The sequence below is a fragment of the Kogia breviceps genome, chromosome 13 (assembly GCF_026419965.1).
Source record: "Kogia breviceps isolate mKogBre1 chromosome 13, mKogBre1 haplotype 1, whole genome shotgun sequence".
NCBI classification, from domain to species: domain Eukaryota; kingdom Metazoa; phylum Chordata; class Mammalia; order Artiodactyla; family Physeteridae; genus Kogia; species Kogia breviceps.
The window spans coordinates 80,448,237-80,520,325 of NC_081322.1; the positions used below are offsets into that span (position 1 = coordinate 80,448,237).

Consider the following 72,089-nt stretch of genomic DNA (forward strand, 5'->3'; position numbering starts at 1 on the left):
TAGTTGATAATAGTAGAGAAAACTACATGCTATGAGGATTATTTTGTGAACACTTTGGGGGTCAAAGAGGTGCATGGCATGGAAAGACTGGCTCAGTGTGAGTATAAAAAAAAAAAAATCCCAGTATGTTTGTGGGGCAGAAGTTGAGTTGGGATATAAGTGTCAAGATGATCATACATCAAAATGTGATAGTAATGAAAAGTACTTGTTAATTAAAAGAGAGTGAGAAAGAATGTGGAATCAAGGAAAGAAGGAAGGAAGGAAGGAGAGGCAAACAGAATTTAGTCGTATTGAAAAGCATACATCACACAAGCTCTAAAAAAAAAAAAATCACACTTCTAGCCACTACTAGTCATGCTTCGATTAGAACATTGTCTCATTTTAGTCAACACATTTTAAAAGGATGTGAAGAAATGAAAATGGATTTGAGGAAGGGCAACAAGAATGATTGAAGTGCTAGGGTATATATCCTAGGCTGAAAAGTTAAGAGTTCAGTATTGTTTGGACTAGAAAAGGGATAGGTAAAGGATGATTTTATTATCATTTTCAAGTGTAGAAAGGATTTTTGTGAAAGATAACCTCCATTGGTGATTTCTCAGATCTATAGAGGATGAAAAAAAGCACAAAGGAGCTTAAGTTTAAAGCAGAAAAGATCAGGTTTGGATACAAGGCAGATGTCTCTGTCATCAGGGAGATGAAATTTGAAATGACTTCTAAAGGAGGCTTCGAGCCAAGCAGCCATGCTGGTCTCCACTTCGACATATTGTTAAGCATGAAAACAAACTTGGGAAGGATGACCTATATCAGGGCTCAGCAAACGACCTCCTACAGGCCAAATCGGGCCCACCGAGTTTTGGACAGCCCATGAACCAAGAATGACTTTTACATTTTTAAACTGTTGAAAACGAATCAAGAGAAGAATATTTCATGACGGAAGAAAATACTGTGAAATTAGATTTCGGTGTCCATAAATAAAATTTTGCTGGAACACAGCCATGCCCATTTGTTGAGGTCCTGGGGCTACTCTGGTGCTTGTAATGGCAGAGTTGAGTAGTTGCCACTGAGACCATGTGGTCCACGGAATCTGAAATAATTATTACTTGGCCCTTTATGGGAAAAGTTTCCCGACTCTTGACCTATGTGATTGTAGCCACTTACACAACATGTGGATTTTTTTCCTCCAAAGTCTAGAAGCTTTCTCTGTTATAATGAAAATGAACGCCCCTGGGGTCAGCTGATGAATATAAGCAGCACATTCTTTGAATGATCTTTGAGAGAGCTTTGGGTCCACAGAAGAACACGCCAATGTTACTGCTGCAATAGAGGTAAGACAAGGGTAGAACGTGTTACACAGGGCAGGAGCCAAGACAGAATGATACAGTCCGTGAGTAGCTGCGGTTGTGACTTTATGTATTTGTTTTTCTCCACCCACTTCCTTTCCTAGACTCTTTTCTCCTACTTTCAGTATCACGTTCTCCCACAGGTTCCCAGAGTCCTGTTATACCCTGCCTCACACAGGTAGGTGAGACCAAGAAGACTGAGGCTGGCAGGGGCCATGAGGGCAGGTGAGGGCGTTTCAAGATACAGGTGATATCGCCTGGAGTTTTGGTCCACCTCTTGGATTGGTGATTAGAATGTGAGCTCCCTGAGAACAGGCACCTGGTCTGTTTTACTCATCACTGTAATCCTACCGCTCGGAATAGTATCCAGCGTACAGTAGACACTCCATATATGTTTGTTGAAGGAATGAATAAAGGGCTGTGCTCATTATTATCCGCGTGGTCTTGAGTAAGACTCTAAACTTCAATCTCCGCATGATTAAAGCCAAGATAATAACGACTACGTGGTATGTTTTATCCAAAGCACAATGAGATGATGCATTCCAAAAGGTTTAAAAAGTGTTAGTTATTACTCTCATTCAACCCTGCCTTTTCATAGTTGATAACATTTACACAAAAGTTCTAGCAACTTAGTTTATTTCTCCCTTGGGAATTACTTTACTTTTCAAGGAAGGTCAAAAAGAAGAGGTGGAAAGGAAAATCACCTTTGCTGAAAATGGAGTCACCCCAAAGCTGCCATCTCTAATTATGGCATTTCAGAAAACAGTGTTGAAGAGGTGTTTTTGCATATAGTGACTATCCCAGGGCCGCTCAACTCCCTTGTAAACACAACTGCCAGCTCTCGTTCTGTATAAACAATGAGTCAGCACCAGGATTCAGGTTGTCCCTGGAAATCGGGAGGGGCCTGTCTCTATAGGGACTTGTAGAGACCACGTTTTCCCCTTATCTTGCATTGTACTATTCCTTGTAGTATTTTTGCAGTCTCTGGCACAAGCTTAATTAGTTGCTCTAGTCTGGATCAAAAGTTCTCATACTTCGCTGTGCATAAGGTTATCTAGGCAGATTATTAAAACATAGAGTCCCAGGCTTGAATCCAAGGAATGCATTTTTAGCAAGGCCCCCAGGTGACATTAAAGCACTTGGCGCTATGAACTACACTTTGAGAAACACTGTCTTAGAGAAATTCCTCGGACTCCGGGACCAGCTCACTACACCACCTTTACCTCCTCAGACCGTTTTTGTTGGGAAATGCCTCTATAGCCTCATTCTTCTTAGCTTGTATATTAACATGATTCCCTGCCATGTATTGAATCCACATTTAATTAAGTATTCCAGGACCATAATATCCATGGTAGAAATTGATGGTTCAATTACATTTCAAACTCTAGCTTCAAAGGAACTTATCAAGTGAATTCATTTGTAAATGACAGTATGTTTAAAATGTATAAGTATTATTTTTAAAGACATCATTCCCATGGCTAAATTTGAGAAAATACTTTTTCGGAAAGTATTGCCCACTGGAAAAATTATGTTTATGACTTAATGAAGCACTTTCAAGGTGTTTATGGAAATATCACCCAACAGTTAAGAGTGCTACTGGTCGAGAGGGAAGAGATATGGGAACATACGTATATGTATAACTGATTCACTTTGTCGTAAAGCAGAAACTAACACACCATTGTAAAGCAATCATACTCCAATAAAGATGTTAAAAAAAAAAAAAAAGAGTGCTACTGGTTCCAACCACTTCGTCGCTGGGAAACTTAGGACATGTTAATTCATCTCTTAAAAGCCCCCCCCACCTTTTCTTTATCTCTCCATGGGGACAGTTCTGTGCCAAACTCCTAGTGCCTCTGTGAGGGTTAGACCAGACTTAGCACATGCTGAGCTCTTGGGAGCCGTTGTCTTATGTTCTGACCCACACGATGTCTACCTGCTCCACGAGGCTGACCACAAGATGCGATGTGGGCTGTTAACCCAGCAGTGATTACAGACTTCCTGGATCAGCACTCTTGCGCTAGGTCTTTTGAGTTCTGGACTGCAGCATTTTGAACGATACACGTCAGGCAAAACGCTCCCCAGTGGGGAGTCTGCTGACCTGAGGCGTCCTTGCATCTATATCCAAAGACATTGTTATGGGTGGTGATATTTTTCCATTAGTGCAGGAGTCGCCGAAGAGATTGCCCACTGGTCCATTCCCAGCAGGCTAAGATTGCCCTTCCGTCTGCAGCCATGGTGACTGTTTGCAGATCGTGAAGATGCTCTTCGATGCTCTGCCTTTAAGACTCCATTTCATTCTTTTTTTTTTTTTTTTTTTTTTGCGGTACGCGGGCCTTTGACCGTTGTGGCCTCTCCCATTGCAGAGCACAGGCTCCGGACGCGCAGGCCCAGTGGCCACGGCTCACGGGCCCAGCCGCTCCGCGGCACGTGGGATCTTCCCGGACCGGGGCACGAACCCGCGTCCCCTGCATCGGCAGGCGGACTCTCAACCACTGCACCACCAGGGAAGCCCAAGACTCCATTTCAAAGGATTCTGATTGCTGGCTGCCAGGTCTACCACGGGTGTCCACAGCAGTTCACAGTCACCCTGCCTCTTGTGAAGTTGTGGCTACTACATCCCACAGCTGAGTACACACGTTGCTCTATTTATGTAACTGTCATGGTTATGCAATGACCAAAAAGTCTCACAAAGGCCACTCAATATCTACCTTCCACCGAGGCAGAAAGGCCAGTGGTTCACTAGCTCTCTCTGCATCACTGTCCCCACACATGGCATTCTTTTGCTTGTCTTGCTTCCCTTCCTCGGCGTTTGTGGTTTCCAGCGTGGGGCTTTCTCATCACGAAGGCTTACTGTGAAGCATGGAGCTGAGAAGCCCCACAAAGTGGTTAAGGCCCAGATGCGGCAGAATTTTTTGTTTCTTTTATGAGGCAACGGACAACCGCAACAGAACCCTAATGGGGTTGGTAAAGAAAAAATTCTTCTATAAACTTTAATTATCCACGATTGCTCAGAATGAAAAAAAAAAGATTCTCTCTAAAAGAAGTATGAAAACACAAGGCATTATTCTTCAGTTTACAGCGTGCAAGCTGCAGAGTTTGCACACACGGGAGGCACTGGATTAGGGACAACATCAGCGGCATTGATCAGTCTGCGAAAAGGACAAATTTTACACTAGCTGCAAAGATGGTTAACATTCACAGCATTATTTTTAGCTCTGATAAACAAGAAAGAAAATCCTCCTGTCCCCCTCTACTTTGCTAAATAACTATTGTGCTCTTTCTTGTGGGCTTGATGCATTTTTCAAAACAGCTCAGCGATGCCATGCCTGAAAGGCAGCCAAAATGTCACCTCCCGGGAGATTTCCGCCCAGCAGATATATGGGAGAGCGGGTGTACTTGGGAGTAATCCCACCATCTTGCTGGCTTCCCAGGTTCTGCTGCCTTGAGCCTTGCTCTCTTTAAATTGTATGTTTGTTTTTCTGTGTTGGCTTTTATGCTTGGTAAGTTATAGCCCTGTAGGGGCAGACCCTAAACCCCATTTTAAAAAAAATCAAATTACTTTATGCCCTGAGTGCATTCTGCAAATAAAATCGATAAACGGGAGCTTCCCATGGATTTATGGAGGCTTAGAAAGAAGACAACAAGAGCTACAAGCTCGGTATCAGACAATGGACACAACTTCTGGCTAATCTTTCCTAGAGAATGTTTTTCATTAGAAATGCCTCCAAATGATTCAACACATAATTATATTTTGTACAACACCTTCTTTTTCATAACCACAGATGATAATTGTGTTGGCCTTTTTTTTTTTTTTTTTTTTAAACCCATCTCCCAATTGATTTGTATGTAGCAGCCTGCTTTACTACTTTTCTCTGCATCCTAATTACTCAGTTGTTGATTAGGGGCTACAGGCGTCCCTAAAGGTGCTTGCTCACGGCTGAGACACTTCTCTCCCTCTTCCCGCCAACTCCATCTTCTCTGGCGAGTCAGCACTCTTGTCCTAGCTTCCTCATCCCTCTTGGGGTCCCTTCACTTGCTGAAGCTGGATACTGTGCTTGGCTCTGAGGGGCACAGATCAAGTTGCTGCCCTTGCGGATGTCACGGTTAAAGAGGGGAGAGAAATGAAAGCAGATGACTCGTAGTATTGGATCCCTGGGAGTGGTAGAGCCATGTTTCTTCCAATCTTGTCCCCTCCCCTTCCCTGATAAAACACTAAAAAATATACACCTTCACACTGAAATACTTCACCCAGAAATATCCAAATATTTTTGCCATATCTAAAGATCTGATAGATAACATCACCGAAGAAAATGTGCAAATAGTGATAAATCCAGCCTGTGCTCAGCCACCTCCCTAATCCCACCTGCCACAAATGGAATAGTGCCAGTAATTTTCACTGAATCTTCACTCGATTATAACTGGAGGGCTGGATGTCCTCTGGTGCAAAGGTGTATTTACGTATGCTAATAATATCCAGTCATAAGTTTACGGTGGCTTTCTTTTTCTTATGAAGCTATAATTTATTTTGTGTGGGATTTCCACTTAAGTCTATTTCTTTGAATATTCTGAACAATTTAGTCATGTAAGGAATGTTTAGGATATCCTTTTAGATAGGCAGACTTGTGTGCTATAATCAGAATGTTAATTTCTTAAAAATATCATTTGAAAACATTTTGCACATATGCACGTACAAATGAGAATTGGAGGGTGTGCACACAAGCAAATGTGGTTCCAGATGGACACATTTACTCGATTTAGTATAAAGGTATTTTTACATTTCTGAAAACAATGGGTGGTCTAAAATACATTCATGCAGCATGGATTAGAAGCTCCCAATCTTATGGTAAATTGGCACCTTCCTTCACAGTTGGGCTGGGTTGTGCTGTTCTAACAAATGGTAGTATTCTTCTTTATTTTTTCCTTCAAGAGAAAAGAAACACTTCTACTGCAGTTATGAAAAAAATGGCCAAACCTTCAAAGTTTTTATGGTAATTAGTTGCATAAAGTTTTATGCCTAAAAGGCATGGTGAAGTTATTAGTAGATAAGTCACAAGTGGCAAACTATAACTATTATGTGAAATGTAAGATCGAAGATTGAAGTCTTATGGAATCATTTTATTCAATTAATTAAAAACAACTGATCTACAAATCCAGAAGGTTGGGTACACACCTAATGTGTGTTTATCAAAAAAGTAGCTAGATGTGATATAGATATATTTATTTTCATTCTGTCTACCTTCTTGGAAACGATTTCCTGATTTTTCTGAACATTTGCCAAAAGCTTGGGAACATATTGAGAACATCTACAAAAAATGAAATATAACTTCTATTTTTGTATAAGATACACATTTCTAAAGATTAATAAGACATAGGTATCAGTGTATGTATTGTATGTATTTAATTAACCTATTATATTTTAATGAAGACAATAATTTCCATTGTTTTTGTGTTTAGAGTAATTTTCTGTGCTTGTCTAAATTAAGCAATATACAACAATTGTCACATGTGTGTGAGTTTGGCCGTATCAGTAAAAGACTTATTTTTTACATATCCACTTGCTATTTATTGATCTCCTTGAAAAAATATACTTGTGTTTTTGTAATACAGCTGATACAATTATGAAAATTAATTGAACATAAAAACAACAGAATATACTTTCCTATTTTCTACTCTTGGTCTTTGATCTCTTTTAAATTTTTTCTTTCCCTTTCCTTATTTGTTTTCATTTTGAGGCCCATCAATTTGTTTCTCTATTACTGTTATTATTGCAATTTTCTGCTTCCTTTATAGCGTGCACTGTTCTCTTTGATCTGCTTCCCTTCAAGCTTTATTTTTGGTGCTGTTTTTCATGTTCTGTAAAAATACATTTTTGCCCCTCTTCCCTTTATTCTTTTGATTCAACTCCTTCTTCTTATAACAAGAACAGAGTCCAGCTTTAAGTGAACAGGTAAATGTTTTTAAAAGAGTAAGTCCTAAGAATCCTTGGCTTCATGCTGATGAGCAGAAATGGTTGAGGGCCTATTTCAAAGACCCTCAAGAACAAAGAACCTTTTCTGAGGCCACGAACAAATCCACCAATTCTTTATGGCCCATCTTTGCCAAAAGATCTTAGCTAATGACAGGACAGACCTACCTATCTTATGAGAGTAGCCAAGAAGGCTTGGGAAGGAACAAACATCTCCTTGACATAATCGGGGGAAAACATACCGTTTATCTCTTTAATAACCATCTTGAGGAAAATTAATGTGACTTTGTCCTTTGTGCAGAACAATAATTGAATTGTCTGTTTTATTTATATCTGGACAAAGGCCAGGATATTGAAATACCTCTCAATATTAGATTTTGTTTTTTAAAAATTAGATTCTATTGGCATTCTCTTTGTGAGATTTCTTCATTAAAAGCTTCATTAAACATAAATCTTCTTTACACAGCAGAAAACAAAATTTTAAGGAGGACATTTAAACGGTCTTTTGGAAGAGTAGTGCTAAGCCTTTTACTGGTGACTTGTCTCTTCCCAGGGATCTGGCATTCCATGGATAAAACGATAATTGATCTTTGCCTACACATGTCTGATATTAATTACATTGATAGTTGAAGCTATATAACAAGTTGCAGTGTTCTAGGGTCTAAATCTATTACAAATACACTATTTTTAGAATTTGGGGCTAGGGAGTATGATATAGAGGCTTGATTCAGTGACATCCAAATCTTGGGGCATTTTTCTGCTTTGGAAGAGATGAAGTCATCCGTTAGGAAGAGAGAGTTTCCACAAGTTTTCAGCTGTGCTGAAAGATTCAACTGGGCTTTAGGTACACGTACGTACTACACTTTGATTATAGCTTTTGAAAAGCAATGAACACACTCCTCACAAGGGCAATGAGAAAAGTGACAGCTACATAGTTTTCCCACCTTCAAACCCTTCTCTACTCCTCGCTCCCTGCAAAATCAGACAGACTCACTTTTCAGCACACGATGCAATACAGTTCTGGAGACAGAGTGTGTGCAAACTCAGTTCCACTCTCGGTCTCTTTTTTTTTTTTTTTTTTTTTTTTTTTTGCGGTACGCGGGCCTCTCACTGTTGTGGCCTCTCCCGTCGCGGAGCACAGGCTCCGGACATGCAGGCTCAGCGGTCATGGCTCACGGGGCCCAGCCGCTCCACGGCACGTGGGATCTTCCCGGACCGGGGCCCAAACCTGTGTCCCCTGCATCGGCAGGCGGACCCTCAACCACTGCGCCACCAGGGAAGCCCCACTCTTGGTCTCTTGATGCTGTGTTTCTGGCGCACACCTTTCTGAGGGAAGGGAGATAGTTAAATGGGGTGGTTTGAAAGGCCTTCCCACTGGGCTGCAAACTTCATGTGTCACACAAATAAACAAATACAATGTGAGGAGTCAATGAGGGACAATCATAGTAAAGAGCAGTCTCATCTATAAAAACTTAAAAACCAAGATATCTGTGTCCGTGTCAAAAGCCTGCAACGTGGGAACATTCACCCCATGATAATTGAAAACTGAGTGTAAAACATTTATCAGGTGAATAGATTTTTTTTTCCAAAAGGAGAAAATACCAATGTGATTGTAACATAGAAGCTTGTAACATTTTGTTAGTTTTCGACCTATAATTTTTAAAGGAAACTGCAGATATAATCATCCAGTCTCTGCCTCTGGACAAGAAGTACTGGATGGGTGTGAGATGAAGAGTGACTTTCACGGCTCAGAGGAGGCTAGGGGTCTAGGAGCCAGGACTGGGTGTTGAGTAAGGAGCACAGAGGAACTGGCTTCTGAAGCTCCAGAAGCCAGGATGGGTTCAAAGCACCACATTTGGACAGATGGAGGGTGAGAATTGGATTCTAGACCAAATGTCAGCAAGAGTCAAGGCCAGAGGTGAAATGAAGCAGCTGGGTTTCAGGAGTGGTGCCTTCAGAGTCCCAAGGCCACTTTCACGGGGCTTGGCCAGCTCTTATAGGGCATCTGAAGCTGAGCCCGAGGTGAGGAAGAGGTGGTGCAGCTGGTCCACTCGTTCCTTCCCTTAACCCTGAAGCCAAAGGTTAAGCTTTTCTTGGCCTTTCCCTTTGGAAGTCTTTTATTCTCAGGACAATTCAAGATCAGGAGTAAGTCCCCACAAGTACTCCTTCTGTCTCTTCCCTGGGCTGACACTGGCATGGTGTGGTCAGGGGCTCAGAGCTTCCGCAGTGAACACTGTTTTGGGTCCAGGTTTTTCTCCCAAAGGCTGCCTGGGCATAGGGTGCAGAATGGTTGGCTGGGGGCCTCACAGCGCACAACAGTTTAGGTCACAGTGAATTCACACAAAGGAAGCCACTGGAATTGGACAGGTTATGAACTTGGGCAGCCACCCGGTCCCTCCTGCACACCTCCCTCCTCACCAAACCTCCTTCAAATAGCTGGTCCAGGGAAGTCTAACAGATTCAGTGACAATCTTTTTTAAAAAAGGTAGAATAGTTCTGGCACAAAGAGAATATAAGAAAAAGTATAAAACAGCATCCAAATTGACCAAAAGAGGAATAATATTCACCAGAAAAGTATTCCAGAGAACAGAAAAATGCTAGGGAACTACAAAAAGTTAAATGAAGCAATAACCTCTGTGAAGGAAGGCCACAAAGCATCAATGACAGAACTGGGGGAAAAGATGTGAAGACAACAGGGAAATCAGAGGAAATGAGATATTGGTCAGAAATACCTTAGTCGATTTTTTTTTTACCGTTACTCGTTCAATACTGATAAAATGGGTAGAAAATGGGTTCTACAGAAGACCTAAACAACATGATTAATAAAATAGTGATGAACGATATATAGTGAACTCCATAACCTGCAACTAGACAATATAATTCCCTATCCTCCAAATACTGTGGTCCTTGGAACTCTCATCCATCTATATTTGCTTCTTTCTCCATCTCATCTAGTTTCATGGCACCAAACACAATTTATATGCTCACACCTCCCAAGCATGTATCTCCAATCTGAACTTCTCCTGTGAACTCCTGACTCATATTCATCTGCCTACTCAACATCCCTGCCTGGATGTATAACAGGCATCTTAAAGCTAAACATGTTGAGAAACTGGAGTCTTGACATCCCATGCCTGCCAACCACTCCTTACAGCTGTCCTCATCTCAGCTGGTGGGAACTCCATTCTAGCTTGGGCCATGTTTCCCATCCAACCCATTAGCAAGTCATGCTGGCTCTACCTTCAAAAAATATCCAGAATCCAAAGGCTTCTCAGTATTTCCACTGTGGCCCCCCCAATCCAGGCCACCTCCTCACTGGCCTCTCCATTTCCATCCAAGGCCCCTTACAATCTTGTCTCTTATAGCAGCCAGAGGGATCCAAATTAAACATAAAGTAGATGGATTATTTCACTCTTCTGCTCAATACTTCAAGTAGCTTCCCCTCTCAGAGTAAAATCCAAATAAAATGACCTGTACTGTTCCCTAGTTGTCTCTCCTAAATGCCTTCTCCTGCTACTCTTTTATTAAACCGCTGTGTTCCACAACCTCACTGGTCTCTTGGATCATGCCAGGAACAGTGTATCCTGCCTCAGGGCCTTGGCACGTGCTGCCCTTTTGCTCTTTCCCAGTTGTTCACGTGGCACATTCCCTTGCTCCCTCCAGGACTTTCCTCAGATGTGGAAACTATTCTTTAAACAAAGGCAATATTAGGACAGGCTGCTTTCAAGATTTGTAGATGACTGGGTTCAAAACAAAGACTGATTTAGGCGATATATAATAATAACAATAACTATTTATATTAGTGCTTGGCCCTTTACGAAGCTCTTCAACATACTATGCATCTTTAAAATATGAAAATAACACTGTGGATGCATAGAATCATTCATGTTTTATAGTGAGGCCTTGTCTAAGGTCACATAGCCAGTATCTTCCAGAATCTTCTAGAATTAGCCTTCACTCCTGCCTTATAGTCCCAGAGCAAATGCTTTTCTTTCTCTATATATAATGATAATAATAATAGTAATAATTAAAATAATAATACTAATGATAGCAGCTAACATTTACTGAACTCAAAGCACTGTTTTAGGCTCTTTATAAGTATTCTCACATTAATCCTCACAGAAGCCTAGAAGGTAAACAGTTTAATTATTTGCAGTTTACTGAGATGGGGACTAAGTCAGTGCCAGGTTAAATAACCTGTTCATGGTAAATTGGTGGTAATGGCAGAGGTAGGATTTATACCCAGGCACTAGGACTCCAGTTCCTGGGTCCTTACTACCACCCCAAATCCCTGCGTGGTTGTAGAGTAGTTTTGTCGGCTTTGCTAGATATGCTAGATACAGTTTACAGTCTGGCATAAGTGAGTTCTCCAGTTGAGTAATTAGAGGCCAACTGTGTTCACCCAAGATTTCTTGAAGGCATAGGGAGTTCAAGAAATACCATCTTGGGCTTCCCTGGTGGCGCAGTGGTTAAGAATCCACCTGCCAGTGCAGGGGGCACGGGTTTGATCCCTGGTCCGGGAAGATCTCACATGCCGCGGAGCAACTAAGCCCATGCACCACAACTACTGAGCCTGTGCTCTAGAGCCCGCAAGCCACAACTACTGAGCCCGCGTGCCACAACTACTACTGAAGCCCGCACGCCTAGAGCCTGTGCTCCACAACAAGAGAAGCCACTGCAATGAGAAGCCCGCGCACTGCAACGAACAGTAGCCCCCAGTACCCGCAGCTAGAAAAAGCCCATGTGCAGCAACGGAGACCCAACACAGCCAAAAATAAATTAATTAATTAATTTAAAAAAAAAGAAAGAAAAAGAAAAACCATCTCTGGACCTGGAGATGATCATACTAAGCGAAGTAAGTCAGAAAGAGAAAGACAAATACCATATGATATCACTTATACATGGAATCTAAAATACGACACAGATGAACATATCTATGAAACAGAAACAGACTCACAGACATAGAGAACAGATGTGTGGTTGCCAAGGGGGAGGGAGGGTGGGGAACGGAAGGACTGGGAGCTTGGGATTAGCAGATGCAAACTATTATAAGTAGGATGGATAAACAACAAGGTCCTACTGTAGAGCACAGGGAACTATGTTCAATATCCTGTAATAAACCATAATGGAAAAGAATATAAAAAAGAATATACATATATGTATAACTGATACACTTTGCTGTACAGCAAAAATTAACACAACATTGTAAATCAACTATACTTCAATAAAACTTAAGAAAATAGAAATACCATCTCCAATTGGGTTTAAGTGTGAAAAATTTCGGAATTGATAATTGTCAGATGTTGTAATCTGCGCAAGCAGAGGTTTGTGGTTCCTGAAAGATCCCATGACCACCTTTTCTAAGGTGGATGTCTTATCTCTAAACAAGATGCCCACTGCTACAGATTAACCGGTTTCTGCCCGAGAGCTTTCCATTCCAGCAGCAATGGAGCCTTTGTCTCTCCATGGAGGCTCCCAACAGGCAGAGAAGAGAGAGTTGCCTTACCTGGGGTGACTGTAGGCTACCTGCCGGAACTCCTGATTCCAGTTCGGTCTTCCATAGAAGGTTTTCTGCCTTAATCCCGTAATCACGTCAGTATTTTCATCCCAGTGTAAAGCTATGTGAAAGGCCTAAAGTAAAAATTGTGGTATCAGATGACATTTAGAGGAAAAAGAAAAGGAAACTCTAATAAATGAAGGATGAAGTAATTATGCTCATTTGTAGATTTAATACACAACTTTTTATAGGAAATTCTTTGTAGTCTACCTTGGGCACTATTGAAACAAAGTGCCTTCTGTGTGGTTGATGTGCCTGGAAAGATTTTTCTTGAAAGGATGAGAGTAATACAGTAAAAAGGGGTAAAGGAAAGCAAGCACTAAGCTACTTCCTTTTTTTTTTTTTTTTCTGCCAAATTTCTCAAAAAGTAATCTCTAGCTCTGTCCCCATTCACTTCACAGTAAATCCTGGGGATTTGAGAAGGGCCATGACAGATTAAAGGGATAGGAAATGCCCAGGGTGAAGCTGGATTTTACGGTGCGATCTGCCTACTGGCGTGAAACGGTCTGTGTCCAGGTTCAAGTGCTGGGAGGATGTTGAGTCTGGCAGGCAGAGAGGTGGCCAGAACTAGCAAGGGGGCATGGCTGGAGCTCTGTGGCCAACGGCTTGCCTTCAAATTACATGAAAGCACCCCGGCATCAAATGGTCGATAAAGAAAGCCTGGGGAATAGCCGTGCCTGGTGATGATTTTTTAAGTTGCTATGATTTGCTTCAGCCCACGCTGAACTCTGGTAGGTAAGAAGGATTCTTGCTTCTTACCTCCTGGGATATGTGTCTGCTCTGCTCAGACCCCACCACAGCTCTTGAGCTCACGGGCTTTTACCCTTCGGTGCTTCATTTGCTCGCATCCTCTGACCAGCATGGGTAACCACTCCGCGGAGCCCCGCTCTCACCCCACGATCCTGCTGCAAGGCTGGTTTCCCTGGCCGGCCTTCACATCCGTCTAGGAGAGCAGCCGGGGGTAGGGAGGCTGCACCCTAACAGGCAGTAGACGGTGGCAGACTTTGGTGGAGTCTCAGATATCCAGGCTGCGGGAAGTTGGCACCAGGCAAGTCTGAGCCTAGTAGCAGGGCTACTACAGGAACTGAATTTGGCAAGAGGACTCCAGGCAAGAGAGGGAAAACCGGCAAGAGGGGGGCAGGACCCCCTTCTTAGGCAAGTCTTTCAAAGCACGAAATATGAGACAAGAGTTCAGGGATAAGAACGGAGGTGGTAGTTGAGGACAGAGCCTTGAAAACTGCCAGAAGCCCCACTATCAGAAGTGGAACTCAGGGTCAGAGTTGTATTGGCCTCCAGATTAGAATGGCAGTGTTGCATCTCCACAGCCTTTTGCTTAACAGTAGGATGGACTGGTGCTCTAGAGGAAGCTGGTTCCAGCAGTGGGTAGAATAAGAAGGCAGAGACAGTTGACTCCCTTTTGACGAAGTGCCAAATCTAATGACCAACTCAGGCCTTATTTTCCTTGGCATCTCCACCATGTGGCTGAACGTTGCTTCTTCTTGATTCTATTTGCATTACAAAATGCTAGTTCTACTTCTCTCTGATTCAAGAAAGAAACAGTAGTTGTCGCTTTCTCATCATTTGCTCCTGTCTTGATACGTAGCTGCCTTCCCAGTCTCTAGCTCAGCTCCCTGCATCTCTTTCGGACCACCCCTCCCCAAAGAGCTTCCATTTTCACAATCCAATTAGCATAATCTACAAAGCTGAATTCACACTTGCCCTCCCAAGACTTCATCTTCCTGCTTGAGTAGAGGTCTGCATCTCAAACTCCCCAAACATATTTTTACGTAGAATTCTGTTTGTTCCTTCAAGTTGACCGTCATAGCTAAATGGAATCATCTCACTTTCCAAATAATTTGTGACTTCAAGTTACTTCCACGTAAAACTGTTAAGTGATTTCCACAGGCAGGCCGAGTGCTATGAACGGAATGGTACAAAGAAGACAGACAGAAGGTCTCTGCTCTGTGAGGCACTGGTCATTGGAGGGAGAGGCAGACCATGTGCACAATTTCTATGCCATGATTCAGACCACCACCCTTCTTTACTAGAGACAGAAGCGAAGCGCTCTGGAGAAGTAGGCATGTTACTCTGGTGAAGCCCCAAGTAATTTTGCCTAAGAGAACCGGGGAAGGCCTTAGTGGGGACTGGTCTTGAAGGGAGGATTCCATGCAGTAGGCAGCAGGAGGGACAGAGGGCACTGAGCGACATGCCAGGGAAAGGAAACAGTATGAGGCGAGATGCAAGTAAGAAAGTCCTCAGTGTGAGTGGAGAACATGTGTTGTTCGGTGGCTCTGGTGCCAGGGGAAAACGACGGGAATTCCATAGAACAAGTGGGTTTTGCCGTCAGGTCAGGAGGGGCCTGGAAATACCTGCTAAGAAGTTTGGGCATTATTCAGCAGAAAAAAGAGTTTTTCCCACTTCCGTCCGTGGTAACTTCCAGCTACCAATCACTGATGTTCAAACATTTGGAATTATATTTGCTCCATATTTCTCAGCCCAGTGTTCAATTAATCTCCAAACTCTGTTGATTTGCCCTTCATAATAATAATAATTTGCCCTTTTCCATCTGTCCCTTCTGTTCTTGTCATTTTGCCACTTTGAGGTTGTTGAATTCAGTTTAGCAATTGGCTGTTTCTAAAACAGCCTCTTGATTCCTGACTGACAGCATGTACCAATTATTTTGTCCTGAAATGTAAGCATCTCAAGAATTTCCAACATGTCATGGCAAAAATTTAAGAACATGTCTATTTTAATTTGCTCGTATTCAGAAGACAACTATCTCTGAAGAGCGTACTTTTGGAAGTGGCAGGAATGGGATGGGGTAGAGCTGTGTTGTCACAAAATCAAACAGAGCCTCGATCTTGCAACTTCCAAGTGACTGGGGTTGCTTAGGTGGATACTCGGGATCGATTCACTTTAGAAGCAGAAGAGCCAGCACAGGACCAGAAAGCAGAAGACAAAAGCTGTGTTTGTACTTCACCAAGTGGATCATTAGTCAAAAATCCCATCTGAATAAGAAGAAAGTATTTGTTTGGAAAATATAATTAACACTATTTAATTCATGAAGATGTTTCAAGCCTAATTCCCAGGAAACCTCTATTTCAGAGTATCCCAGAGGAATAAATATGTAAGGCCGACTGCAAATAAGACCCTAAAAAATTGTTTAGCTACTGCATTTCAAGCAAAGTCTTATTCGTTTGCAGAAGCAGAGTCAAATTACAGTGATGTTCTATAGGACCAATTTGTGTGTGTGTGTGTGTGTGTGTGTGTGTGTGTGACAGAGAGAGAGAGGCTCACAGGAGTGCATTCATGTGTAAATTTAGTAACTAATGCAAATCTCTGGCTCAAACACACTTTCCTTCAATATCTATAGTAGCTGTCACAGAAGTGCTGATTAGGACATAAATGTCATAACCTAGTAATCACTTCATTGTTAGCTTCCATATTTGAGGAGTTAAAAAAGATTGGAAATGTAATAGTTATCATTCAATACTATAAACACTGAAATAGTACCATAGTGCAATATTTTGATATGCATTATTTTTGGTAAATTGAACCCTAATATGTCATTAATACATATTAATGGACACAGCAGAACACCTGCCCCAACAGAAGATCATTTTGATCTTAGGTGAATAAACATACGTGCACACAATTTCTAAGAATGCCTTAAGAAAAATAAATCTCTAGATAAATCTGTATTCATAATTATTTTCTGTAGGAACTCACATGGTTTACAATACAAAATGCTGAATGTCAACACCTGTCAGTTTTTTCTGTTTAACTCTGAACAGCTCAAAACATAGAATTAGAACCAATTTGGAGCTCAACGAGACAATATAGCCAATCCATAACGTTTGCTTGATGTTACTAAATTTCAAATGCAGCTTTTTAAAAAAATTATTTATTTTATTTATTTTTTATTTTTTGGCTGCATTGGGTCTTCGTTGCAGGGGGTGGGCTTTCTCAGTTGCAGTGAGCGGGGGCTACTCTTCATTGCAGTGTGCGGGCTTCTCATTGCGGTGGCTTCTCTTGTTGCAGAGCACGGGCTCTAGGCACGCGGACTCAGTAGCTGTGGCACACAGGCTCAGTAGTTGTGGCTCACAGGCTCTAGAGTGCAGGCTCAGTAGTTGTGGCACACGGGCTTAGTGGCTCCGTGGCATGTGGGATCCTCCCAGACCAGGGCTCAAACCCGTGTCCCCTGCATCAGCAGGCGGATTCTCAACCACTGCACCACCAGGGAAGCCTCAAATGCAACTTTTAATGACATAACTTTTCTTGGATATCCAAACTTGGGGTTTTCTCCCTTTAACCAACCTCTTTTTCCAATCTTCTTTTCTATTCCTCAGCAAATTAACTGTAGCTTTTACTGCTACAATTTGAATAGCTCTTTCTTATCTGGTTTTATTTTATTCTCTTTTTCTTTTAAAGAACATAAAAATAATTCTTTCATGCCGCTAGATAACCGTGTAGCTCATTACCGAAATTATTCCTCTTCTCTTTGCTCTATCATGAGACAAGTTAGATAATATTGCTCATCCTCAAAGTCTTATCGATACCTGATTTTCATCCCAGCCAGTAAGAAATATATGATAACTCAGGAAGTGAGTTTTCGCATGCTCACTCATCCTTGTTTCCAGCGAGAGTAAGAGATCGGCAAACCACTCAAAGGCTCCTGGATCTCGGCAAATCCAGTAGAAATACACCTGTCAAGAGAGAAGGCAAGAAAACAGATCTGTCCCTCTTTTCATAATGTGCTGATAATCGCAGACCACTTTACCTCCATTAAATTCTTTGAGCCCAAATGGGCACTTCTGCAAAATAACACACCTGCCTCTGCCAGGGAACAAACAGTCACACTGTGATTTCTTTTGAACAAATTCACACTGTGTCTGAAAAGGCCCAGAATGAATTCAGAGTCAGGAGCCTGTGGGCTGTTGCCAGTTTCTCTGGATGAGCATCCATTTACCGCATTGCTGGCTGTGCTTCTTCTGAATGAGGTTAATAAGCATAACTAGCTGTGCCTTTCACTCTTCCCAAAGGGGGATGAACTGTTAGACCAACGCCCTTCATCTCCACTTACGACCTAAGCTCTGGACTTGAACCTTCTCCAGAGACCCAAAGGCTTGTTCACTAATCCACTTCACCAGCCATGCCCTCCGGAGGGTGGAGATTATGGTAATTGCAGAATCAAGCCACACAGGCCAGAAGTGTCTTTCCCATCAGCCAGACATATCAGTGTCCAAGGAAGCTGGTGGGTGGTGGCAGAGGTTGTGTGTCAACTGCTATAATGAAATTACATTGAGGAACATTTCTTTTTTTTCTTTCTTTTCTTTTTAACTCTCTGTGTTTAGCAAATGGCATGTGATGAGAAGTAGTTCGGCTTTGCTAAAATAAAGGCTTAGATTTTGTGCTTTGAGTTTCAGATAACTGTATCTAGAAGAAACCACAGGAGATAGGTCTATTAATTCTCCTCTTTTTCTCACACTCCTACCCCCTACTGCCCACTGCTCTTTCCTGCACCCCCTCCCAAAAGAGATGCTGATTAACAGGATAGAGGAGGGGGCTGGCCTTGATCTCCACCAGGAAATATCGTCTCCAATAGCCAGTGTTCTCACCCTCCCCCGCCCCGCCAGGCTGCAAGCTCACCATCATCATATAATGAAATTTACAGGCGAGATTTAATTAACAGATCACATTCATGAGGAAAAAGAAATCACAGAACGTGTTTCAGGGCTAAGTGTCTTGCCTATTCTCTCCAGGTTTGTGCAGTAATTTATGAAATTAATACTCAAGAAGAACAAAAGCTTAGAGCCGACATATCTGTTGGACAGTTGCTGCTTGGAAGGGTTCTTGGAATATTAATCTCAGGACTAATAATAACCCCTAGGTATTTTAGCTCCCCTGCCCCAAAAGGAGCTTCTTCTCCGCTGTAAAACTGAGTCAGTGGTTCCCTCCAGGTGATCGTGTTCATCCTTGTTGATTCAAAGAATTGAATTGAGTGTACTGAACATACTGAATGCTCACTCTATGTCACGACTGTTTTCAGCTCTGGAGCTAGAAGAGCAAACAAAGGAGACAAAAATTCCCTGTCTTCATGGCATCTGCATTTTAGAGGGAGAAGAAAGATGATAAATTAACAACTAAAATATAGACTATGTCAGAGGGTGATTGGTAATCTGAAAAAAAAAAAAAAAGCAGGGCTGGAAAGTCCTGCAATATTAAGTCAAATGGACAAGGAAAGAGGCCACTGAGGCCAAGACGTGGAGAGAGTTGAATGGTTAGGGGAGGGGCCCGGGGTGGGAGCTGTCAGAGGGGATCCAGGAGCTGGTGGAGCGGAGTTGGGGGGGGACGGTGGGCAGCGAGAGGTGAGGTCTGAGGGGAAGGCGGGGAGGTGCAGAGGCGGGGCTGTGAGGTCATCCTGACTTTTACTCTGAGTGCGGTGGGGAGACACTGCAGGGTGCCCAGCAGGGGAATGACGTCATCTGGGGAAGGATCCCGGGCCGACCATTCTGGTAGCATTTTTATAGACTGGGCGGTGAATCGGGGAGGGGTAGGGGAAGGAAGGAAGAATGGAGGCCAGAGGCTGATTTATATGCTATGTAGGTGATGAATACTGCTATCCTTTTTCTTTCCACCTTGCATAATACCTCATTTAAATGACTCTTTCAAAACCTCAGCCCTGCCTTTAACTGGCTTTGCTCCCTGTGGAAATAAAAACCCACTAACTGAATTTAATGCCCTCCTCACCTATGCTCCTCCCCCTCCTTCCTGCCCCTAGTAGCTTGTTTGATCTAAGAATATTAATGGTGCATTTGGTATAAAACAAACATCATTGACTTCTTTTCTATTATTTTCGCTCTTTAAGAAACATGCTAAAAATACGTTCATCTGAAACAACACACCAAAAAATCGTTTTTTTTTTTTTTAAACCTGTCAATTTCAAATCCAGTCCCAATCACCCTTACTTAAAAAACAGTCACATCTTAGCTTCCTCCACTTACTGACCCTTATTCTTTCAAACAGAAATCATTCCTGTCCTTACTTTCCCGTGGCTTAGCTGTGTGTCAGTGTTCTGAGGGCTCGCCAAGCCTTTTATACGTCCCGCTTCCTTGTAAGGGCTTTGTGTGTTTCTCCCTCTGTAACTGACTTACAGGTGACACTGGGCAGCTCTGGGGCAAGAGGCAATGGAGGGGCACTGAATGGGCTCCGGTGAAGTGCCTTGGGCAGAAAAAAGAAGAAAACGGACTTTGAAGAGAGGAAAAAGCACATTTACTTTGACTCCCTTTCATCTTTCTAATAGTGAGGGACGCTCACTGTGAAAGGACAGAGGCTTCCCACCTCTGTGTTTCCTCCAGTAGGAAGGGTTTTGTCAATGGTAGAACAAACGTCCCAAACAATAGGAAACACGTCTGTGATCTGTGCTTCCCAACTCTCGCCCCGCCTCAGTCTCCAAAAATAAAACCACCCTAAAATCGGTTACCCGTGTAAAGCATGGCTTTCAGGATTCTACAGTAGATAACAGAGGCCTAAAATACCTCAGGTAACTTTAAAGGGTTTTGTTACGCAGAAAGTCATCCTCAGTAAAATGATGAAAGTTCTGAACTTCTGTAGTAATGAAGTTTTCTTTTACAGGGCTCAGCCCACACATTTTTGTAGATCTAATGGATCCCCGGATGTTGTAGGGCACCACTCCAGGAGGTTGTTACGGGGTGAGGGAGTTCTGGACGCATGTGGCCTGTCGCAGGCCTTCGCTGTCACATCGTTCCTCGCAAGAACCACGAGATAAACGCAGCCACGGCCAGTCTCGGGGGGAGCCTGGGTCTCAACTCCAGCTCGTCCCCACCTTTCCCACAGCCTGGCTTCTCTTTAAGAGAGTGTGGACCAGGTCATCTGGGCCCAGTAGGAAATGTCCCCATGCTATTTTTGGATAAACAATTCCAGGCAATGAAATAAGAAAAGCTACTTATCTATTTTACTACCAGAGCATCAGACTCTTCCATCAGAGGTCCCCGTGCCATGGCCTGGATAGATACCCACCAACACAGCGGAGGACACATCCTCAAATACAACCTGCATTTCTTTAGACCCAAAATCAATTTCCTGAGGATGGAATGGGGACAAAAATTATGTATGTATGTATGTATCTATCTATCACCCAGAGCACCCAAGGGGCTTTTTCCTTTTTAAGGAAGGAAATTGCACATGAGGGTACAGGTTGAAGGTGTAATATAACATAGCAGTTAAACATTGTGAGCCTAGAGTCCTGCAACCTGTCCTAGTCTCCTGGCTTCACCACCTTCAGGCTGTGTAACTGGGAGCAGGTCATGTAATTTGAGTCTAGATTATCACACATTGAAATGGCAAAAAAAAGCTCCAAAACAAAAACAAAAGCACAGAACAATAATCCATGAGATTATTTTGAAGATGAAAGGATAGGTTTCATGGGAGCATTTAGCTCGAAGTCTAAAGATGCAGTAAGTGCTCTGAGATGTTAGCTGAGATATTGCTACTACCTCACTGTCATCTGGAGGAGCTTACAGAATGAATGCCACGTGTTTATATTAGAGAGCAAAGGGGGACACTTGCCTTACTCGGGGGTCTGTGTCCACCGTCACTCCTGAATTATAGAGATGGTGGTTATTGACAGGAGGTGAAACCAAAATCTCTAGCACCAGTCTCGAAACCTCAGCATTGATCATAAAGATGTAGGTCTGAAAGAGGAACCCATTCACTAGTGAAAGGTACCCTAAGATCCATGTTGCGTGCCAGGGTTGACCTTGACCTTGACCAACAGCTCCCCCTAGGAGGACAGTGGGATTGCACTGTGACCTTGCCTCCTCCTGGGCAGCATCCTATGTTCCCCACTGTTATGGTATGAATGCATCCCCCCTAAATTTGTGTGTTGAAATCTTAACCGCCAATGTGATGATTTGGAGATGGGGCCATTAAGAGATGGTTAGATTTAGATGAGGTCATGAGGGTGGGCCCCCATGATGGGATTAGTGCCCTTATAGAAAGAGGAAGAGACCAGAGCTCCCTCTCTCATCATGTGAGGACACAGCAAGAAGGTATACATTTTCAAGTCAGGAAGAGTCTTCTCCAGAACTCAATCATCCTGGCACCCTGATTTCAGATTTCCAGCCTCCAGACCTATAAGAAATGTTTGTTGTTTTAAGCCACTCAGCCTTGGTATTTTGTTATAGTAGCCTGAGCGAAGATTCCATGCTCCCTATACAATGTAACAGAACTGATAGAAGTTTCAATCAGGGAGGGTGATGGTGACTTTCCATGGAGGGAATCATGACTATTTTCCAAAAAGATAACTTTTCTCTTTGAAAAGATAAAGACTGAGACTGATATTTAGAAAACATAATACCTCCTCAATAAATGGTAACTATTATTGTCCTGGTTTTTATTTTGTGATTGCTGTTACCAAGGTCATCGTGGGGGAAGACAATAGCAAACAGATTTTGAAGCAACTAGTTTTGAGAAGCTTCCCTAACGTGGCTTCCACATCTGGTTTTAAAGAAATAAAATTATAAAACTGTTTTTCCCATTATCCATTGTAAGACTAAGACCAGCCTTTGTCAATCACTTTTAGTCCTTAAGACTTTTGTTTAAAGCCAATATCCTTAATGTTAACGATTTCATGCCTATGTTGCTGCTTTGCCCTTTGACTGGGGCCTAAAGTTTATTGTGCTTTGGTTTGTTCAAATTATAGTTGTCGGACAACAGGAATGTTCATTAATAATAGAATGATAAAATCAATTGTGAGATAGTCATACTACAGAATTCGCTGAAGGCGCTAAATAAAATAAAGTCAGTAAATAGGCAGTGACACTTGAAGGAGCACCAGGCCATGTTAGAATGAAAAACAAAACCACAAATTGCACACCTTTCTTTCTCTTCCTCCTTCCCCATCCCCACATCCTTATTTATGTAAAAATAAAATAACACCTTGCATATGTGTGTAGGTGCGTACGTGTACACAAAAGTGCAGGAAAGGAATGGAATAAGATGCGCTCAACTGTTTCAGGTGAGAACCCTGGAGGGCCAAGTGGCGGTGGTGGTGAATTTGGGAAGGAAGGTGAATAAAGGGAGTTTTTTTTTCAAACTGCTAAATCAATTTATTTCTAAACAGAAATGAGGTTTAAAAAAAACACAGCTAAATGAAGTCTTGATGTCTTTCATTGCAAGGGTCCCCAGAACAGTGCACTTTCCTCTCTGTAAAGCCATGCTTACACATTCTTTTTTTTTTTTTAATTGAAGTATAGTTGATTTCCAATGTTGTGCTCATTTCTGCTGTACAGCAAAGTCACTCAGTTGTGTGTATATATATATATATGTGTATATATATATATATATATATATATATGTGTATATATATATATATATATATATATATATATATATACATTCTTTTTCAGATTCTTTTCCATTATGGTTTATCTCAGGATATTGAATATAGTTCCCTGTGCTCTACAGTCGGACCTTGTTGCTTATCCGTTCTAAATGTAAGAATTTGCATCTACCAACCCCAAACTCCCAGTCCGTCCCTCGCCACCCCCAGCCCACCAGCAACCACAAGTCTGTTCTGATTGAGATTTTTGACTATTTTATTTGAATCTTTTACAAGGACCCTGTAGCCATGTATGGCTTGTGTGGTTAATAAACCAAGATATTAAAAATATTAATACTGGTCACTTCCCCACAGGGCAATGGGGAGACCTCCTGGGGGACTGGAGTCTTTTGAGGCTGCCTAGTGAAAGGTGAGAAGCACGTGTGTCTTCTGGAGATGCAAGCTGGCCTCATGTTCCCTGGTTCAATTTATCAGGACACTCTCAGCGGTTACCAGAGATGATCAATTCCAGGAGTAGCCAGAGCAGCAGGATGAGGGAAAGTGAAAGTTAATAATTTCTCAAAACAGATTAAATTGAATGCATTTTTCATTCATTAGAAGAGAGAGCAGGCCCTCCTTTGTTTTATTAATATATTTAAGGAGAGTATGGATTTTTTGCCTTTCTTGGCCTCTTTGCCTTGTTCCACTGGCCCATGCTATCTTTTTATTTGAATTATCTGTTTATTATATTAGGTTAAGAACCCAAAGGCCATTTTGTGCAGGACACACTATAAATACTCATTATCACGGTTACGTATTATTGAGCTGATGAAGGAAGACAATTTATGAAGAAATTAGGTTATCTCAGTTTTTCTAGGATCTATTTTATTATCATCTGAAGATTACATATGCAGTTAAGAAAATGAACCAAATCATCCAGTTGGCCGTTCTCTTGGTTCTGACTGCACGGCTGTGATATTAGGAGAACTAAAATGTGGAGGCCAATACATTTATGTCAGCAATCTGCCCCCGCCTCCCCGTTGGTACACACCTATTTCCATTCATCATTTTGACAGTTTGCACAAGCAAACTGTCCTAACTTTTTTTCAAGAGCTCTTTTCACAAATTGAGTGTGATGTAGAATTAATCATCCCTTTTAGGCAGGAGTTGGGGGGACATTCTTCCCCAAGGGGCATTTTAAACCTCGGCTTCCTCCATACTGTATCACAGGGATGTCTCAGCTGCTCACACCCCCTTCCTTCATCCGAAAAGAGCGCTGTGTTCTCATTTGCCTCCAACTAAGTGAAGTCTGGCTCTTACTCTTGGGTTGGAAATATCCCTTTAATATATTACAACTTTTTCCCATTTTCTTCACAGTAGGGCATCATTATATTTGTTTTGCCTTCTTGGGAAGTCTCCTCCTAACCACTTCTCTCTCTTCCTCTGCCCCTCCTCCCCACTATCTTGAATAATAACACATAGCTAGAAAAAATTTGAAAAACGCCAGCTTCAAACAGAAAGTGCTACATATGACCCCAAAGAAGATGCAGGAGTCCTATCGTATATCCTTTTGCATTTTACTTAGAAGTGTTCTAGAATAATGTGGCAGAGGAGAAGGATAAAGAGATGTAGTCTGCAATGGTCACAACTAAGAAAACTTTGGTGCACATTTTTTACTCTAGACTTGCAATGTAAGCCTTGCTCGTAAAAATGACTGCCTTTATGCCAACTTTTACACAGGAGGCAGAAAATCACAACCAATTGCAGTTAACTATTTAAGCTTAAAATTCCAGCTCTGAACCTCTGTGCTGTTTTTTGCCCTTTCCTTGTTGCAGAAAAGAACACTCTGAAAACTATAGCCCAGATCTATAATTGTGAAGATGCTGTTAGATAAGAATGTACTGCTTTGCTCTCCCGCACTTAAAAATTTATAGAGATGCTGACAGTTTAGTGGAAGGAGTAGTATTTATATCTCAAAAGCATGTGGGCGGCCCTGACAAATATTAGTTACATAAGCCTAATGTTAGCTGTACTCAAGTAAACACAGAATTGCTTTAAAACAGAGAAATTTCCTAAGCTTTTTCTCAAGCATGCAGATTCTGAGGAAGTGGATGTCAAGAGTGATTTTCAGCCTGAACTTTCTGTAGCATGAAAGCTCACTTCTTTCATAAAAGAGCTTTGAAACCAGACACACAGGCTCCTGTCCTGACTCAGTGGCTAGCCAGATAGGGACTTTGGACAAATCACTTCCCACTCTAAGTATTGTCCTATGCAAAACTGGGAGGTCAAGCCCCTTCTATTTTGTGATTCCATGCTTTTAGCTTCTTTTCTCCCATATACTATAACTCCTGCCTTTATTTTCAGTTGAGCGTTGTCTCAATATTACCCCCAATTTTTGTAAGTCATGAAAACATTGTGTTTTACTTCCAATTCTATGATTTCTCTTTTTTGGACTAGAGATCAAAGCCCCTGTTTTATACTTTTGTGGTAACCCCTTAGCCCTCCCACTGAAACAGCTTTGAGAAAACCCATTAACAGCCCAGGAATAACAATGAAATGGTGAGAGAGAAGGCGGTATTAATATTCTGTGGGTTCCAATACAGACTTTAAGATTTTGTGGATTCTTAGAAGAATTTTCCTATTTGTGATAAAATAATTGGAATGTATTATTTTAATTATAAAGTTGCTGAACTAATAGTCTTTTGTTTAAATTAAAAAAATTAATCTTAAATAACCTAGAATTTTACAGAAAATTGTGCAGAAGCCATTTGTTAATTCTTTTGGCCATGTGGACATTTATTCACTCATTGATTTATTCAAAATGTATAGTGTGTGTGCATATATAAATATATATCTCTCTAATAATGGAGATATCAAGAAAAGCCACACTCAAGGAGCTCAGAATCTGTTAAGGGTAATAAAGTACTTTGTGAACGTTAAAACAAAAAAGAAGGATAAATGATATAAAAGGAGAACAGCACAGGGGTAACGGATGTTGAGAGAAGGGTCAGGTATTGTGAGTCTGGTGAGAGCAGAGTGATAGGCTTTTCAGTCAGTACGAGTGGGGCTTGGCACATAGTAGGTGCTGCATAAATACTCATTGAGTGAATAAGTGAATGAAAGTGAGACACACAATTCCATCACCATCTCCATGTGAAGCATAATGTGACCTTTTGTACAGTGAGAACCATGAAGCAATGAGCCACTGCTATAAGTGGGTCTGACTTGGTAGACAGCAAGAGGAAAGAGCTTACAGAGATGGGGAAATCAACATAAACCATAACAAAGCTTTGCAGTGGGGTCCAAATGTATGAAACAGCGTCTGTTTTGCTTGCTTTGTGCCCTAGACTGAATGTTTGTGCCCCCTGCCCCAAATTCATATGTTGAAATCTAATCCCCAGATTAGATTGGTATTTGGAGGTGGGGAGTTTGGGAGGTGATTAGGTCATAAGGGTGGAGCCCTCTTGAATTGGATTAGTGCCCATCAGTGTCCAAAAATCTTGCCCTCTTTTGCAGTGGGAAGTTAGAGCTAGAAGATGACTGTCCGTAAACCAGGAAGTGGGATCTCATCAGACACCAAGTCTGATGCTGGTGCATTGATCTTGGACTTCCCAGCCTCCAGAACTGTAGGAGAAATACATTTCTGTTGTATGTATGGTATACCACCCCATCTAAGGTATTTTGCTATAGCAGCCCAAACAGACTAAAACACTTGGTTAATCTTATTGTGGTATAAAGGAAAGAAGACGGGATTTAGCTTAAGAAGAACCTGGGTTCAAACTCTCATTCTGATATTTACTAGCTCTCTGTGCTTCTGTTTCCTCACTGGTAATCTGAGGATACTACTTATCTGAAAGAGGTATTATAACAATTCAATGATATGATTCTATCATTCCTATTAGCTTTGTGTTCCAGCTTCAGTTTTCTCATGTGTAAAATGGGAAAGTGGTAAGTAAAGATGATGTGAGATAGTATGTGTAAAATGCCTAACTCCCTGCCTTCTAGGTAGTCAATGATTGGTTAACCTAGGCTATTAGTATTAGTAGTAGTACTAGTAATCTATTTATATCTTTGGCAGATATAATGCACATTTAATATAATCTTATACACATTTACACAGTAATGTTTCTACATTATTTATTTGTCTTATTTGGTATTAAAACTCCCTGATGGATATGGACTCTTATTTCTTCATCATGTATATCAGGAAACCTAGCTCCGAGAGGTGAACTGATGCACTCAGGGTGATGCTTCTAGTGAGGGTAGAATCAGGCTGAGGTACATTCTCTGACCAGGAATCCCACAGTCTTCCTACAATACAGTAGGTGGAAGCCATGTCTACCATGTGTTGGTTATATCAAACCAGAGAGCCAGATGCACCTGAGTTCGAACCCTGATTTTGCCTTTCATTAACAGTGTATTTTCAGGAAAGTGACTTTAGTCTCTCTAAAGCTTCAGAGTCCTTATTTGGAGAATAGAGCTTGAGCTATCTACTTTCTAAGGTTGTTGGGAAGCTTATAAAAATAAAATGAAAAAACATATGTCAAGCACCTGTCACTTGCAAACTCATGAAATGATAGCTAATTGTACTCTAATTTCTTGGTTGAGAAAGCCCCACCTGTAGAGATCTTCCCTTCTGGCTTTGCCCCAGGGCCTCACAAAGTGCCATTTCTTAAAGAATGATAGATGAAGAAAGTTTCCATGGCTAAATATGCTTGGGAAGGGTGGGTGAAATGAAACCGAATGAGGTTCTTTTCTGCAGAATTTATTTAATAGGCTAATAGAAGATGTGAATCTTCTAAAGGGGGATCTGTGACAGCATTTCTGAAATCATTTCACTACACAATTCTCTTTAGTGGACCTTCTCACGTGACTAACGTCCCATAGCCATGCTGACCTAATCAAGCATCTTCCTGGGATAGACGAGGAAACTGCAGCCAAAGTGTCAGTCAGAGAAGTGGCAGAACCAGGACCAGAACCAAGTTTGCCTGATGTCCTTGGCCCTCCTGCGTTGACACCATTTAGTGTTAGCAGGGCTCCCTTTCTCCTGCTGCTCTAGTGTCCGTTGCTGACCCTGAGAGGGTCAAAACATGGGATGCACAAAGTGAGCAAGGGAACCATGGAGGCAACTAGTCAGAGAACATACAAGAAATGACAAAAAGGAGATGTGGAGCTGGATGGTAACACCAGGCCAGCAGACAAATGAATCCCAACTGTGGCATTTTTGCTTCTCAATTGAGACCCCGAGTCCATGAGATGAAGATATTGAATCGTACACTTGCAGCCACAGTATCCAGCTCGAGTCTAAGGCTGCCTGTTAATAGTGTTCACTGCAGCCCAGCCACAGAGCCATTTGTAGCCTGTCCATGTTTTACTGACATGAGCAATTACATGTCCTGTAATGGCAATGAAGCAATAAAATTTATGTCTTGTCATCTTTAACAAGATTAGACATAACCCTTCTCATAAATGTAATACTGAATGGAGATTTTTAAGAACATAAGTATAGTTAAGGATCCTTGAGTTTATCCCTCATAGTTAATTAAAACCCTCCCCAGGAATTGGCAGATGATAGGAAGAAGGATGTTGAACCTTTGAATTCATGGAAGGGTAAAAAGCTGATGATATTTTCCGTACCTTGCTCAGCTTGCACTGGGTTTGTGACTCACAACATTGGTACCAGAGAGATTTCAGAAGAGAGGCAAAGGGTGTGACCCCTATTCCCGTGGCAATGCACATGCTCACTGGATAGTGAAACACATCTGTCAGTGCAGCTCCGAACGGCCCGTCCACCGCCAGCCTGCAATCACAAAGTGTGCCGTTTGACATTCAGAACGCTCCGCTCTTGAAAACAAAGCCATCCTAAACGAGTGCTTTGTATGGGATGTGTTAGCAAATGTGTGCAGGGAAGTTGGCTCTGTGCTTGACTATGCCCTATTTGGACACACACAGTGTAGGGATATGGTGGCCGGCCTTATGGCACAGCTTTGGACAGTTCTTAAGAGTTTGTTTTGCCTTCAAGCATCATGAAGATTGGTAGATGATGCCTTTTCGTTTCCTTTTTTTTCCCCAACTGCCCTCTGAGGGAAAAAACAGAATCATCAAGGTGGCTTAGAAGGCTCACCTGTCCTTTTGCTAATATAATTCTCCCCGTTCCCAGCTCTTCGTATGTTTATATAATTTTAGTCTAATGGAAGCCATTCATTTGGAATAAACATAATTTTGGAATAATTTGTCAGTTGTGTGGAATTTCTAAAACTCATTATTTTAGATTATGCGAACTCAAAAGTCTGTGATAATTAGGCCAGGGGCTGCACTGATGTTTTGTCTTTGCTTAGCAAATTTTTCTTTATAAGGATAATGCATATTCATTGAATAAGTGCAATTGTCTTTAACTTGGTCCTAAATGGACTGACCCTGGATTCTGCTCCATCTCTCATGGCCAGTTCTCCACACTGGCTTTTCTTTTGTTTCTTAATGTACACAGGACCCTCTTTGGCTAAGGGGCCTTTGCACGTGATAATCCAACTAATCACTTGGAATGCTCTGCCCCAAGTTCTCTCCTATCCTCTTATTTGGTTCATAGTTACCCTTCCATTAGGTCTTATCCCAATGATCATTTCTCTGGGGACGACTTCATGGATTTCTTAAACTAGGTTAAATCCCCTCTTAGATAATTTATAGCCCCGTGCATCTCTCCTCTGTAGTCCTTATCACAGTTTTAATTTTATAGTTGTTGTGGGTGGGGTGTGTGTGTGTGTGTGTGTGTGTGTGTGTGTGTGTGCATGACTTAATTTGTGTCTGTCTGGTCACTAGACTCTCAGGTCTGCAGAGGGAGGGACCATGTCTGTCTTTGCCCACCACTGCATCCTAGCACCTTACATGGAGTTGTTCAATAACAATTTATTGAATAAATTGTAAAGGGAATGTTTAAAATATTTCAGTCAACGGAATGTATTAAATAACCTCAACTATTCCAAAAGCACACATTTACATATGAACAAAGACATGCTAATTAAGAAGCTTCTAAGTTATTCATAACCATTCCCTAAGGGGTGTCTGTTGAAGGCACCCGAGGTTGCCCCTTTTGGGCTTACTATGTGTTCATGAAAGTTCAATTGGGTTTATTTTAAAATATTCCATATGCCAGACCTCCTAACAATTCAAATTAACTCTCCTCAAGTTAATCTTAATTAATAAGGCTTTATTACATATTGATATATGGAAATAGAAGAATAAAAATAAAAGGTCATTAATCAGAAAGGGTTAGTATCTCAGCCCACGGTAGATTCTTTTATAAATAATTAGATAAGGGGAATTGAGAGAAAGAAAAAATATGAGACGGTCCACGATTAAAATGTCTTATTGTTAATTGTTTTTATAATTAGTTGTATTGGGGATTTATTTGACACTGATTTTAAATGATAACAATTAAACCCAAAGAAGAATTGTGTCATATAATTCATAGAAGTGCATAATAAACAAATTTCTACATAATTGAAATTGAGACTCTAAGCTGGAAGCAGCAGGAGGAAATATTGAGTCCTACCTCCTGGTTCATATAGAGATTCCCTCCTTTCACAGCCCTGATCACTAATCACTTTCCCACGTGAAACTGTAGGGCCCCTTGTTCCATAGAGGGGCAGGGAGGGCTAAGTATTAGACAGTTTTTCCTCGTGTCTCACTGGGATCTGTCTTTCGACAACTCATGCCTTTTGCCTTCCTGAGGAACAAACGAGGTGTTTTCCCTTTCCTGCCTCTCAACCCTTAAACTAGTTGATCTAGCTATCATGACACCCCAATTGTTCTTTTTTGTACCAAAATATCTCCATCTCTCACAATGTTGAATTGGCTTCCTTTGCACAAATTCTCGTTTGTCAAGTTCACTCAGTTACTTCCCGCCTGATGTGGATACAGTTTCTAATAAAGCAGCTTAGAAGTGAGTCCCCTTCCCAGCAGCCACATTACCTGGCCCTTGCTGCTCCTGTCAGCAGCACTACCCACCACCTCCTCATCAACCTCCCGTCTTGTCTCTCTGAACCCATGAACTTTATCCATCCACGTTGTCCTTCCTGTGTCATCAGCACTTTCACTGTCGCCTCTGTGGTAGATGACCTTTCTTATTTTGCCAATAACAGTAGTAGCTACTTTTTTTTTTTTTTTTTTTTTTTTACTGCGCATTATGCTAAGGGCTTCATATGGACTGTCATATTTAATCCTAAACAGAACCTATGTACTATTATTGTCATCTTCATCTTACAGATGAGGAAACTGACGCAGGTGTTACATACATCCTCCAAGATCACACGCAAAATTGGGCTTTGAACGCAGGCTGTCAGACGCTGGAACCCTTGGCTCTGGGCAGTAGATTAAATCGCTAAAAACTGTAACACAGACTCTGAGAAATTCCTCCATTTTACTTCAGAAGGTGAAGTCTTTTATTTTATTTATTTATTTTTATTGAAGTATAGTTGATTTACATTGTTTCGGGTGTACAGCAAAGTGATTCAGTGATACATACATATATATCTATTCTTTTCCAGATTCTTTTCCATTATAGGTTATTATAAGGTACTGAATACAGTTCCCTGTGCTATACAGTGGGTCCTTGTTGTTTGTCTCTTTTATATATAGTAGTGTGTATCTGTTAATGCAAAGTCTTTTAAAAGAGCTTGCATTATCCTTTTTCCTGAGTTCAGAGGAAGAGATTCCCTGCTCTTCACTAAGCTTTGCATCTCATCTTGGGGTCCTCAGTCACTGCTTGTCTCTCAGGTTCCTGGGACGGGATTAAATCCTTTCTGGGTGCAAAGCAGTGAAAAATTATGGTACTCTCCCTAAATTGTTTCGTTTAATCCAAAATTAAAACAGTGTTGAGAGGTAAAATCATTGAAGGAAGATCAATAAAATTCTGATTTGTCATGCATTGAAGATTTCAACAAATTCTAGGTTTTGGGGGGTTTCTTATGCCTGCCCATATATAGAGGCAGAGGTCAAACGAAGTTAACAAATGAAGGGAAGCTGCACTGTGTACAACGACTCATTTTTGTTCACTTGGTAAATATTTATTGAGTGCCAGCTGAGAGTTAGGGCCCCTTCTGGGCACTGGGGACAACAAAGTGAATCAAAGAGATAAAGTTCCCATTCTCCTGTGGGGAGATAAATGGCAAACAAATAAACAACCAGGTATTTAGTGTGTCAGGTGGAGAGGAAGAAAGTAAGGCACGGGGTACAGTGCACACAAGAGTGTGGAGTGTCTGTCGGGGTTGCTGGATCACAGGAAACGGGAAGGGAAGGGCTCATTAGGAGACATTAGAGCAGAGACCTGGGGGCAGTGAGGGGGCGGCAAGCAGAGGCCGCGGAAGAGTGTGCCGGGGAGAGGAAGCTGCAGTGGCAAAGGCACTGAGGAGAGTGTGCTTGGCGTGGGAGGGAAGCCAGAGGTTGGAGGAATGGCTGAGTGAGCGAGGCAGCAGGTGAAGCAGGGGTGCCCAGGGAGGTCTGGGGGCCAGATCATGTCAGGCCTTGCGCTGACCACGCACTCTGGAGATAAAAGCATGCCAAATATCAAACGATACTATGTGGAACCCTAAGAAAAAGATACAAATGAACTTATGTACAAAACAGAAATAGACCCCCAGGCATAGAAAACAAACTTGTGGTTCCCAAAGGGGAGAGTGGGGGAGGGGTAAATTAGGAGGCTGGGATTGACATGTACACGCTCCTGTATACAGAAGAGACAACCAACAGGGACCTACTATACAGCACAGGGAACTCTACACAGCATTTTGTAATAATCTCTAAGGGGAAAGAATCTAAAAAAAATATATACATGTATATATGTATAACTGAATCACCCTGCTGTACACCGGAAACACACACAACATTGTAAATCAACTGGACTCCCACAAAACAAAAAGAAAGAAAGCATACCGGCTACGGAGAAACACTTCCCGAGCTCTTGTTGGGGGAGTGGCTGAAATGAGAGCTGGTTTGTGAAGAGGAAGGTTGGTCGATAGGCCAGACAACCGCACGTACTCAGAGCGGAAACCAGGCTAGCAAATAGGATGAAGGGATCCACCTTGGCGATGCCAAGGGAGGGCTGGGACCCGTGTGTGCGCGCGCACGTGCGTGTGCGTATGCGTGTTTACTTTCGTTCCTGATTTTAAGCATTCACACTACACTCTGAGCCTCAGAATTCTGTTACATGGCTTCCTTTCCATGATAAAAAGGATAAGGTCTTAATGGAACAGTCAGATGTTGTCTTGTGACTTTGGGGCTCTAGTCTGAACAGAGGATGTTTGTACTTGGGTCATCATCACGCTGCTCTTTAGTAGCAGTGTTGGAAATGAAGACTGCGGCTCTTGCCACCCACTCAACACAAGCAAGCCCAGTGCTACATAGTCACAGTTCAGTGTCCCATGGGAAGACAGAGGAGGGACAATAAGCTGAGCAGATTCTGTGCCTTAAATTTATTCTGGTGCCTAGCTTACCACCAGTAAATATTTGTTAAATTAAATGAGTTGAAGCGTCCATCTTGGGTCCAGGTATTCAGTCCTCATCAAATATTTACTCTGTATCCACTACATGTCAGACACTGTTCGAGGCATGGGACGTATAGAGGAGGACAACCTCTTGCCCTTAGGAAGTTCCATTCTAAGTGTGTCTTTACTGGGTTCACCACCCGGAGTCTTGTAGCTGTGGTCACTGCTTGGCAGTTCCTGATACCCTCCAAGGATAGCAGAAGAGGGGATGTCTTGATGCTTCTTTTGAAATATCAAATTCCTTCACAAAATTTTTCTCAACATTTTTTTGTGCGTCCCGAAACATGGGCTTTGAGTGCTTATTGGGTAATCCTGCAGCAAGAGTGGGAATCAATTCTAAGCCATTGTTTACTAAAAGGAGCCAAGGACACTGGGACTTCTGTCACATGCCCAGGCTTTCCTGAATAGGATGTTGTTTTGGATTCAATTGTTTAGCCCAGTTGATATGTTGAAATCCTATCTTAGGATGTGACCTTATTTGGAAACAGGATTGTTGCAGATGTAATCAAGTTAAGATGAGGTCATTCAGGAAGATGGGCCTTTAATTCAGTATGGCTGGTGTCTTTGCAAGAAGGGAGCACAGAAACACAGAGACACAGACACAAGAGGGAAGAACAACATGTAATGACAGACGCAGAGACTGGACTGTCACAGCCGCAGCCTCGGAACGCCAAGGATGGCTGGCAAACCACCAGGAGCTGGGAGGAGCTAAGGAAGAATTCCTTCCTACAGCTTTCAGAGGGAGCATGGCCCTGCTGACACGTAGATTTCAGACCTGCAGTCTCCAGAACCATGAGAGAATACACTTCTGCTGTTTTAAGCCCCTTGGTTCGTGGTACTTTATTACGACAACTCTAGGATACTACAGATGGTATCAGTGCTCTTCCACTTTCTCAGGTCGACCCATCTTCCTTGTAGCAAAGTTAAATCATTTGTTTGTACACCAGTGTTGATTTCAGAAGTCCTAGAGAATGGAGGCAACGTTTTGCCATCTTTGTACTTCTGGCACACGGTGGAGGTTAATTAATACTTTTTGCAATCACACATGTGGGGCTGACGATGCACAACACCACGAACTTTCTTGATTCTCAGATTATTTTGTCATTTTCTGAGCTTTAGTCTAATTGTTTAGCTCTTTCTCCAGTGTACGGAGGCTGCCAGATTAATCTGGACTGTAAAGCATCCTTTTTACGGAGACCAAACTTTACAAATATAATTGAAAAACCTCGGACCGCGACAGCAAAAAGTTCACCGGGCTGCCTTACTCATCACAAGCTGCTTATAATTCGCCAAGGTGATGTTTTGGACCTGGGAAAGCAAAACGTTTCCTCTCCCTGGATCGTCACCTGTCTTCATGGAACATTTGTTTTTTAAAGAAATGTACTCGCTCCTCATGGAAATCTGCTGAGTTATACTTTTTGAATAGAGATTCTCAAATTTTATAAATGCATTCAAATTTACCATACCGAATAAGATATTGCAGAAGTTGTTAGCATGTCGATGCACTAAAGGACCTTATTTTTTATAATATTCTAACTCACGCGTAAAAAAGAAATGGGCTCCCACCTTGGCAGGCTCCAGGGCTCCTTCAGGGCCTGACCCTCTGCCCCAAAGGCCTTGCATAAAGCTTCTGTCCAGTCTCCTGCTGCCCGGATGTGCACACTGAAGGAGTCGTCCTGGGGAGCGGAGGTGAGGGTGAAGGGGTGCCACTCTAGCGAGGATATGGACGGGCACTGGATCAAGACGTACTGCCCTGGTGCCATTTTAAAGTCACGCTTTTTCATGTGAAGTTCTAGCACTCCGGATGGATGGCTTACCACCTAAATCACAGCAAGAGAGTTGTTGGTTCTTTCACTCAGGTTATATAATAAGACAGTGGCGTTCATTCCATCAAAGGTTTAAAATTTTTTTATAGCAACTTTTCTGAGGTATAATTGACATAGACCATTCCTTATGAGTTTTCAAGAATCGTTCCAGCCCGGACATGAAAGTCATGGCGACTCCAGCAAGACTGACATTGACCTCCTTCAGCGTGCTAGGTAGGAAATTTGGGTGGCTGCATCCAGGGGCAAAGTGGTGTCCCGATAGCACAGTTAATTTCAGGCCCAAGAGAATATAAACTAGCGTATCATCCACAGCACTTAATCATGCTTAAAGTTATCAAAACAGCCACAGAATTAACTTCGTGTTTTAAAATATAGGTCCAGTTTGTTACTATTTTCAATGATGTGCATCTTTTCCTGCTTCTTTGTGAACTAACCCTGGTATTTCTTCATTCTGAGTGACAAATAGCCTTCATACTCTGAAATGTTTTATTCATTTTGTTTGGTTCTAGTCGTCTCGTCCAATCTCCTACATAGGCTCTGAGTTTTAGATGTAAGAAAGCATGATGCAAAGGCTATTGCTCTTTAAAGAGCTCTGTAACTTGCTACTTATCAGAGACAATGAACTAATTTCCCTTCTTAGACTTCCCTCTTGTTTCCAGGCCCTCATGGCTTCTTTTGTGGCAGGAGGTATAAGGGGGCAGAATCTAGTGTCTAGATACTGTGACGGTATTTTTCCATTCAGAAGAGAATTTCACAGCATTTTAATCATTAGTTTCTCCTCTCCCTACTGATACTCGTTCTGACTCTGCTGTTAAATGGTCTCCCTAGTAACAGCTCGAGTAGATTTCCAGAAGTTTTACTGTCTGGCTCTTGATACAGCTTGATATCCTTTGGTGCTTAACTTAAAAACAGCAACAGGGAAGCAGTTTAAAACAGAAATATGAAGCAATTTCTGTGCATCTGCTTTCATGAAGACAGTTAAAGAGACAGAGTATTCTGTTAATATTGTATTAGCAAAGCTGCATGCGTTTGGTTAGCAGAGAATTTCTTTTAAGAGATTGAAACAACTAGGGGGAGAGTTTGGGATAAGCTTTCAGTCTCCTTGGCACTTATTCTTTTTTAAAAAAATTTTTTGGCCGCACTGTGCAGCATGCCGGATCTTGGTCCCCAACCAGGAATCGAACCCCTGCGGTGGAAGCATGGAGTCTTAACCACCGGACCGTCAGGGAAGTCCTTCTAGGCATGTATTCTTGATCTATCTGCTGAGGTCTTCCTCCAGCACAAGGTGAAAATTGGAGAGCGGTGAGGAGGGATGGCAAGATTGGAAAATATTACCACCATGCCTTCATTGCCTAGGGCAGGGCCCTTCCTCTCCATTTTGAACCCCCCAATGCCCTTTCTCCCTTTGAACCTGAGGGTGACTGTTCCCGCATCTTCTGTTTCGTGGTTCCAAGTGAGAGTGTGTGCATTTGAAAATATGTGAACATTATTTGTGTGTTTGCAACATTCGTATTTTTATGCTGTGGAGGAAGTGAATACACTCTAAGTCACTATGATCCGTGTAAAGCATACTCAGCCCTCCTGCGTTTTCCCCCTAGAGACACCGAAATAAAGAGAAATACAGGTGATTCCAGGGCTGTACCATAACCTTTATCAGAATTCTGTGTACCAGTCAGAGCCCTGATCCCTGTCTTCAGTAAAATTAGTCTCACTAAAAGATGCACAGGATACAAGAAATTATTAGAACAGAAGATGAGCCTCTAAATTACAGATGGTTCTGCAATAAAAATGGCAAATTAAAAACTTGGGCTAATAAAAAATTTTCATCTACACTCAGGTTTTTATTCAGACATAAACCTACATGCATACCTTGGTAATGACAACTTTTTGTTGAAATCGCCAGAACCTAATTATTCTTTCACACGCATACAAGACCACAGGGCCTAAAACCCATTTCCAAGCCTGCAGAGAGCAGCAGAGAGAGAGGAAAAGGAAATGAAAATAGAATCCAAATATTTTCAATTTGAACCAATCAATATGTAACATGATGGAGTTTAGACATTTTCCTTTAAGTTTGGGCCAGTTATCAACAACAAAGATATCTCCTTGTATTACATACTATAACATTCAATTATTCCTTGAAGTCTACAAGCTTATTTAAGAGACTAAACTCTTCTGTATTGGTTTTTAGGCTTACTTGATCAATCATGCTTTTATGTAATTACAAATAATTGCTTTTGCAAAGAAATAGAAAGCAGATTGATGTTTATGTTATATATGATAGGGTCATAAATGCTCCCAAACTCAGCCAAAGTCAAAGGCTTACAAACTACATTACTGAGTTAATAGGACATGAAAATTCAATAAAAAAATGTTTCGAATAGTAATTTTGGGGGCCAACAATGCATCACAACTTGGGGGGATCTGCCTAGAGCAACTCACACCCCCCCCCACCCCACTCACATACGTGCATGCAGCCAATGTTATATGGAATAAAACAAACTTAGTTTCTCAGCACTTTATTTTTCTTAAGTCTTTTTTTATTGAATTTGTTACAATATTGCTTCTGTTTTATGTTTTGGTTTTTTGGCCACGAGGCATGTGGGACCACAGCTCCCTGACCAAGGATCGAACCCACACCCCCTGCATTGGAAAGTGAAGTCTTAAGCACTGGAATGCCAGGGAAGTCCCCAGTTTTCGACACTTTAAATCTAGGTTTACAGAATCAGAGCAAAAGCCTCAACACTCGTCTGGAGAATTTTGACAGGGAACTTCTCCATTCTGTGTTAACCTTTTACGAGTATAATCTGCCTTACTGAGGATCAGTTTACCGGCAGGCTACTCTTGTACCGTGGGTTGGGTTAATTAGCTGTGTGCTTCCCCTAAAAGGGAAGGAATGGGAACTTCAAAATTTTGAAGATTTACACTAGGTTTGATATCAAACAACCTTCTGAGGCATATGATATTCTCTTTATTGTGCAGAAAAGGAAACTAAGGCTCAGCAAGATGAAACAAATTGTCCAGGGTCACAAAGGTGATAAGGTGCAGTGAAGACATGAACTGGCCTTGACCACCCAGCCTGCGCTGGGTGGTCCAGCATGTCATCATGCTTCTTTCTGTCCAATGCTGACATTAGAAAGGGTACGTATCTTACAAACTATTAGAGACTCATTAATTCATTGAATTTTAGGATGATAAGGGTTCTTGGAAATCTAGTCTAGTTCTTCTCTTAAAGAAGAAATAACATCACGTTCTGGGAATGAGTATAAGTTGCCTATGGACACGGAAGGAGGTCACAGAGAGCCAGGACTAGAACCCAAGCCTTCTCCTAACTTCCCCGAATTCCCTCCTTGGAATTCTAAGTCCACCGACCTTACTCTTCGAATCCTATCTCAGGAACAGAAAGGGTGTCCCCTTCTCTTGAACTCAGATAGTCACTAAAACCTCACCCACTGACTCATCACCTTCCTTGTTCATTACTCCCCTATCCATTATCCTTCTCCGGCTTTTCTGTTGACAGGTCACAAGCCCTTCAGCATCATTTTTGCTTTTGTTATCTTTCCTGTTTCTTCTAAATCTCTCTTGTCTATTTCTAGGTCTGTTTGCATGGCACTTTTTCTCACCTACATCAACCTTCTGTGCTTTTTCCCCGGGAGCCTCTTGTTTGCCTCATAAAGGCTCGATTTATGTAGGCAACACAAAGCAATTTGACCCACTTATTCTTTTCTGCCTCAGTGGGGTTCAGCAACGTGTTCAGAATAGCAGAGGGAGAATAAAACCTTCTGTCCACCTATGCTGTGGGTGAGGTGAGGATGATGATGAGAGTAGGGGGTAAGGCAGGAAGGGGTAGACACGAAGGATGGGGTCGGACCAAAGCAGTGAATCCTTAGGTCTCTTATGCTTGAATGAACCAAAAAATATTTTGAGAGTCGGCTTGGATATTTACAGAAATGATAACAAGGATGCAATTCTTTCTAAATGAGCTTAGACAGAGATTTGCGAAAACACTCCCATAGTTTCTATGTAATTTTACAAGTAATCTTCCACACGCATTTTAGAGAGTTTGTGACATCACACACTTCATTTTGTGGGTGTCAGGTCAGTCATGGTCTCTGCTTTTTCCGTGTTGATAAAATGGAATGGATTATTTTTCTTTGTACGGTTAGTCAGGAAGGAGAATGTAAGCTATTAATCCTTGGCTCTATCTCTATCTAGTATATAAATTGCTCCAGGAGGAGAAAGCCCAGTTTAGCTATGCTGTGATACTCCTGGGGCCCCTGGAAGGTAGGGATGGAAGGAGAGGATGGCCAGAGATGAATATTCAAAGATATATATCCCAGCGGTGACTACCAGGATAGGCAAGAACAAGTAAAAACAAGAAGGAGACATGGCCCAGGGCGGGAGGGGCAAGGTAGAACTTGGACTGGGTCCCAGAAGACCTGGCTTCTGGTCTTGGGGTAACCATCCCTCACCCTATGCCTTTAGGAAAATCTTGGGCTTTTTTATGTTCAAATTTTCTGTTTTGTAAAATGGGAGAACTGAGGGAAATTATCATTGGGGTTCCCTCCAAGCTCTTGAATGCTTTAGTTCTACTCACAGAGATAAACACAGTGTCAGGGGCATAGAGCTGTAGATAGCAGCAGAGAGCTGACAAAATGAGGAGTGCAAGGAGGCCAGAGATTCAGAACGAATGTCGAAGAGTAGAGAGGTGAAAGTTCAGGGCCACAGAGTTAGGAGCTCTCGCTCCTTGATGTGATTTTGCTAGGAATGCCCTTTGTGACCATAGTTAAGAAATAAAAACTCCTTGGACCTCGATTTCTCCATCTATTAAATAAAGGGCCAGGTCCATTAGTATCTAAGTTTCTTTAATGTTAAAAGACCTGTGGAGTTTTAGCTTTATTTCTTCTTCTCTAAAAATACTCAAAAAGTCATGGTACAGTGAGTATTTTATGATAGAAATAAAACCACGTTGATTTAAAAGCTGCAGTAATGAAACTTGTTTCCTCCACTTTCACTCCTGGTTTTTCATTCCTACCAGAAATAAGAACATGCTGGCTTTGATTTTATTTTATGTATGTGTTTATGAATGGCCTCTTTTTCTAGACAATAAGGTTTCCAGGAGCAGAAACCACATCCCTGAATCCTGTGTCTACTGTGATGCCAAGAATATAATAACCACTTGGCAAAGGTTTGCTGAAATGACTCTACCTCAGTTAAAGCTTTTTCCTATACCATTGCCATCATTCCCTAGTAATTTAAAAAGTGCCAGTCTTATTACTATTATTATATGTTAATGTTGCCGTTAAATGAAATAAGGTGCTCCTTTGGCTAAGGAAGACCAGGCATCTTTTGAGATGGATTGCGTGAGGAATTCTATAGAGTCTGGAGTCTTGCATGTGTCTGTGGTTTGGGTAGAAAGGGGGAGTGAGACAAGCGGGGGAAAAGGGGACTGCAAAGTATAACTGTTTCCTTTGATCAGTTCAGTTGCTACGAGGTGATGTACAAAGCATCCTTAGCTCTACCGTGGGAGTAGTTCACCCCTAAAGGTGAACTGATAAATATTCTATTGAGAAAAGCACCATGAAAATGCACCGAGTTAAGAGGGGCAAAGAGGAAGAGATGGATTCCTGCAAAGACGGGGTAGGTGTGGTGCAGTGAAGCGAGGGCACTTGTCCTTGGGATGCCTTTTGGATTCAGTGTCTCTAAGACATCAGAGAGAATATCGTACAGCTCAGCCAAGCGGTAATTGCAGAGCCCACACACGCTTTGAATCAGGATCCATTAAAAATAATGGGAAAGAGAGACAACGTGAGTTTGGGTGTGCAAGGAAGTATAGCAGGGGAGAGTGAACAGAGAGGTGGGCACGTTCCCCCCTTTTCATGATAGTTAATGTCAGCATACGCTGCTGGGAGCAGGCTCTAGTCTGTATTCATGAGGTGTGGGAGAGTATTGATTTTTTTTATGGAGACACTGTAGCTGAACATTTTAGAGAGGCATTGATGTTCCTCATCAATATGCAGGCTGGGTAGTGGCTCCCGATGGTTGGGTTTAAGACAGAGACAATCTATACCGGCCATTAAAAGAACCACAGTCTAATGGACACATCTATTCTACTTCTCTCGGTTTGAAACATTCTTCTCAGCTGTTTCAACTCTTAAAATCCAGCGCTTAATTTAAGAGAGTTAAGGATTTTCAAAAAAGTCAATCATTACATTCTTCATATGCTGATGACATAATTTCCCCAATCCTTACCATTTATATACTGAAAACTATCTTCCCATTGTTTAATGATACATATTTTTTGGCACTTGTTTCCTCCTTGTTTTAATCCGCTGGCTTCATTTACTGTCCTTCACGCATTACCCAGCTGCCCCAAGGTTTGCACTGTTCTAAGACCTGTCAGGATCCCAAAGAGAATTACTATTTCTATTTTTCTACGCCACCAAGTGTCATGCTTACAGCATACCCTGGAAATCTTACTTTTGAGATCCTGTGGACATTATCGTCTACTCTAATTAAGTCTATTTGGGGCTAATATTCTCATTATTTCGGTAGTAAAAGCTTAATTAGAACAGGAAGTAAATGAGCGTAAACTCGATTTTTTCCATCTCGAAAGTTGTGCAAAGAAAGGAAGCAAGCTTATAAAGAGGGCATGATTCTCATTTGGTCGTTGCCTAACGTTCATTTGGGAAGGGATGCTATTAATTCTCAGAATGCAGAGGGCAGTTGTTCAGGGGGTAGGGAGCTGAGTGCAGAGGGACGTGAGCCAAACAGCTTTCTGACTCTTCTGGAGACAGGACTGTGCTTGCGGGGGGCTCTGATTTCCCACCCTCTCAGCCATCCATATTTAAATGTAAGTGGAAGAGCACATTTCAAAATGAACAAAGTGCTTTTGGCAGGCAACCCCTAGTAAAATGATCCATAACTCGAGTTCCCTATTAGCACACTTAATAAAGAGTTGGCTTTGTCTCATGGTGACATGCGCTGTTCTTTCTTCAAGCATATAAAAGCTCTAGCTATTTTAACTGTGGCGACAGCTATTTTTAAAAGCTCCCGGGCTCATTCTTACCGAAGGTTCCTTGCCAGAAAATTGAGGCACCGGGCACCGGGCAGCTTTGTACCACTCGGCAAGGTGTTCTCTACAGAAGGTGACGTTGTGTAGCAGAAGACTCGCAGCAGTTTGCCCTCGAACAATCCGACTTGCCATTGAAAACAAAACAAAGCAAAACCGCCAAATTTGAAACTGATTTTGTGCAGTCTTGGGATGCCACAGATACACAGTTTACGACAGACTCTGCAATAACATTTCCACTGTCTTGAAATCTGGGCTGGGGTGTGTTTCCCTGAGCATCTTTAAAGATAGGAATTTAAGAAGCTTCGAGTGACTACCAAGATACCAGAAGAGACGTGCCCCTCGGTGGTATCCTGTGTTAAATTGAAAGTTGTCTGTATTAGAGAGTTCATAATGAAGGAAAATGGTTGGAACACATCCTTTCGTAGACTGTTGAATTTAATTAGGTTACGTCTTGTCCTGATTGCTGATTTGGGCTAACTGGCGAACTTTGTACTATTTGGGTCGTTTGCAAATTTATTGAACTTCTACCCTTCCTGGTTTGTTTCTGAGCACCTAGAAGTTATCAAGTGAAGAAGTCAAAAGAAGTGCCCTGAACAATGGTATTTTGCCCCCCAGTAACCGATAGCAGGCTTAGTATTTGAGAGGGTAAAAATAGGTCAGTGTGAAATGTGCCTTCAAGATGATATTGTTGTATTGGAGAGTGAAAAAGGAAGCTGGCCTTCGTGAATGGAGCACTGGGTCAAGAGTCCTGTGATACTGCTATATTATTATTATTTTTTTCATTTCTTGGCCGTGCCATGCAGCATGTGGGGTCTTAGTTCCACGACCAGGGATCGAACCCGTGCCCCCTATAGTGGAAGCATGGAGTCTTAACCACTGGACTGCCAGGGCAGTTCTGATCCCGCTATATTATATTTGCGACAGATGCAGTACCCATTGACCCAGGACAATTTGCGTAGGTACAAATTCCTCCCTTTAGCCACTGGTGCACACGCTGTGAGGCATGTGATGCTGAGGTCATGTCATCCAGGTGTCGCTCAATTCCTAGCAGTTTATGAGTAAAATACATGGATTAACTTTTGAGGAACATGATCCTCACAGAGAAAATTTAGCATGACACAGCTCAGGTCCTGGGTAGCCTGTGGAGTAACATGTCTCCTTGTGCATCGTAGGGCCTGGGAGGAGGGCAGGGCAATGCCCTTGGAAACAGCCTGGAGAACTGCCATCCCAGCCTTCGTCCCCGTCTGTTTATGGAAGTCATCCAAACCTGATAACATCCCACTGAGTTAGATGAGCAAAACTATCTGTGAATCTCCCATGAGCAAATGATGCCCAGACAGAGGAAGGGTGAATAAAAAATAGGAGCCAGAGGAAAAGAATCTGTAAATTTTAACACCTTCGTTCTCAGGCCTTAGACAACATTTCTTATTTTACCTAAAGGAACCTCAGAACACTTCTCAAATGCAGTAGGTATCTTTTTAAAAATTTTAAAACTTTTTATGTCTTCATCTATGCCATCCCAAAATAAGAAGATTAGTGGGCTTTAACACATTCCAATAATCCTACTTGGCATTTTTGTACAGAATTTGCAAATTACTTTCTGCTGTAAACAGTAGCTGTAGAATACTTCACGCTGAGAAGATTAAATGAGGCCCTTATCCCAAGATAAGCCTTCCAACTAAGTTAAAATGACTAAAAAAATTTCATCCTATGAAATGTTATTTGGATATTAAAAAATATCTCCAATGAAACACTGCCCATTGAAATCCTCTTGTGCTCCTACAAGGGACCAGGGCCTGAGTGCCGTGAAGGAAAGATCAGGGCGATGCATGCGTAACTTTTGTGAAGAGTTCTTCTGGACACACGCGGATTACGAAGAGCCTCTCAAGTGAACCAGAGGGGTTAACACCCTGGCACCGGCAGAAGAAGCCACAGAGAAAGGAAGGCCTGACAGTCTTTGGGGTGGAAGGCTTGGGGGCTACATACCCTCCACCCCACCCTCCAAATACGAAAAGTCATGGCGAGGGATGGCACATTCAGAAGAGTCAACTGCAGGTATTTTAAAGTTAAAAGAGGCTAGAAAGCCCTTAGCCAGGCAGCAGCCTCCATATGAACATTGACTGACTAGGTTTCTAAAGATGAGCAGAGAGGGATGGCCAGTGTTTTAGGGCAAAATACACCCCCGGGGCAATTCTTCCTCCTACGATGTCTGTGTGTCAGACAAGCTGACAGATGATGGGGCAGAGGCAGTGGCACCCGCTTGGACCCCCTTCAAGGAGTGGAGGGCTGAGATGAGGGGCGCTTCTAGCGTGGGAGGGAGACTGGAGGATGCAGTTGACTTGCTGGGAGGTGCAGATTGAGAAGAGCTCCCAGAGGGCCCCGCGTGGGATCCACAGTCACCGCGTGGTGCGTGACTTGCTCGGCCATCCAGCCTCTTGGGCCGTGTGTTTGCCCTTTTCCAGGTCTGGGCAGAAACAGAGCCCACCTCCGAGACGCGGCCGCCCTGCCCTCAGCAGCTGCCGTGGTGGGAGAACAAGGTGCAGGACATGGTAGCATGTGAGTGTGGGTAGCAGATGAGGAACTTCTGGCAAGTCTGTAATACAGGGCTTGGCAACATCACCAGGCACAGTCTTGCAAGTGTCGAGGAACGGTTTATTCATGAAAGTAGAGACCCGATCTTCAGGGCTTGTTACGAGTAAAGGTTTGGTTGCCTGAAGACCAGTGTCTTGGGTCTGACTCTGCCATTTATGTGTCCTGGGATCTTGAGCGAATCACTTAACCCTTTGAACATCTGTTTCCTCCTTAGTGAAATGGGGATAACAGCACCGTCTCTGTTGGGCAGGACTGTTTTCAAGGTCAGATTGATCATGCATATACATAAGTGTACTTTGAAAATTTAACATGGGAAAAAAGGGCATCAATTTATGAAATAATTCATATGGGACAACCTAGTTTCCAGACATCAATTGGTTGATTGGTCTAGAGCCATTTTGGTAATATTTAAAGAACTGAAAACATTATCTTTGAAGGTGCTATACTTTAGAGGCTGCTGCTCTAGCTTCCTGATGAAGGAATTAAGAGTATCAGGCGGGTGTTGCATGCCAGCACAGCATTTAATGGGATGTTTGAGAAAAAAGGGTTCCTAGAGGTCAGACGGGGAAACTGAGGTTCAGGGAATTGAAAGCCTTGCACATGGTCACTCTGAAGACTAGAGGCAGAGCCTAGGTCAGATTGGCCATCTCACATACTGTCCCCTCCCCGACACCGGGATGATTTTTGGTCAAGCAGAAGTAAACTCTGGCTGTCAAAAATATATATCCCAACAAATCCCATATAAACTGGATCGTGGAAATAGGTTCTGAATGAAACAGAGATCTACTGTTACTCAGCATTCGTTAAAGTTCTTATACACATGTCAAGACTCCCCAACAGAGATAGCTAGGAACAGTATAAGCCTTCACCACCTATGTTGCTTTTCAGTATTATTAAAAAGGTGTTGGGCCCAGTGAATGTGCTTTTTCATACATTCTATGTGTCCATTAGTCCTGCATGTCATGTTTTTCCATCCAAAAGACTTTCTAAGACTATTCTGAGGTTCACAGAGATAAAATTCTTACCCGTCGAGGACCATAAGGACTCACCCTGCCCCGTGGACGGCCAGACCGATAAGGAAGATGATAAAAACGTGGTGTGTGCACCAGAACAACTCATAGGACGCCTGCCGGATGAGCTCGGTGGAAGAGGTCATGATCAAGATCAAAGCCAGAGAGATCAACAGGCCAGTAATACCCGCGACTGTTGTTAGCAACTCAGTGATTGTGTTCTGAAAGAAACAAGCACCATGACATTAATGTCTCAGTCCTGTTTTTCCATTTTAGGATCAATATTTGAGAGTCCAAGCAGGTAGCAATTCAAAAGGTTCTAATCAGAAGCATATTAGCCTTGAAAAGCATCCCCATACACTTCGAGAGGGAACTTCCTTGTCCTTTCCTCCACCCCACCTGAGGGTGGAAATTTACGCTGCTCAAATTTTGCCCAGTGCCATTTTGTTAACTACATTTTTTCCCCATCTGTATAAATCAATCGTCATGTCAAAGTTATTAAGTTGAATTGAAATTAGGACAATATATGAAAATGCATTTTAAGATACAGTACTGCAAAATAAAGCCAAGTTTCAAGTTTTTAATTTTTAAAATAAAAATGAGGATGTCCATGCTTAATTGCATCTTAACATTAATAAACACTTTTTTGGAGAGCTCCCTCGGGGGCATTCCTAATAAAGCAGCTGCACACTCTGTTCCCCTGGCAGTTATTCCTTGCTCTCCCTTTTTAATTGGAAGGACCATGACTTGCATTTCTTTCATGTTACCTCAGGAGGCTTGGAATAAGGCTTTGTAAATCCCAGGTGATCAATAAAGATACAGCCATCCTTATCAGATAGGCCCTGCCAAAAGGCCAGAATTCTGCCCTGTGAGTGCAGAGGATGGTTAAATAGCTTTTTAGAATGTGAATCACAAAGCGTTTTGTTTTTATTGTGAATCTCCCATATTCTGGCCGAGTCATTAGTATCCACACATTGTGTTACTATCTTTGAGACAACATCGAGCTCAGCGAACTCACACTATATCTTTTGTCAGGAAAATCTCATTAATTGGGGCTGCTTTGAGATCTTAAGGTAATTTGGAGAGGGACTTCTCTGTTGTTTATTTTTTCTTCATAGAGCAAACAGTGGAAACAAAATTGAAAGGGGTATGTGTAAACATTTAAAAGACTTTTTTCAAGTGTACTCAGGCCTTTTAGAAATGCATTTACATCATATGATGTGCTAATTACAAACCACTCTTCTTTGCTTATTAAAGCAAATCCCCACTTCCCTCTTGTCACCACATATTTATAGACTGGTTTCAGTTGCAATGATAAGTCTTAAACAATTCCACTGTGTCTCTCTTTAGAAATACTCTGTAATGTACACATTGTGTTACTGATACCCATCTTTCTCTAAATATCCCAAATTAGAGGGTTTCCTGAACTTAATTAGTACTTAAATAGTATATTGCTTCTAAAATTACGAAATAACCATATAGGGAGTAGCTTAATCATCTTGTTAAATTGCTTTAAAAATATTTATAATAAGTGCTATTTATTACATAGTCTCTTCAAAGTGTTGAGATTTATTCTCGGGTGTGTATTGCAATGAATTTTCCAGAGCCTTAGTGGGGAAAAGAGTTAACCCCAGTAGGTGCCCAGACAAATCCTGCAGATCAAATGAGTACACCAAAGGCATTCCATTCCCACAAGCTTAGGGCATCTGTAGCTTCTAATTGTCGTCAGCTAAGAAAATGTAGCTCTACTTGATCAGTGGCCTGCTTTTCAAAATCATCTTCAGATAATTAGAGGACATGACATGGAAGAATTTCCCCAAAAAGAGACTTTGAGTTTTGCCTCTTCAAATCAGGCTGCGTGAGCAAAAGGGTCACTTAAAGGGATGGCCCAGATGGTAGTGGAGCAATTGGAGAAATTTCTCCAAACCATTCTGGAGGGTATTGTCTTGGGGCTCTTCTTGGGCAATACAGATTTTTGAGCTTCGTCAGCATGCTGGATACATATTCCAATAGAGTAGGTAGTGCGTGGCAAAAGTTTAAATCAATCAGGAAGAGAGAGGTAGAGGGTGGATTAAAGGAGAGAAATGTCTTAATCTTTACAGGTGGCTTTCTGTGGCTACACTTTGGGTATCCTTTTTTTGTCTCCCACATGGGCACACAGCTAATTAGCGTTAATGATGTCACTGGCTATGCAGGTCTTATTCTGGAATTAGCTGCTTTGCCCAGCATCAGATCTGCCAAACTAGTTAGTCACCTGTGTGCCAAAAATGACACAGGAGAAGGGATCCAGAAAACAATTTGCAAACTGAAAATGAAGACATCCAATTCCTCCTCCCTGAATTTAGATGGCACTTCACATTCTTTATGATTCTAACATAGGCAAAAAAAAAAAAAAAAAAAAAAATCTAATCATGAGCTACTTTAAAAAATTTAAATGGTAGGGTTTTAACAGGTTATTGCATTTCTTGTTTAGGTGTATTTACTATTTTTTGTGATCAACTAATTAAGTGGCATCGGTTTTTCTTCTTGTTCATAACTCCTCAGCAACATTGATGGCAGAAGAAAATAACGTTTGTTAAAAGGTGAAATTGATTTTGGCATTTGGCATAAAAGCCTCTCTAGCTTTTTGTTTCATTAAAAGCTTTTGAAATACAGTATTCCTGATACAGGGATCAGAAAAGGAAGAATCTGGGAGATGAGGAGCTAGGTGGCACGCGGGGAGAACTCACTGTGTGGAAGGTCCGGATGGGGTTGAGGTAGGTCTCATCTGGGGTGTCGCCAAGTTTGGAAAGTGCAGCTACAAGCCCCTCTGCCTCCGGCGACTGGCTCCAGTGGTAGCGCTCCAGGTTACACAGATGCGCCAAGACGTGGATGGCTACGGCCGGGGGTGACACGGGACACGCACCATGTGGGTTTCTCCCTTGGTAGTTACTCAGAAACTCAGTGCCTATCTGGTCAAGTTTCTCTGTTCTGGCTTTTGTAATAGCTAAGAAAGAGTAATTTGTGCGCCTTTCCCAGTGTCTTGAATGGAATGAATCAAATACTTCTGAAGATATTGTATGATTCACAACATTCATTTTAATTATATTCACATAAATTAAATTTCAATTCACCATAATTTAATTATAAACATATAATCATTCTGGACCTGGAATAGATATTATGATATACAAGCTAATTATATATATATATATATATATATATGTATTTCATCCTATACATATATATAAGATACACACACGTGCACACGTACACACACACACACACACACACACACACACACACACCTTCTTTCCCAAGAAATAAGAAAGCATTTTTCTAGAATACTATGCATCATGCACACTAATATATATGCATACGACATACATTATAGATACCAGAGGAGATAGTGTTTTTGTTCTCTTTCAGACTATATATTTTTTATTCTTACTTTATACATTTTAGTGTACATGTATATATATACCTACATGTACACACATACTTGCATGTGTTATTCCTAGTGGACTGAAATAAGCCAGTATTTATGGAACTAAGCCTCTCTGTATATTCTTAAGAAGAAAATTCAGCTTTCTCATTCTGGGAATTGGTGATGTGTAAATTCCAAATGAAGAGAATAAGCTCAGAACACAGCAACATCCAACCTAAGAAGTCTGTGCCCGATGCTACTCCTGCCTGTCTTCTGAAATCTGTGGGGAAGCCAGCAGTCACAACATCCAGACAAAGACATCCTCAGTCTTTTCCTACCAATGGAAGCCCTACTGGCTGGCCAGTTGATACTTGCCATTGGGATCAGATTCAAGTGTGAAATGAGAATTCATTACCCAGAGTACAGATCATTTCCCAGTTGATATGTCTTTCTTTTTTTCCTGCACCCACAGTGAAAAGCAGCAGAGGCTACTCCTATTATAAATCTCTACAGTTGTGGGTGAATTCTGGGGTCCTCCATGGCTGTAAGTTGTGGCTTGAGGTATGGGGAGTGAGGGCAAAAGGAACAGCAGAAAGTTCTGTGAATATCGGTGGCATCTGATTCCTGCGGTCCCAGTATCAGATACATTTAGAAATGACATCTTCTATTTAGCCTCTTCTCTCTGCCACCTGAGTTTCTTTGAACAGAGCCATTCCCTCTTCTGCCCTGCAAAGCAGTCCTCACGCTTTAAGACCCAATTCAAAAGTCGTCTTCTCAAGCATTCTTCGATTCCACAAGCACGGATATGTCATACCTTGATGACATTTCCCAGGTATTATGGTTCTGAGTATTTATTTATACCTCTGTTTCTTGATGGACTTTGACCCCTCAAGACTCGTTCATCTTGAAACCTCAACACCTGGCACGTGCTTAGGACCAGCCTGTCCTCAGTAATGATTTGCAGAGTGACCATAAGATTCCAGAAAGGGAGAAAGGTCCAGGGAGTCGATCTGTGGGCAACATTGTTGGAGTAGTGTTTTCCCTGCTAATACATGCTTTAGCACATTCTTCCACAGCCTTTTAGTTAGAAATCAATTCAAATATACTTGTGGTTGAAGCTCACTTAAGAAGGCAAAGCACATTATAGTGTTTCTGAGTCTGTGCTGTTGACTGTCTCCTTACGGGTTTGGTCAGGTTATAGCACCAAAGGGGCAGTGTCTTTCCTCGTTATGTTCAATGTGTTACTATATGCGGCCACATCTACGAAGGGGCTGCCTTGTTTGGTCTTAGCATCCACAGAGCTAGAAAAGCTTACCCGGCAGCAGTCTCCTGCAATATGCTGTATGTAAAATAGGAACTATTTGCTAAATTGAACATAAACATTGTCCAGTATTTTTAATTACTGTTTTCTGGTATCTTATTAAAGTTTTGAAAAAAATCGGTAATATTTTTCATAGCTAACATATATTGAATACTTACTATGCTGCAAACACTGTTATAAATTCTTTAGGCATATGATCTCATGTAATCCTCAGGTATTAATCTTATTCCCACTTTACAGACCCGTATATAACAAGTTAAGAGACCTATAGTCCATTAATGGCAAAGGTAGGATAAAACCCTGTTTGCTTGATTCCAGGGCCCCATCTTTTGACCTTGAAGTTATGCTGCTTCTTTTCACTAATCAATAGTTGTTATACCCTTACAGTCTACTGAAAATGAATTTCTCCTAAGGGCTTAGCTAGACTCTTTGAATGGCTCACTTGGCATCTTTAATCTAGAGTCAAATAGCTCCTAAGACTTATGACTGATCAGGACCTTTGGACTCCTCTTTGTAGGTGGTGTAAATGCTCCCTTTACGTTATGTCCCTTTACCCTCAACTCCTCTGCTCCTAGCTTTCTTCAATTCTCCCTTTGTGGACTAAAGCACACCGGGCAGAGAGGAGCTGTTCCCATTTTACAGAAATAGATACTGAGCTTCAAGCAAAAAATTAAGTGATGTATTTACCATTACATAATCCACATGTGATGGTCAGAAGTGGAACACAGGATAAATTCTAGGTCTTTTATAGTCTATGTTCTGTAACAACTTTCTCCCATGTAATGAGTTGCTGATCACAATCTATTTTCTGTTAGGTTGATTTCCACATGAGAATTTGACACTGATGAACTAAATTTAAGTACATTTATTGAATGAGCAAAGATATTGAACTTTTTATTTATTCTTCTTGCCAGGTTTCCCATAACAGGGCTGAAGAAACTAATGAAGTAGTATAAGAAAACCCAAGATGCTTTGCAAAAGGTGGCTCCTGAGGGAATATACTGAAAATTATTCTTTCCAGTTTTTTTATGTACTTTAAAATTCACGTCTTAAATGTTCCTTTGCTCCAGCTACCTCCATTTTGTTTTCTTTTCACAGGTAGAAAATAAAAAATATCGTATCTTATTTTACTTATCTCAGGCATTCTCAGAGAGGATACAGCTTGTGCCCTTTTTGTTTGTCTAAATGTTTTATTTCCTCTTAGATCAGATCCTAATTTTACTGTGATCTTGGCTTGGAACCAAAGGTATCCCAGCTACCAAATCCAGGACTGCTGGGACTTGATAGATACCAGGAGAGATACTGATTTTGTTCTTTTTCAGACATTATATTTCCTATTCTTCCCTTTATACATTTTAGTTATTTTAATATGAATAGCCATGCTATATTTACAGTGACAGGTGCTTCAAGTATGTGATAAAATAGAGATATGGTTTTATTTTCCTCTTTCTTAGTCATCAAAATCATATCATGTTACTAGATTTGATATGAGCATGTAGGAGAAACAATACTGAAGAGGATACTTCTCAGTTACTTAACTTTTTCAGTCCCTGTTTTCTCATCTGTAAAATGTGTGGATTGGACTAAACCTTGATGTCTAGGCTCCCTTCCAGCTGTCTGGCTCCTGTGTCTCCATCTGAAGTTAATTGGGAGTATCTGTCTCTAAAAGGGAGCTGTAGTCCAATATGAGAGCAATGCAAACATGGAACTTATGTTTTACTATGTTTTCAAAATCAACACTGTCTCAAAGGGGTTTCTTAAGTCTTATGGCAAATCCAGTGTCACCAACTACACAGGTTCCCTGTTCCTGGTGCCTCTGGGGACTTTCTGCCAAAGCCCTTGGAAGAGCCCTAGGTACGCATTTCCAGACCCCACCTTAATGCCAGACGAAAAGATGCTGCGACTGTGTCTTCCCGCAATTTTATTTTCTTACCGAAGTACTTTTACAGATAAAAGAGAGCCGCAATCTTAGACACACTACAAATGCACATTTAACTGGTGTGTGAAGTTCTGAGTTCACATAAGGAGATTTTATTGAAGAGTGAACAAAAAAACCATAAAGGCTACAATTAGAACCAGTTGCCCTGAGAAAGTTCCTTTCCCTTCTTTCTCTCCTTCTTTTTCTTTTTCAGGAGATCAAAGCGAGTGTAATTGAGGGAGGATCTTGGAAGTGTGGTCAGTTTTCGCTATCTTTCTGCCTGCCTGTCAGTGATAACAGCCATTCTGAAGTTAGTCACCTTCTAATTAAGCAGCTTTTAGAAAGAAGGACGCTGGGACAAATCCTGGCTGCGTTTCTTGATTCTGCATTTCAGAATCTGGCCCCAAACTTTCAAATTTGCGGTCTGATTTCTGCAAGAATACACACATTCTCTGGCATCCTGTACGTGCCACTCGTCTGTAAATCACATTAAACCGTGTTAGGCAGGACGGGGTAGAGAGCCTCCTTGGAGCTCCCCGAGCCTCAAGCAGAACTAGTAGCCACCCCTTTGGGATCAAGTCCTGAAGAGTCTGGGCCTCCGGGACTGTTCTCTGTGGTGAGGCCTCCAAATCACTTTTTCTTAGCACCCCGATTCTGAGGTCATTTCTCTCAACCTGTCTGTGTTGTGTTTCTTGAGGTTTAATCAGCAACTCATCAGGGGCTACACGTGGGTCACCGTCCACCCCGGAACCTAGCGGATGCAAGCTGCAGAATTTGCCAGAGAGAGCTGCCTTGGTCACTGTTCACAGACCCCTTGAAGGAAGCTCGGGCTCAAAGTACTACTATTCAATTGCAAGTGTCTTCAAGGTCTACTGTGGACCAGACAGCCCAGAAAGATGTGCATTAATAAGAACGGAGAAGCTGTGCAAAACTATGATTTTCATACCAGTGAGGTGATAGGGCTCTGAAAATGATTTATTAGTGGTTGAAGAAGGCTCCAGCAGCTCTTATCATAGGCAGGCATGCAGGAAGGCAGGAAGCCAAAGGAAGAAGAGTTCCTGTCACTGCATTTTCGGTGATGCCCTTGATTATGGATACCATTGTCTGCCTCTTCCCTCCTCCTCCCCAGCCTACTTTCACAGGCTCTAATTACATCCTTTAATGATTTGACCAATTAAAGCCTGCAGTTCAACTTACAGGGGAACGGATGAGAAATTAGAGGCTGGCACACAAACCTCGATGTGGATGCACTTCTTCCAAGGTTACACACCTCTATTAAGCCAGTCGGCTATTTGAAAAGCAGCATAATGGGCGATGCTAATAAAATAAGCACGGGGACATTTTCAGCTGCTCCCAAGTGCATACACCGGAAGGACAAAATGTGAAAAGCAAAGGTGTATCTATGAAACCAGGGCTTAGCATTTTTTTTTTTTCCCTAAAAGCACAGATGCCAGCCGCGTTTTGTAGTTAATGTGAAGTGTAATAATTGCTTTGTCAGGGTTTGGGAGAAGCAGGGAGTGATCTCCCCACCTTCCTGCCTTTGCCTGGAACGGAAACAAGCGCAGCGCTGCTGGTTGCCATGGAGGTGGGAGATGAGGAATGCTCTGCGCTCAAAAGCAGTCAGACCCTGCTGGCGCAGCCCCGGGAGATGTTTGGGAGCCTGGCAAACAGTGGGGACTCAAGCAGAAGAGGGCCAGAGAGGATACTTGACTCTCTCCAGGGATCTGTGAGGGAAGGAGGGAGAAGAAAGAGCATCCCGCTTTGTCTTGTCAGAGCAGAATGCGAATTGATTATCGCGGATGACTGGCGTCTTTCCGGATCTCTTCACCGCCCGCTCTATCTTTCGTCCACCCCAAACTGTTCCCGGTTCCCTGGGAACTCCCGCACTCTCACGTCTTGTCTCTTTTTCCAGTAATTCTCTTGATCTCTTTTGCCTGCTAGCTGACTTCTCTACTCAACCCCAGGTTTGACCGAATTTGTTCAGGAGCTATTATGTGCCGGGACCGGGAAAGCCAAGAGGCATAAGGCACAGTCGCAAGCTTTAAGGTGATCAGAGTCTGAGAAATAGTACTATATGGCAGGAGGTATGGCTGGACCCGCAGGTGAGGAGGGCCAACAGCCCAGACCTGGAGGCTCAGGGGAAAGCTGGCCAGGCAACGAGTCCTAGGTACCTAGGTACCTAGCAACCACTTACCCAATGAAGAAGGAGAGGATAAGCATTTTGGACAAAGGGAATGGCAAGAGCAAAGGCAAAGACTGCTCAGGGACCACCAGGAGCTAGGGAAAAGCAAAGGGGTCCAGTGACAGGTGAGGAGGAGCGCCAGTGGGCGGGGCTTGATGAGCGGAGCCTGCGGCCCTGTTAAACTTGGATCTGATTCTCTTTGCGATAGCAGCGGCGAATGACCTTGAAGTCTGTGGGTTTCCTAGAGGTCCACTCCTGACAACCGGTCTGCTCATCTTATAAGGATGGATAGACTGGATTCTTGTTCTTTTATTTCCACAGAGGAGGACAGAAGGAACTTATCCGAGATCACACAACCCATCACTAGCAGGGGTATAAAATAACTTGGTTATCTGATTCTAGTCAACTGCTGTCCCTATGAATTATACTCCGTCCTGAAAACATTACTGACTGTACCAGTTTCAGAAGGTTACAGCTCCTATCAGGGTATCTGGCACATGGGAGGGAGATATTCAATACACATCACTGATGCAGGTATACTATTGATATATGATTCCAGATGAAGAAATATACATACCCAAAGGTTTAAGGAGAAACCTACTGTATAATACATATTTTCCTTTCTTCTTTGATTTCTTTTCTGATTGTTTTGATTCTGTGGGTTTTTTTGTTCCTTCTCTAATATCTTTGTAACTTTCTCTTAGAGTCCAATTCTGCCTTAAAGCTATTGCAGTGATCATATTCTTCCTGCCATCTTACTGTGTTTTATCTCCTCTTTTAACGCAGAATTAAAGATTCTTAAGATTTTAAAGGAAGCCTAGAGATTCCTTGAATTCCTTCTCTGAAGTGCTTTTCAAGGAGCAATTTGGATTCCACTAGGACACCTCCCCCAACAGGGAACTCAGCACTCTCAGGGGACCTTCATTCTAATTTTAGATCATTTTCAAGGTCTGGCAAAGACTTCCGTTTCTGAGCTGAAATCTGCTTCCCTGAGTCTTTATTCCTTCCCGCATTCACTCATTCATCAAAGATCGCTGGCACCTACATATACTCAGCGCTACCGCAGGCCTTGGAACACAAACATGAATTAGCCCTGCTCTTTGTCCTCCATCCCTTCGCTAGCGTTCTCTAAGACATGATGTATTTTTACGCTTAAGTCTTAACAAACTCCAAAGACCTTTTGCAAACGTTTCCGGGGTTGGTTTAATCTGGCATTGAAGACAGCGGGTAGGGAACTCTCCCCACACATCTCAGCGCACACCCAAAGTTGTGCTAATTGGCACTGGGGCACCGGCTGTCATGTCTTGTTGCTTAATTAAACCCACATTTGTTTTGAGTGTTCTTTTTACTCTGCTATTTTTTTATGCATGAGAGGATAAAAACAAATGAGAAAAACAGTTTACTGTTAAATTAGTTTGAGGGAAACAGTCCTGAATCATAACTCTTTATTGTTCAGATAGCCTTTTATTTCAATGTCTTTGTTGCCCAACAAAACCACAAGCCAGTTGGTCATTGCCCCTGTTCCTTTCTTCCCCACCAGAGTTTAACCTTGACCTTTGATGCTAATTTCTAGTGCCTTTATCTTGAATTCTCTTGTTTTCTATTCAAGAAATAGTGATGACACTTTACATACCTATAAAGCTTCATATCTTTTCAAGATCCTTTTATATCCCCTAGCTCAATACTATTCAGAACCTTGTTCACAGGATCTTGCTTTTCTTTTCATTGCCCATGATACCATTTGATAGTCATTTTCCTACGAATGGATGGGATTTTGAGTATAGGTCAATTTTATTTCTGATGTGACTTATATTGACTAACAGTGTTCATTTTTCAAGTGGGTTTTTACCGTGGTATTATCAACAAGCTTAATTATTCACAAATAAAAATGAAGTTTCATAAACGTTTCCTTGACAAATTGAAGGCTTGGTAGGGAAGACTGCATGCGTATAAATCAGAAATTTAAAAATCCATTTATATAAGGTTTGTACGGTCAGATGGAAGGCAAAGATTTCTTTTACCTAAGGGTGAGTCTTTGGCAGGGAGAAAATAAAGCTATAAAGTGAATGGGAGGTATTATAAAATTAATCAGGCAATTGATAACAAGCACTTACTTGCATTCATGGCTATCCCATAGGCCACCAGTTTGTGGAACTTGAGATTTTTGTCTAATTGCCTCCTCCATGGTCCTCGGAAGCACTAGAATGACAAAAATTAAAAGTCTTATTCAGGGAAAATCATAGCAATAACAGTGTCATAAGAGTTAAGAAAGCAGGACTCAGGCCCTGTCTCTAAATTACGGAAGGTGAGGCTACATGACACAGAAATCAGTGGCCATTAATTCAACAAGCAAAAGCAAATGGTTATTACTGGCTTTGCTGAAATTTCAACTCAATAAAAGTGACTGAGTTAGTAGTTGCCTGGCTATAAGCCCAAACTCTAGAATGAACCTGCTAATAATCATGCCTCAGCTAATTTAGAAAATGAAGATGAAAAACCATCATCCTCAGTGACATGGTTTAAGCAGTCTATAAATTATTCCTTACTACACAAAGACAGGCTCTATATTCATCTACAACTAAATATTCATAAAATTATGAAGATGATTATATAATAAATTATGTAGTCTAGAAGGGTTATTGGAGGTCTTACTTTTCTGTACAGTGCATTATTCTGTTTGGCAGGAAACACAGGTAAGTACCCAACACGGTGAAATCTACATAATTAGGAAATGCCCTAATATGTCTGGCAGGGGCTAAAATTTACATACTAAAATCTATGTACAGTGACTGTGTTTTCCTGGGTTGAAAACTCAGAGAGATGCTTCTTTAGTGCATTTGGCTCATCTACTTATTTAGCTCCTCTTAATCAGAAATTGTCATAATTCAAGCTGTTATAATACTTCCATCTTCACGAGTCAGGTCAATCTTATTAGCTCCCCTTTTCCGGTGAAGCAAATGCATCAGGGGAAGGTTGAGCAAAGAGTCCAATGTCATGTAGGGAGTCAATGGCAAAAGCAAAAGACAAATCAGATGTACCAATTTCAGACGTTCAGTTTTAGTCCTTGTGTTCTCACTACAGAGAAACAAACCTCAGTCTAACCAGGATTATTGGGAATTTCATAGTGAAGTACATCTTTGTTTTCAATGACACATGCTAGATCAGAACAACTGAACTTATTTCAAATAATTTAGTACTTACACTACTTGTCCCTCTCATGAGTGAAAGGAGGTTTCGACTGACTGGTAATAGAATTAGCATGCAGTTAAAATTCAGGCACACTGCAGATGCTCGAGCCCAAGCCAGCGTTGACTGTCCATATATAAACACACAAGAAAGAGATACAGTGAAAACAAGGAAGCCGGGGAAAATAGAATGCATTTTCTTTCTGAAATGATAATTAATGCGAAGTCTCCAAATCTACTTACACCCAGAATAACTCGTGTATAAAGGAAAGACTCTTCCTCTTCGTACCAACGGAACGTGTCAATAAACAGATATAAATTTACTCCCAGCCATGAGAGCTACAGTAGAATGAAAAAAGAACCAATCAATACTGTCTTCAACCTTTTCTTCTATTCAAAATCACTTGGGGTTCTTGGGGTTCTTAAAGTGAAATGAAGAGCTTCTCAATATCAACCACAATATACAGCACTTATTTCTCATAGATTAGTTTTTTAACAGTTATCGTAATGATAAGAAATTGTTAACTTTCTAAAAAAAGACTTTAAACGCATATGGGTATATTTTAAGGAAATTAATGAAAAGTACAAAACCATCCTAATCAACACTGCTATAACGTTTTAAGTCAATGATGTCAAGAAGGAGGAAATCTTTAAAAACAACTCAGAATGTACTCTAGAAAAATTCCAATTTCATAGTCTAATTCAAAGCCTTCATTCGACTTAGAGAAACATTCATACATGATGCAAAAGCAAACTACTTGACTTTAAAAGTCATGCCTTACATGATTCAGCAAGGGTAAATTAAATATATCTATTGAATGTTTTCTAACGAGTTTTAGTCCTTTAACCAGAGCAATACTTGAAGTTATTTCATATTGCTATACAAGTTATCCTAAGAATCAAGATATTCAATGTATATATTTAAAGTTAAATAAAAATGATACTTACTACTAATATGATGGAGAGACTTTCATTCAAAATCCAGCAACCCATCATGACAGCTTTGCTCTTTTGCTGTCAGCAAATTGTTTCTTTCATTCACCTGAACCTGGACGTTGTAACCTTACCCTTAGTAAGGGCTTCCCTGCTAAGTTATTTTGTCTTTTTGTCTTAGGAAGCACCTACTGGGAGCAGCTCCCGAGGAATTTCTAATTAAGGACTTCTCGCCAAAGGCACATCTCCAAGTTGACATGCCTCCTGACCTTGGTGAAAACAAGGCAAGTCTCTGTCTAATGATTCCTTCCTTCAAAGATTTCACAAGCAAAGAAAGCTCGTTTTATTAAATTAGCCTCATGTACTTTGTACCCCATTCCTTTTCTACATGATTGCAGTCAAGATGATAATAAATCCTTATGTAAATTTAAAGAATAACCTAGCTGCTGATGGCTGGATACAGCAAAACATTTTTATAGAGTTTTCCCTACTTAGCTTCTTTACTTCCTTTCTCTATCTTTGAAAAAAGCTTTTTATAGAAGACATAGAACAGCGGGTAAATAAATATAAGTTAAACAATCTTTCAGAAGATGGTGAAGAGAAAAGAAAAGGATCTTAAAGCACAGATGGAAGAATTTTCATAAATTTAACATGTGGCTATGAAGAATAAAGGAGACATTTTTGTGGGATTGATGGAATAAACCCTATTTTCTTCCTAATCCCACTTGGTGCACCCATGAGGTCAGTGAGAATATTCTTTCATACCTTAGTGATCCCAGGAGTGGCTGTGCATAGGCCTGGTCCATGCTCTGATTTTGTGTAAGTCAGAGTTATTAAACAGTGACTATGGTTGCCCTGGTAGGCAAACTTGGCCCACATGAAGATTTTTGGCTAGTTGTGACTCAGATATTTCATTTAAATTTTTCAGACAATTAAGATGAAAACAGGAGGAGATCTGAATCACTTGAATAATTGCTTAAGCTTTCTGCATCTTCATATGGTGAATCTATTTAGTTATCCTAAAAAAAAATAAAACTTTGAAAAAACCTGTCTAGAATAATAACTATGAGTATTCATTGACCTAAATAATAAGAGTAATTCTAAATCCTAAATCAATAATCCAGGCACCAGGTTAAGTACTTTTCCAGTATTGTCCAATTAAATCATACACTGACTCACTCTATGAGGTAGGTTATGATAAGCCCCCCCTACACTAAAGTGGAAACAGGCCTAATGAAGTAACTTGCAGTAGGGGCAGCTGGGACCTCAATCCAGTTCTCTCTGATTTTAGCATCTTCATTTTTAACCATTACCCTAAACATTTCTTTTTTCCCCACAAATACACAATTTTATTTGCTATTTTCAGGGGAAACTTAGGCATGAACTGTAAGCCGATAAAATATGGATACTTAAAGAAGTACAAAAGTAAAAATATCCACTTAGAATAAATTTTAGTGAATTAAGTCTTGATATCTTCAAATTTAAAAAAAAAAAAAAAGCCACAAGCCTATGTATTATGTCAAGGTCACAGCAATGCCCCACAGGCCAAGAAGGGGCCACCCACACCTGAGGGCTCTGGGGAGGGCAGGTCAGGAGGGCTAAGTGTGCCCTATAGAAAGGTTACTATAAACCAATAAAGCCAAACATTTAGCAACATACAACAGACCTTACAAAAAGGAGGAGATAAGTCCTAGGTGCTGCAGAACTTGGTTCATCAGGTAATACTGGCAAAGGAGAAGAGGGCACAGGAGAGAAGCCTCTGGAAGCGTTTGGAGCCAGACCTGCCTAGAAGCCCAAGGTCAGGTAGCAGAGCTGCCCTCCGAGCCAGGGCCCCCGGACTGACAGGCCGCACGACCAGCCGAGGAAGGTTTCAAAGGAATCCTAGCAGCGCCAACGTCATGTCGGGGAGCAGGGCCCGTGCAGGCTGTGTCCCCAACGCCCCAGAAACATCAGGGAGACGAGCACAGTTACACAAGACGACTAGAGGGCCCGTGGGAAAGAGATGTTTGCGATGTGCTGTAAACGTCCGCTTTGCAACGTGACCCGGAGTTTCGGCTCCAGAGGCTGGCTGCACAGACACCCCGCCCCGACCTCCATCCCCGGCAAGACCAAGGCAAGGCTGGGCGCCAGGTCCCCCGAGGCCCCGGGTGGGTCCGACGAGGCAAAACTTGTACCTCCTTTTAACTGACTTAACAGATCAGCCCCAAAGGCAGCAGCACTTTCAGGCATTTCTAAGAAGTAAAAGCACTGTGTGGTCTGTCCACACGGGGAAAGAAAGGATGCACAGGGCTCTCACCCGGAAATGACAAACGGAGAAGCCTAGATTGTTCCGGGCAGGGTCAGGAAGGAGGCCCGGGAAGCAGCGAACACTCGGAGGCCAGGAGGAACCACCAACCCAACACTTCGAGGAGGCAGAGCAGACCCCCTGCCCGGAGGACCAGGGCCTGGTGCTGCCAGGGTGACCGGCGGGCACCCAGAGCCCGGGGCCATGGCGCTGCTGCCACTGCCTACCAGTGAGGCCCAGGCTCCGTTACAGTCTGTTTATGTAGCACCAAGAACGCTGTCCTTTCAGCGATCTTCGGTGATTAAAAGGGTCAGTCAGGAGCGCCCTGCCTCAGGCCCGAGTGGCCCTTGGCAAAACCAAGCGGAGGTCCCTATGGGGACGCCCACCCGGGGAGCAGGCCTCCTGAGTGGAGACGCCCGGCCTCGGACAGCTGGCCCCGTCCCTCACCGCCCACCTCGACGGCACAGAAGGACCTCTCTCGAGAAATTGTACAAAGCAGGTTTCTTCTCACAGCCAGTCTTCCTCGACATGGCGGATCACTGCATCTTGGGAAACGGTCAAACATTTCTAAAGCTGTGGATACTGTCTTCCTCACATCCTTCCTTGAACCCCGTTCTTGCAAAACGGTGGCCTTGTCGCCGGGCTCCCTGCTTGGGCCGTCGGGGGAGTCGTGCAGCTCCTGGGAGACCCCGCAGAGGAACCCGCCTGTTCTGCACCCCTTCTTCCTTCGTTGCAGGAAGAGCCGAGGCTGCTGCCGAGCTGCTGGGACCTCCCGCCGTCGGCCTGGTGGACCCGGTCTGAGGGAGCTCCGCCCCTGGACGTGCCTCGGTGCACGTGCGTCACCCGCAGCTGTGACGTTTTGCTGTCTCCTTCTCTAATTCTGTCCTTTCCAAGTTTTACTAGCGAGGTGTAATTCCGCTCCCTCTGCAAGGTCTTTGTGACTGACCAGTGTCTCAGGGAGTGCACCACGGGCCCGAGCTAGGTGCGGTCTCTGACCATGAAAGAGACACCCACCTGTTTCATCCTTGTCCGAGTCCGGGTCCAGGTAGGCCTGGCACAGACGGTGCAGGAAGGCTTTCGGATCCCGGCACGACACCCGCAGAGCGGGACCTCGGCTGTTGAGCAGGACACGCTCTGGGCGGGTGCCGGGCCGAGGCTCAGAGCCCCGCCCCGAGGCCACCCCCAGCCCCGCCCCTGGCCGCCCCCAACCCCGCCCCGAGACCACCCCCAATCCCAGGAGCTCGCAGCGATTCTCCGCCAAGATGGCGGCAAGCCCCACCACTGCTCTGTAAACATCTCCCTTTATGAAGTACTAATAAATGGATTTGTGCATCAAACACACAACATACAGTATAAATTGCATTCTTGTAATCAGACACATTTATGTCATAGGAATTAATTTAATTTAGTTAATAATTAATTGTGAATAAACACAGTCCTCCCTCAGTAAATGCAGGGGATTGGTTCGAAGACCCCCTCGCATACCAAAATGTGCGGATGCTCACGTCCCTTATATAAAATGGTGTAGTATTTGCCTATAACCTATACTCATCACCCTGTATACTTTAAATCATCTCTAGAGTACTTATAATACCTAATACAATGAAAATGCTAGTTAATAGTTGCCAGAGTGCATCAACTTCAAGTTTGCCTTTTGGAACTTTCTGAAATGGAAAAAAAAAATTTTTTTTCAATCCGTGATTGTTGAATCCATGGATGTGGAGCCTGCAGGTACAGAGCACTAACTGTATGCTGTTATATGTGATTAAGTATGCCATCTATTTCTACATAATGCCAATAGGTTATAGAGAAATGAATATATGTTATCCTATTTTATTAACCATTTTCTTTTAAATTTTCTATATAGGAAGATGTCTTTGACATGTTGGAGACTCGGGGGAGGAACTGTACCTTCCAGGGTTAGCTAATTCCTAGCGATAGAAAGCAACCTGCAGAGAACAGCCTTTGATATGCAAACCAATCAGTCTAGAGCCCATTCCCCAAACGTCTCCTGGATCAAACTCTCACACACCAATCTAATGTTCTTTTTTCCCTAAGTCACCTGAGGGCCAGATACTGGACAACTAGGCACCACTTTTCCATCCCAGAGCCTATTGGAATTATTCAAACTACCCAGTCCTAAGCTTGCTGAGTTTGCCCTCCCGTTCTCACCCATTCATTCCCACAAAAACCTCAATAAAGGCTCTGGCCATGCTCACCCCCTTTCTCCTGCCTCCTGATGGACCCTGGTGCTTCCCTATGTGGCCCTGTGTGGTGTGTGTGTCCCCTCCTCTTGGGAACTCCATGTAAGAAACTCTTCTTTCAAGGCAGATGTCTCCGTGTCTGTCATCTTACCATACTAGGCTGGAACAAATCCCAGGTCCCTTTTAAAACACCCATATTTCTAGCCATTTTGAACTTTGGTATCATAAGTGAAGCATTTTGATGGATGGGTGAGCTTTCTCCTTGTCACCCAAACCTGGCTGTGTTACCTCTTTTGAGCCTCCGTTTATACATTTGCTTAGTGGGGCTAATTGTAATATCTACCTCGTGAGTTCAACCTCATTCCTCCTCCACTTCCAGTTCCCCTAACCAAGGCACATACACCCACACAGCTATAAAACACTCACACTTATGTGAGATAACGCTTCTTTGGGAGAATTTTTAGAGTAGCCACAAAAAATCAGCAAATTTGCTTCTCTTTAGAAAAAGATATCATTTTTGTAAGGATATTTCCCCTCTAGAAATAGATAAAAGTACATGTATTTTGGCAGCATTAACCTGAGGTAAGCGTGCAGCTAGTGAAATATCCTCAGTAGCTTTTTTAACAGTGAGAAATAACAAAGGTATAAAGTCTTCATATTCATTTCTTTAAGCCAGTAATCTTCCATGGTGAAATGATTTGTTATTTCTGAAGTGTTTAGGATTTACATGTCTTAGAGGCATTATTCAGTTGGGTTATAAAAATTAATTCAGAGAGACTACCTCCAGAATTTTATACTATCTTGTCTATTTTAGATTCAATGAGTGTCAGGAAGAGTTGGGCTTTTCTAGCCTTCTGTATTCTTCACACAGTGTTACAAATGAGAGGCATATATTGCTGAATAATAATTGTGGTCACATTTTTGTTGTTAATTGCTTAGGCTATTTCTAGTGCTACAATAAAAATATAAAGGTTTAGGTTTAAAAACACATCTTTGCATGCTCCATTCTTATTTCTAAAATGTGATGTGTTTGTTCCTCATTTTGAATATGTAAAGATACTTTGTGTTAAAGTGAAGCTATTATTCATTTATAGCATAGAAAAATGGTTCATAGTTGTATTATGAAAGTATAAATCATGATTTAACTTCAGCACTTTTCTTTATAGATTTTATCTTTGTAGAACTTGCATGATATTTAGTTTACTCATATTAAAAAATATGTGACTTTCAAATTATATTCAATTCACTCAGAACTCAACACTTGTTCAATTGATGGACATACTGTTTCTTCTCATCTTCTCTATATTCACACATAAGAATAACCTGTTGACACCACTGGTTGGTTTACAATGTTGTAATCAGATTTTATAAAACACAAGATATCATACCTTATATCACACACCCAAATACAACTCAGTTCAGCCTCTGGGCTCCTCAGAAGCTCTCAGTTTTGATAACTAAGATATTGTGGTTGCGCTCCTTATTTTTAATTTACGTGGTGAAGTGCGAGGGTGCCTTTCATGCCCCAAAACGTCTGCCGCAGTTTTTACTTCAGTGAAGAAATCTGTACAGATCAGAATTTAAATCAGAACTATCTGAATCATTTCCCAAGAATTGGGGCCAAGTGAATGGAGTTGCACCTAAGGACAGGAAATTGTACGAAATCTACTAAAATGATATAAATGCTCAGAATTTGATCTAGCCTCACCTAATTGTTTTCCATTGCTTATAAGTTGTGTCCATTTAACTTCCAGAATTTTCTCAGAACAAATGAAGTGAAATCTGCATTGTGTGTTTCTAAGGCAGATACAGTCTTTCTAATTAAATGGATATACTCATTGGTTCTTCCAGGTCACTACACAAAAGTTGTGGGTTTTTTTCCCTTGTAAAGATCACCAGTAGGGCTTCCAATTCCCTGGTGGCACAGTGGTTGGCAGCCCGCCCGCCGATGCGGGAGACGCGGGTTCGTGCCCAGATCCGGGAGGATCCCACGTGCCGCGGAGCGGCTGGGCCCGTGAGCCATGGCCGCTGAGCCCGCGCGTCCGGAGCCTGTGCTCCGCAACGGGAGAGGCCACAACAGTGAGAGGCCCGCGTACCGCAAAAAAAAAAAAGATAACCAATAACAAACTTTCTATAATGGAAAAAGTAGGAGGGAAACCAAACAAATACGTTTACAAAGGCAGGTTAATTGCTTGTATGTATGACACAAACTCCATACTGCCCACAATACATTCCTGGACTGGATTTGCTGCATTATCTTTTTAGTTCTTTTTAGTTTCTTAGTTGAACAGTTGACCGAACAGAGAAACACTTTGATCCTCAAGGGCAAGATTGATCATCTAGTAGCTTTTGCTGCTGCATATTAAAATCTAAGTTTCCTGTAGATATAGCAGAGTTCACAGAGCATAAAAATAGCATTGCCAAATTTCCTCTTCTAAGCATTGAACATGTTTTTGCCCCTTTTCCTAAAAGCATTTATAAACAACTAAGTATTAAAGTGAAAAGAGGTGAAAAAAAGAAATTAAAAAATACAAACACATATATCTCAGGTCTTTACATAGTTATTTTGAAGAACATTTGTTGTGAAAATTATGAAATTCTGTTAGATAAATCATATGTTGAATAAATTCAACTTTTTAAAGAAAGAGTAGAATAAAAGAAAAAAGAAAGGCCATGCATTGAAATATATCTGATTTTAAGATAAAATTTAATTAAATATATCACCAATACCCTACCTTTTGCTGAATTAAGTATATTGTATTTTTGTTTTAGGAAACATTGTGCTCTCTTAATGTCATGTAAAAATGGCTTGTTTCACAAACTTTGTTAACATTATCCAGTTCAAGCCTTTTTTTCCCACCTAGGCATAATTCTTTCATTTATCCAAGTTTCATAATTTCAAATGAATGCTTACTGAAACCACTGCATGCATCACAGAAAGCTAGGCACAGAGGGTCTTAGAGTCTGGTGAATAGTGAATAGTCACGTATTTAGAAGCTTACAATGTAGCAGGGAACACGTGCAGCAACTAAAGAATCATTTAAAGGTGAGTACATCCTGGAGTGGTAGAGACTGTCCACCTGAGGGTCACTGAAGCACAAAGAGATCTAGCTGAAGGATTTACTGTAGGGAGAATTCTCTCTAGATGGAGATCAATCTGGGTTTTGTCAAAAATTATATAACGTGAAGAAGAGAAGGAGGCAAATAAGTTTGAATTTCTATGTCTCTCAAAGGGTCAATTTGAAAAGCTCCCCAAACATCAAACAGCAAGCAAAAATTACTCCTGCTTTTAGTCCTCTTTCTGTGGTTACGTCTGATCCCGTCTGCTAAGCCCAGAGGGCTTTGTGCTTTGTTTGCCTTCATCTTCCCTATTGCTCGCGTATGTTTGCAGCACATTTCATCTTTACATTTACTGAGTCACCTAAAATATTTCTGAGAGTCATTTGGAGAGCTACTTCTTATAGGGCACGGATGCTGTGTAGCCTCGGGGTCATAGTTCCAAAGCAAGAAGAGTGACTAACTCATCATTTCTTACCCCCAAACTAAGTGGTACAGTTCAAAGCCTCCTGTTTTGCCAGTTTGAACTTTTTGATTTAGGAATCTGGTGAAAGTCAGAATTATCATGCTTTTTATGTGTTTTTTTTTTTATCATACCTAGCATACACTGAAACTTAATAAATGTTAGATAATAAACACAGAACCACATTCCTTTCTCTTCTTCCTAAAACAAAGCTGTACAAATCCCTACACAGATACAACTGCAGGATTTTCGAGCAACATTTTTACTTAGTGTTTAAAAGTGAGAGGAAAGTTTTCCTGTCTAGGTAGTGAATTATTTAACTTCTAGTTCAGGAAAATTTAAAGTTTAAGAAGGCTAGTCTAGAAATCCCTTCTTTGCATATCCAAGCTGTTCATCTCTCAAAAGTCAAAGTGGATGCCAGAATTCCATAGATTTCATTTTTCAAGATGAACATTCATATTTGAACATATTTCAAGCCAGATGGTTTACAGTTCATGTATTTGTTGCTGTTTTCCTGCCACAACAACTAAATATTGAAGACACATATTTGTGATGAGGGGAGCACTTCCAAGCCATCTCTCCTGCTGCTCTTTCACACCGCATGCTTCCTAATCCCCTGTGCGCTGCAGGGAAAGTGTCTGAGGAATCAAGCAGTGGATTACATCCATTTGATTTAATAGACAGGGGAGGGGTGAAACAACGTAAAACAAGCCTCCTGAATATAAATATGTTTTTGTAACAGCCATGAATTTTCTGGTAGCAAATAAAAAAGCAAATGAACACCTATTGAAATATTCTGTTTTCATGATCCATTTAGACAAGCTGGGAAGTTTACTTTTAAGCCAAACTGTGGGACTGTTTGATCAGAGTTCAGAAAAGGACAGAAAGATGAAACAAAGGTTTTGTTTTGTTTTTTAAATAAAGCCATCAGATAAGAAAGTATTAGCTGGAGAAAGCATGGTACCTTTGTTCTGAAGGATGCCAAGGTCACTCTACAGGCTCAATGGTATCTCTCTTCTAGGATGAAATTATTGGCTGCTCATTTGTCATCTCATGTACAATTTCTTATTATTCTGCTCAGTTATCAATATTTGTATTATTACAACATTAAAGATTCATTCTGTTGACAAAGGACTCAGGAAGCTGAACCATAATAATACAAAGATTTAAAAAAGGGAAAATAGAAGAAAGAATTGTAAACACAGAAAAGAGTTATGTTTGCTTGGTAGCTTAACAACATTTCTATGAATATTCAATAAACACTAACTAGAAACTGGCAAAAAGGGACAAACCTGTCCCCAATCATCACCACAACCATCATCCAACAACACAGGACAGGCACACACAAAAGACTCAGTAATAACTTTTTTTTTGGCCATGTTGTGCAGCATGCAAGATCCCCAACAGGGATCAAACCCGTGCCCCCTGCAGTGGCAGTGAAGAGTCTTAACCATTGGACTGCCAGGGAAGTCCCAAGTAAAATTTTTAAAAAGATGGTCTTCAGAACTTCATACTTAGAATCAAAATTGCCTAGACTCATCTGGGGGCTAGCCCTACTACCAGCATCTCACAGCAGCTGTGGTCAGGTTCTGTAGCCATTCCAGGGGCCAGCCTTGCCCACCAGCATGCCATAGCAGCCATGGCCAGGCTCTGCAGCTGGTCTAGGGGCAGCCTTGCCTATGTATCATCGAAAATATAAAAAGTGAGGGAGAGGGAATTAAAAGATGAAGCTTTGGAATTTAATTTTTTTAAGTTTATAAAAATGGCAATAAATACATACATATCAATAATTACTTTGAACGTAAATGAACTAAATTTGCCAATCAAAAAACAGAATGGCTGAATGGATTTTTTTAAAAAAGCTACCTATATTCTTTGTACAAGAGACTCACTTCAGTAGAAAGGACACACACAGACTGAAAGTGAGGGGATGGAAAGAGATATTTCAAGCAAATGGTAATGAAAAGAGACATGGAGTAGCTATATTCATATCAGACAAAATAGACTTTGAAACAAAGACTGTAATAAAAGACAAAGAAGGGCATTACTCAATGACAAAGGGGTCAATCCAGCAAGAAGATATAACATTTATAAAAGTATATGTATCCAACAGATGAGCACCAAGATATGTAAGCAAATATTAATAGACTTAAAGGGGAAAATTGAAAGCAATACAACAATAGTAGGGGACTTTAACACCTCACTTACATCAATGGATAGATCATCCAGACAGAAAATCAATAAGAAAACATTGGACTTAAACACCACATTAAAGCAGATGAACTTAATAGATATACATAGAACATTCATCCAAAAGAAGCAGAATATACATTCTTCTCAAATTCACATGGAATATTCTCCAGGACAGATAACATGTTAGGTCACAAAACAAATCTCAATAAATCGAGAAGATTGAAATCATATCAAACATCTTCTCTGATCACAATGGCATGAAACTAGAAATCAATCACAAAAAAGAGAAATGCCACAAAAAATATGGAGATAAAACAACATGCTACTGTAAAATCAATGGGTCATCAAAGAAATCAAAGAAGATTTTAAAAATACCTAGAGACAAATGAAAAGAGAAATAGAGCATACCAAAAACTATGGGATGCAGCAAAAATGGTTCTAAGAAGGCAGTTCATAGCGATATCAGCCTACCTCAAGAAACAAGAAAAATCTCAAACAGTATAACTTTATACCAGAAGGAAGTGGAAAAGGAAGAACAAATGAAGCCCAAAATTAGGAGAAGGGAGGAAATAATAAAGATCAGAGCAGAAATAAATGAAATAGAGACTGAAAAAACAATAGAAAGATCAATGAAACTAAGAGCTGGTTCTTTGAAAAGATAAATGAAATTGATAAGCCTTTAGCTAGACTAATCAAGAAAAAGAGAGAGAGAGAAGACTCAAATAAATAAATCCAGAGCTGAAAGAAGAGAAGTTATGACAGATAACACAGAAATACAAAGGATTATAAGAGACTATAAGAACTATTATAGGGCTTCTCTGGTGGCGCAGTAGTTGAGAGTCCGCCTGCCAATGCAGGGGACACAGGTTCGTGCCCCAGTCCAGGAAGATCCCACATGCCGCAGAGTGGCTGGGCCCGTGAGCCATGGCCGCTGGGCCTGAGCGTCTGGAGCCTGTGCTCCACAGCAGGAGAGGCCACAACAGGGAGAGGCCTGCATACCGCCAAAAAAAAAAAAAAAAGAACTATATATATAGCAACAGGTTGGATGACAATAAGAAAAGAAATGGATAAGTTCCTAGAGACATACAATCTTCCAAGACTGTATGATGAAGAAACAGAAAATTTGGATAGACCAATTATTAGTAAGGAGATTGAAATAGTAATCAAAAATCTCCCAAGAAAGAAAAGCCCAGGACCAGACAGCTTCATTGGCAAATTTTACAAAATAATCAAAGAAGATTTAATACCCATCCTTATCAAACTCTTCCAAAATATACAGAGGAGAGAAACCTTCCAAACACGTTTTACAAAACCAGCATTACCCTGATACCAAAACCAGACAATGATACCACAAAAGAAGAAATTACAGGCCAATATCCTTGATAAACATAGATGCAAAAATCTTCAACAAAATATTAGCAAACCAGATCCAACAATACAGTAAAGGGATCATACAATATGATCAAGTGGGATGTATTCCAGGTTTACAAGCATGGTTCAACATCAGCAAATCAATCAGTGTGATACTCACATTACAAAATGAAGGATAAAAATTATATGAACATCTCAATAGATGCAGAAAAAGCATTTGACAAAATCCAGCATCCATTTTGATAAAGCTTCTCAATAAAAAAGAAAGAGGACTTAAATAAAAAGATAGAAGACCCATAATAAAAGTCATATATGACAAACCCACAGCTACTCAAGGGTGAAAAGCTCAAAGCTTTTCCTCTAAGATCAGGAAAAAGAAAAGGAGGCCAACTCTCACCACTGTTATTCGCCATAGTATTGGAAGTCCTAGTCACAGCAATTAGGCTAGAAAAAACTGAAAAGCATCCAAATCAGATAGGAAGAAGTAAAACTGTCACTATTTGCAGATGGCAGGATACTATATATAGAAAACCCTAAAGACTCCATCAAAAAACTTAGAACTAATAAACAAATTCAGTAATGTTACAGAATACAAAATCAATATACAGAAATCTGTGGCATTTCTGTGCACTAATAAGGAAATATCAGAAAGAGAAATTAAGAAAATATTTCCATTTACAATTGCATCAAAAAAGAATAAAATACCTAGGAATAAATTTAACCAAGGATGTGAAAGACCTGAATATGGAAAACTATGACACTCATGAAAGAAATTGAAGAAGACACAAATAAATGGAAAGATATTCCATGTTCATGGATTGGAAGAATTAATATTAAAATGTCCATAATACCCAAACTAATCTAGAGTCAATGCAGTTGTCATCAAAATGTCAATGGCATATTTCACAGAACTAGAACAAATAATTCTAAAATTTGTATGGAGACATGAAAGATCCCAAATAGTCAAAAGAATCTGCAGAGATTCAGAAGAACAGATGGAGATATCATGCTTCCTGATTTTAAATTATTTTACAAAGCTAAAGTAATCAAAACTGTATTGTACTGGCATAAAAACAGACACAGATCAGTGGAACAGAATTGAGAGCCCAGAAGTAAATCCCCATATATATGAACAGTTAATTTACAACTAAGGAGCAAAGAACATACAAAGGAAAGAGGATAGTCTCATCAATAAATGGTGTTGAGAAAACTGAATAGCCACAATGCAAAAGAATGAAACTAGACCCCTATCTTACACTTTACACAAAAATTAACTTAATATGGATTTAAAACTTGTATGTAAGACCTGAAACCATAAAATTCCTAG

At 41.5% G+C, this 72,089-nt stretch overlaps 1 protein-coding gene across 1 annotated transcript; it reads right to left on the reverse strand.

Annotated features, from left to right (window-relative positions):
• Positions 1-1,187: 1,187 nt before the first annotated feature.
• On the reverse strand, positions 1,188-59,253 carry NOX3 (NADPH oxidase 3). The gene is made up of 13 exons (XM_059083730.1): positions 59,206-59,253; positions 58,501-58,596; positions 58,274-58,384; positions 57,187-57,271; positions 48,975-49,120; positions 46,285-46,466; positions 42,638-42,767; positions 37,438-37,530; positions 35,309-35,562; positions 28,842-29,004; positions 17,422-17,568; positions 12,812-12,936; positions 1,188-1,314 (listed from the first exon to the last, which is right to left on the reverse strand). The coding sequence occupies exons 1-13, from the start codon at positions 59,251-59,253 to the stop codon at positions 1,188-1,190; spliced, it is 1,707 nt and encodes a 568-aa protein (XP_058939713.1).
• Positions 59,254-72,089: the final 12,836 nt, after the last annotated feature.

What these genes read in the sequence shown, in the direction of transcription:
- NOX3 (XM_059083730.1), bottom strand. Translation starts at nt 59,253, where the DNA reads ATGATGGGTTGCTGGATTTTGAATGAAAGTCTCTCCATCATATTAGTA. An exon ending in GTCTCTCCATCATATTAGTA is followed by an intron (nt 58,597 to 59,205) that starts GTAAGTATCATT and finishes ATTCTACTGTAG; the next exon opens with CTCTCATGGCTGGGAGTAAA. An exon ending in CCCAGTGCAAGCTGAGCAAG is followed by an intron (nt 17,569 to 28,841) that starts GTACGGAAAATA and finishes CTCTCTTGACAG; the next exon opens with GTGTATTTCTACTGGATTTG.